The sequence below is a fragment of the Mixophyes fleayi genome, chromosome 12, assembly GCF_038048845.1.
Source record: "Mixophyes fleayi isolate aMixFle1 chromosome 12, aMixFle1.hap1, whole genome shotgun sequence".
NCBI classification, from domain to species: domain Eukaryota; kingdom Metazoa; phylum Chordata; class Amphibia; order Anura; family Limnodynastidae; genus Mixophyes; species Mixophyes fleayi.
Genome location: NC_134413.1, coordinates 77,307,740 through 77,379,828, shown reverse-complemented (window position 1 = coordinate 77,379,828; position 72,089 = coordinate 77,307,740). Strand labels below are relative to the sequence as shown.

General features: G+C 43.7%; 1 protein-coding gene across 2 annotated transcripts; it reads left to right on the top strand.

Moving 5' to 3' along the window:
* The first annotated feature begins 27,729 nt into the window (after positions 1 to 27,729).
* Positions 27,730 to 58,203, top strand: LOC142108266 (sodium/potassium-transporting ATPase subunit alpha-2). 2 transcript variants are annotated; one of them, XM_075191905.1, is made up of 23 exons: positions 27,730 to 27,763; positions 37,813 to 37,917; positions 38,474 to 38,533; positions 39,598 to 39,801; positions 40,602 to 40,715; positions 41,205 to 41,339; positions 41,555 to 41,672; positions 43,650 to 43,918; positions 44,024 to 44,222; positions 44,751 to 44,860; positions 45,206 to 45,340; positions 46,931 to 47,120; positions 47,640 to 47,815; positions 48,694 to 48,830; positions 49,634 to 49,784; positions 51,479 to 51,647; positions 52,048 to 52,202; positions 52,497 to 52,620; positions 55,299 to 55,444; positions 55,648 to 55,778; positions 55,904 to 56,005; positions 56,768 to 56,859; positions 57,754 to 58,203. In XM_075191905.1, exons 2-23 carry the CDS (start codon positions 37,882 to 37,884, stop codon positions 57,780 to 57,782), a joined length of 2,982 nt encoding a protein of 993 aa, XP_075048006.1. In that variant the 5' UTR covers positions 27,730 to 27,763; positions 37,813 to 37,881; the 3' UTR covers positions 57,783 to 58,203. The 2 variants fall into 2 exon arrangements, with proteins under 2 accessions (XP_075048006.1, XP_075048005.1); XM_075191904.1 differs by lacking the exon at positions 27,730 to 27,763 and adding an exon at positions 28,316 to 28,630.
* The last annotated feature ends 13,886 nt before the right edge of the window (positions 58,204 to 72,089 follow it).

Genomic DNA, 72,089 nt, shown 5'->3' with positions numbered 1-72,089 from the left:
AAAATTATGCAGACTCTAAGGGTGCCGCGAACTGCAAAAGTTTGGAAACCACTGCATTAGCCTGTTAGTAACATTTTACATGATTACAAAACCAGCCACCATATCTCCTTTACAATAAGCCACTGAACTCTCCAGCATATGCACGACGTGGAAGAGAAATGAGTGCCCCCCGATCGTGTTAATCAGGCTCATTGCCGCTTTTAGTAGATGTTTAGTGATATAATTAGAGGCACGAGAGCGCTGGTGCCCTTTCTACATTACTGACCCTAACTACACATATAGGGGGTACTTCGGTACTCAGATGCCACCAAGACTGGGCAACGCAAGAGACCCATCTCTTTACATTGGTGAGTTTGTGTAACATGACTGAAGAGCTGGAAAGACTAACATTTGCATCAACATGGTTGATAATGGCCAACTTGCTTTACATCACCGAGAGTGTGGCCACAGCTCAAAGTACAATAATGAACCTTTTGAAATCGAAAAGATAATTTTTCGCTTATGTTGGAAAACGTGATTGGAAGATGACAATCTATCGGCAGTCATTTTCTGGCAGCAGTAACAGGTCTTCTGGATGTGTGTGGCCAAGCTCACGGTCATTGCTCAAGCCTCCTGATCTGCATTGTGTGTGGGCAGCTTAACACATTGAAAAGAAAAAGACAAGAGAACAGATGCAGGACAGGGTGATAGGTCAACACATGAGAGACAAGGACAGAGCCAGACAATACCAGAACAAGTTCAGGACAGAAACCAGATGCCCAAACAAGAACCATATTAAACAATAGTAAACAGATAGAACCTGGTAATTGAAACTAAGGTACAAGCTACACAATGAAACAGGAAGGTCCTACTGTTACCTGTCAGAATTTGCAAACAGGAATAAAAGACAAAAACGAACATGCAGGGAAGCGAACTGCAGGACCAGCTGGAACAGTCAAAAGGTTCAGGAGCATAAAATTCCCTCCAGAAGCTCACAGAACAGAAGTATTCTAGTAAGTGGCCAAGCACCCAGTCATGCGAGTTCTGTTCCACTCTGCTGCGTTCTAGGTGGATCACAAATGGTACATGAACATCCCCAAAAAAACTGCAAGTATAGCGATCGCTGATACAATCGGGGTTCCAATGATCTTTACGATTACAGGATCATGCTCTTTGCCTGATCCATCAGGAATGCAGCAGAACGGACTAGATCTCTCACAGAGCCAATATGACCACACAACCAAACCCTTCACCTTTAAAGTAAGTACACATTTCTAGAAATTAGATTTATTTTTTTTTTCACATATATCTAGTAGCATTTTAGTAATTGCGGGCCTGATTCATCAAGGTATGCATACTGAGCACAACATGCGTTTGTTTTAAAATGCACTTAACTCGAATATCCGGCTCGGATCACGGGGGGGCCCTCACGGGGGCATGGAGGCCCCCTTAGCCCAGGGGCCTCCATTCCCTTAATCCGGCCCTGTGGGCGCCCCCGCCCCCAACAGAACAATACTGCTGCTGAGCACTTTCAATGGCCCCCTGGATGCCCGAGGCCCCTGGGCTGTAGCCCAGTAGCCCTAGGGTTAATCCGGCCCTGATGATACGCATCAAAATTGGCAGATACGCTCCTTGATGAATCTGGGTAGTACTGTGATTATGGATCCTTGTCATTATATGTTATTCTAATGTTCTACTGTTTAATGAAGGCTCCTCACAATGTCCTATAGAGAACTTGGTCCTCTCTGCTGTTTCTCGCCTGGTGGTCTCTTATTTTAGCCGGTGTCAGAATCTGACCCAGCCGCTGGGCCTGTTCTCTCTGTTTTTTGTGCTCAGAAATCACAGCTAGGGGCTGGCTCTTCACAAGTCCCCAGGAATAGATAGAACTTGGTAGACAGGCGATGACAACATGTTCCAATGTTTAAGAACAAAGACACACAGAAATTGTGTTCTCCCAATGAGATACGAGTGGACCTATTATCAATTTGATTCGTTTTAACATTTTGTCTTATTTTATATTGAACAACTTTGCATCGTTTGATGAATTTAACGCCATCTATTTATAAGCCCCAGCTGAGCTCTGCAGAGGGTGTGGGCAGTCCTTTATGCACTGTAATGTCGCCTCCCACCCCCATCCTCATGGTCTATGTCAAGATCTACCAAGGAGAAGAGACCACACATAGTCATTACAAAACTCTTATCCTTGACTACGAAGCCTCACTGTTGTGGTGGAGATGGAGATACTTGCTGGAGTGTTATCGTGGTGGAATTGTGGACAGTTTATAGAAAATTGTAAATGATTTACCAGAAAGCAAATATTTCATTGACTTTTGGGTTAAGGGCTTCAGGTGATGATTTTATAGAACAGCTCCACAGTAGAGATTGCTCCATTCTAGCTGAGAATATGGAAAAGTGTTAGGCACTTAAATGGGGTCACCCATGGCCCTCTTGTCCAGAAAAATTGTTCTTCTTTGTGTCACACGCCGGGTTCGTCTAAACCGTAACCCGGCTCACTTACCTCTCCACTGACGTCCTTGCTTCCCCACGGCCGGCCGCCATGCAGACCCTACTTCTTCTTAAAGCCTCCCCTCTGCTCTCATTTATCCTCAGACTGCATCACCCTATTTAAGGCACCTTCCTCCTACCCACGGTGCCTGTTCTTGGTCCTCATTCACCTGAGGTCAAGCTGTGGATCGCTTCATTTCCTAGCGCTCTATCCTGCTGTCTACAGATCACCTCCACCATTCCAGTGGTAATAGCCTGCAATCCACAGACCATCACTTCTTCTCCAAGCACTCTATCCTGCTGTCCGCAGATCAACCTCCACCATCCCAGTGGTAATAGTCTGCAGTCCGCAGACCATCGCTTCATCCTAGTGCTCTATCCTGCTGATCGCAGATCACCTCTCTCCCTTTTCAGTGTTGCTGAAATCCGCTGATCCCGTCATACTCTCCTGAGGGCCGCGACCTGCGTAGCGAAAACCGCCAAAAAGATACCCTCTTGCGGTGGTCCCTGTAGAAGACCACCGCAAGACCACCAGGCACTTTTGCGATCTGCATGACCTTGTTGCCCATGGTGCACGTCTGCCTAGAAATGCGAAAGTACTTTAAAAACTCCCCCATAATATCACTTTGTGCCTACATGAGTAACCTTGCAGGTACTCCAGCAAATACCCATGGTGGAAACTGTAAAAATGTCACAGCAAAGCCCACCCTGCTTCCACTGTAGGACCACCCCATGATTAACTTAAACAGTTACATTTTGCTCCTAAAATACTTTGTGTAGCTTCATTTATGTCTTAAATGAATCATAAGTGTGAGGAGACATTAGCACTGTCTTAATTATATGTGGGATTTTATTATTTATTATATGTGGGCTACTATTAAGCAGTAACCTCATTTACCAATGAAGAACTAGCTTTGTTCTCCAACCCCTCACAGATCCAGATTCTCAAGAAATTCAGATCAGATCGAAATTTGAATTCGACTAATTTGAAGGCACTCAACATGTTTGCGGTACAATCGTCAATGGACCCCGATTCATCATACCGTGGGTTTGAAATTTGAGGCTCACAGTGGCCGTACCTGTTCGAAGCTCAATATTTATGTTTGAGATTAGTTTTAAAATGAAAATAATAATTTTCATTGACCAAAAAAAAAGTATTTTGTTTAAATCAGACTGCAAACCCAACTATAGTCGAAGTTTGCTGTCGCTGTTTTCGTTAGGCATATATTTTGAAGTTAACACAAACGTGTTCGCTCTGTACATGCGAACTGGCGTATACTCTGTTCTGAACAGACTTGCACAAAAAGGACACCCACTAGGTGGGCTACACATAATATTTAAAGAGAGGCCCTAAAACATGTATCATTTGAGTGAGAAAAGGAAATTGGAGGCAACCTGGAAGGTAAACCAGGGGAAAAATGATAAATATGGTTTCAGTAGGTGATTTATTTTCCTTGCAGTTAGCACTAAGGTGAACAGTCCTATTCTTAAAGGAATAATCCCTCAATCATTACGTAGGCAATGTTCACACAAAAAAAGATCATTTACAGATGTAAAAAAATACCTCCCCCCCCATGGTGCATATGACATTTTCTAATGGCATGGTCCTACGCTTGTGCTATTGTATATGTTTTATGACATTCTGCTGTTTTCTATGGGTGCAAAGTTTATCATGTTTTGAAGAAAGGAGCTGGGAAAATTGGAATTTCCCAACAAAGAGTGGACTAGGCACAATTAGGAAACCCCGTATTGCCCCCAGATTCACAGATTAGATTTTGTTTTGCAGAATGAGATATGTAAATAAGGTTTAAGGGTTAGAGAGCGCACATTTGCTCTGTAGTGGTTGCTAATCCTATATTTGCAATGGGGGTGGCCTTGTTTAAATCACGTGCATTAGAGGCAGGTAAGTGCTTTAATATGTTCTCAAATACCCACGTCATACAAATAGACACGCAAATATGACATTTAATGAAGACAATCCTGATGTCCCCTCAGTCTCACAATGAATGTAAGACCTGAATAAGGCTGGAGCAAGCTGAAAACCTGGAGAACACGACATTAACGGAATTAAACTGATACTAAACATGACTTGAAAGTGATGTATTTGCTCTTTCTACCTTGCACATTTTAAGGCCCACACGAAATTTTTGCAAATGGAGACACATTCCCATTTCGGGTGGTGAATACCAAAAGTGAGCGTGAAAAAATGTCAGTGTTGATCCAGAAGAAGAAACCTCAGGAGAGGCAGCTGACGGCTTTATCTCACATTTCCTTCCTGACCCTGAATGGCTGGTGATGTTGAATAAACTATGTGGCAAACGGTAGAGGGGACATTCATCCCTGAGATAGCTTAGCCACGAGGCAGCCATTATGAGGGAAGGGGAAGCTGTATCTAGCCATCATTATGAGGGAAGGGGAAGCTAGGTCTGCAAGCCATTATGAAGGAAGGGAATGCTGTGCCTGGCAGCCATTATGAAGGAAGGGAATGCTGTGCCTGGCAGCCATTATGAAGGAAGGGAATGCTGTGCCTGGCAGCCATTATGAGGGAAGGGAAAGGAATGCTGTGTCTGGCAGCCATTATGAGGGAAGGGAATGCTGTGCCCGGCAGCCATTATGAAGGAAGGGAATGCTGTGCCTGGCAGCCATTATGAAGGAAGGGAATGTTGTGCCTGGCAGCCATTATGAGGGAAGGGAATGCTGTGCCCGTCAGCCATTATGAGGGAAGGGAATGCTAAGCCTGGCAGCCATTATGAAGGAAGGGAATGCGGTGCCTGGCAGCCATTATGAGGGAAGGAAATGCTGTGTCTGGCAGCCATTATGAGAGAAGGAGAAGCTGTGTCTGCCAGCCATTACAAGGGAAGGGAATGCTGTGCCTGGCAGCCATTATGAGAGGAGAAGCTGTGTCTGGCAGCCATTATGAGGGAAGGGAATGCTGTGCCTGGCAGCCATTATGAGGAAAGGGGAAGCTGTGTCTGGCAGCAATTATGAGGGAAGGGGAAGCTAGGTCTGCAAGCCATTATGAAGGAAGGGAATGCTGTGCCTGGCAGCCATTATGAAGGAAGGGAATGCTGTGTCTGGAAGCCATTATGAGGGAAGGGGATGCTGTGTCTGGCAGACAATATGAGGGAAGGGAATGCTTTGTCTGGCATCCATTATGAGAAAGGGAATGCTGTGTCTGGAAGCCATTATGAGGGAAGGGGAAGCTGTGTCTGGCAGACAATATGAGGGAAGGGAAGGAGATGCTGTGTCTGGCAGACAATATGAGGGAAGGGAAGGAGATGCTGTGTCTGGCAGACAATATGAGGGAAGGGAATGCTTTGTCTGGCAGCCATTATGAGGGACGGTAATGCTGTGTCTGGCAGCCATTATGAGGGAAGGGAATGCTGTGCCCGGCAGCCATTATGAGGGAAGGGAATGCTGAGCCTGGCAGCCATTATGAAGGAAGGGAATGCGGTGCCTGGCAGCCATTATGAGGGAAGGAAATGCTGTGTCTGGCAGCCATTATGAGAGGAGAAGCTGTGTCTGCAGCCATTACAAGGGAAGGGAATGCTGTGCCTGGCAGCCATTATGAGAGGAGAAGCTGTGTCTGGCAGCCATTATGAGGGAAGGGAATGCTGTGCCTGGCAGCCATTATGAGGAAAGGGGAAGCTGTGTCTGGCAGCAATTATGAGGGAAGGGGAAGCTAGGTCTGCAAGCCATTATGAAGGAAGGAAATGCTGTGCCTGGCAGCCATTATGAAGGAAGGGAATGCTGTGTCTGGAAGCCATTATGAGGGAAGGGGATGCTGTGTCTGGCAGACAATATGAGGGAAGGGAATGCTTTGTCTGGCATCCATTATGAGAAAGGGAATGCTGTGTCTGGAAGCCATTATGAGGGAAGGGGAAGCTGTGTCTGGCAGACAATATGAGGGAAGGGAAGGAGATGCTGTGTCTGGCAGACAATATGAGGGAAGGGAAGGAGATGCTGTGTCTGGCAGACAATATGAGGGAAGGGAATGCTTTGTCTGGCAGCCATTATGAGGGACGGTAATGCTGTGTCTGGCAGCCATTATGTAGGAAGGGAATGCGGTGCCTGGCAGCCATTATGAGGGAAGGAAATGCTGTGTCTGGCAGCCATTATGAGAGAAGGAGAAGCTGTGTCTGCCAGCCATTATGAGGGAAGGGAATGCTGTGCCTGGCAGCCATTATGAGAGAAGGAGAAGCTGTGTCTGGCAGCCATTATGAGGGAAGGGAATGCTGTGCCTGGCAGCCATTATGCGGGAAGGGGAAGCTGTGTCTGGCAGCAATTATGAGGGAAGGGGAAGCTAGGTCTGCAAGCCATTATGAAGGAAGGGAATGCTGTGCCTGGCAGCCATTATGTAAGAAGGGAATGCTGTGTCTGGAAGCCATTATGAGGGAAGGGGATGCTGTGTCTGGCAGACAATATGAGGGAAGGGAATGCTTTGTCTGGCAGCCATTATGAGGGAAAGGAATGCTGTGTCTGGCAGCCATTATGAGAGAAGGAGAAGCGTTGTCTGGCAGCCATTATGAGGGAAGAGAATGTGTGCCTGGCAGCCATTATGAGAGAAGGAGAAGCTGTGTCTGGCAGCCATTATGAGGGAAGGGAATTCTGTGCCTGGCAGCCATTATGAGGGAAGGGGAAGCTAGGTCTGCAAGCCATTATGAAGGAAGGGAATGCTGTGCCTGGCAGCCATTAAGAAGGAAGGGAATGCTTTGTCTGGAAACCATTATGAGGGAAGGAGATGCTGTGTCTGGCAGACAATATGAGGGAAGGGAATGCTGAGCCTGGCAGCCATTATGAAGGAAGGGAATGCTGTGCCTGGCAGCCATTATGAGGGAAGGGAATGCTGTGTCTGGCAGCCATTATGAGGGAAGGGAATGCTGTGCCTGGCAGCCATTATGAGGGAAGGGAATGCTGTGCCTGGCAGCCATTATGAGAGAAGGAGAAGCTGTGTCTGGCAGCCATTATGAGGGAAGGGAATGCTGTGCCTGGCAGCCATTATGAGGGAAGGGGAAGCTGTTTCTGGCAGCCATTATGAGGGAAGGGGAAGCTAGGTCTGCAAGCCATTATGAAGGAAGGGAATGCTGTGCCTGGCAGCCATTATGAAGGAAGGGAATCCTGTGTCTGGCAGCCATTATGAGAGAAGGAGAAGCTGTGTCTAGCAGACAATATGAGGGAAGGGAATGCTGAGCCTGGCAGCCATTATGAGGGAAGGGAATGTGTGCCTGGCAGCCATTATGAGAGAAGGAGAAGCTGTGTCTGTCAGCCATTATGAGGGAAGGGAATGCTGTGTCTGGCAGCCATTATGAGAGAAGGAGAAGCGTTGTCTGGCAGCCATTATGAGGGAAGAGAATGTGTGCCTGGCAGCCATTATGAGAGAAGGAGAAGCTGTGTCTGGCAGCCATTATGAGGGAAGGGAATTCTGTGCCTGGCAGCCATTATGAGGGAAGGGGAAGCTAGGTCTGCAAGCCATTATGAAGGAAGGGAATGCTGTGCCTGGCAGCCATTAAGAAGGAAGGGAATGCTTTGTCTGGAAACCATTATGAGGGAAGGAGATGCTGTGTCTGGCAGACAATATGAGGGAAGGGAATGCTGAGCCTGGCAGCCATTATGAAGGAAGGGAATGCTGTGCCTGGCAGCCATTATGAGGGAAGGGAATGCTGTGTCTGGCAGCCATTATGAGGGAAGGGAATGCTGTGCCTGGCAGCCATTATAAGGGAAGGGAATGCTGTGCCTGGCAGCCATTATGAGAGAAGGAGAAGCTGTGTCTGGCAGCCATTATGAGGGAAGGGAATGCTGTGCCTGGCAGCCATTATGAGGGAAGGGGAAGCTGTTTCTGGCAGCCATTATGAGGGAAGGGGAAGCTAGGTCTGCAAGCCATTATGAAGGAAGGGAATGCTGTGCCTGGCAGCCATTATGAAGGAAGGGAATCCTGTGTCTGGCAGCCATTATGAGAGAAGGAGAAGCTGTGTCTAGCAGACAATATGAGGGAAGGGAATGCTGAGCCTGGCAGCCATTATGAGGGAAGGGAATGTGTGCCTGGCAGCCATTATGAGAGAAGGAGAAGCTGTGTCTGGCAGCCATTATGAGGGAAGGGAATGCTGTGTCTGGCAGCCATTATGAGAGAAGGAGAAGCTGTGTCTGCCAGCCATTATGAGGGAAGGGAATGCTGTGCCTGGCAGCCATTATGAGAGAAGGAGAAGCTGTGTCTGGCAGCCATTATGAGGGAAGGGAATGCTGTGTCTGGCAGTCATTATGAGGGAAGGGAATGCTGTGTCTGGCAGTCATTATGAGGGAAGGGAATGCTGTGTCTGGCAGCCATTATGAGGGAAGGGAATGCTGTGTCTGGCAGTCATTATGAGGGAAGGGAATGCTGTGTCTGGCAGTCATTATGAGGGAAGGGAATGCTGTGTCTGGCAGTCATTATGAGGGAAGGGAATGCTGTGTCTGGCAGTCATTATGAGGGAAGGGAATGCTGTGTCTGGCAGTCATTATGAGGGAAGGGGAAGCCATTATGTCTCAGAAACCACTGAAGCCATTTGGGGCATTATAAAACGGGTGATGATGGGCCATTGTTCAAAATTGGACATACGCTTTCACTCCCAGATTCAGTTTACCTCTATTACCTTATTTACATATTATAGCTACAGGCATCAAGAATGTTTTTAAATCAATTCAGTGACTAGTAGGTGAACCAATTTTTGCTTGGACTCCCAACTCCCTGATGTTGGCGCTCTTGCTGTTATAATAATAATAATTTGCACAGTTCTGACTGTGATATAATATACATATTTCCCGCGTGGCAGCCCCCAGCCAGACATGATATAAGTATGTGTACATGCTGTTATCTCCACTATGCAGTAAATCACATCCATGTGTTTGATTGTCATTTCAGTGTACATTTTCCCTGTAATAAAAAATGTTTCTATTTATAAAGTAAATCTAGGATGATGAGCACATTATTGGCACGTCCCCTGTGGCAGAGCAGTACAGAGGGTGTTGCATGGTTGAGAGCTTTGTACTGTAGGTGAAAGGGGCAGCTTGTGATATTTTCACGCTGGGTTAGAGTCGGCCGCGGCTCTGGCTCCTAAGCTGACCGTCCGCCCGGGGCTTGATGACCTTGCGGAGACCTTTTGTGCCGGGGAAAGATGCACAGGGTGGCGGGAGTCCTGGCCAACTGGTTACCATGGGGATAGAGCCAGTGTGAGTCTGCGGGCAAAGAAGTAACAAAAGATCTGGAGTAACACACATAGAGCCATTGAACTAATGGTGATGACATTAACCCCCCCCCAAGACTTTAAACTGTGAGCTCAGATAGTCTTCACCCATCCAATGACACGTCTGACAGACTGGCTTCACTCGTCACACACTCCTGTTAACCCTACGTGATGCTGCTGCTTTACTGCTTTGCAGGATCTATCTTCAGGTCAGTGGAGGCAGCTGTCCGAGGCAGCAGGGATTGGAAAGCAGCAAAATGTAAAGAATTATCTGCACAAAATTTTCATGCTGCCATAGCCTAAGTCAGTGGTTTGCCAGCTATTGCAAACAGACCCCCATTGTTGGCAAGGCTGCCCGGATTCCAGTGCCCAGTCCTCAATGTCAGCCACAAAATCAGTGCCCAAAGCTCATCAACAGCCACATTGTGCAGACTTCATTGCTAGCAAAATTGCATAGAGGTCATTGTCAGCCACACTGTACAAGCTACTAGCTCTCACAATGCACAAACCATGTTGCACGGATCCCATTGTGATCCAGAATGCACAAATCTCATTGGCAGCTGCATAATTAGGCCCAATTTGTAACACACTGCTCAGACCCCATTGTCAGTCCCATAATCACACCCCACTCTATCCATTCCTTATCATTAGTCCTAGGTTGATAACTCTTTAATGCAAATTCAGGGATTGGTCTTTCACAAGCCTTGAAGAGGTTGGTAGTGATCGGCTCCCCCATTTCCTCCCAGAGGCTACCAGACCCATTCAGAAATGCGTTGGGGCTCTTTCTGACCACTGTGGGTTGTGGGGCCAGGATGATAAATAAGCTATTCCAGTATCCTAAAACTCCTGCAACATTGAATTGAGGACTTTGCAAAACCCCCATCCCCAACTTTATTAAACAGAAGAACAAAAATATTTTCTTGTTTCATGTTCCACAGTCCAAATGGAAAATACAAAAAAAAAATTAAATTTGTTCTGGTTCTGACATTGTCTAAATAAGGAATTTCCCCTCCCCCAAGTAGGTCCACATCAAAAATTACAATGTGATCGAAAGACGCAAAATAATTATGAGCATGACCAACATGGCCAGCCAATCACAAGTGGCCAGCATGGGGGAAAATTACCGGATTGGCTGACTGTAAAGGATAGTCCTCAGTGAGCAAGTGGTTTGTTTTTTATGGGAATTTTTGAAAGGGGTCTCTCATTGGGACTATGACAGATCATGAAAAAAGAAAGACAATTTTATTTTCTATTAAATAAAGTGGAAAACTAAGATTGCAAATTCGCTTATTCAATTAAAATGTATTTCACAGTTGAACATCTGTTTTATTTTGCATTTTTTTACTCTTTTGGTATAATGGGCAAGAGTGCCAATCTTGTTACTTACAATGCTCCACACACCTATGGTCCTAGGCTCCCTGTTATATGTCAAATGTGAGGGTGAAAAAATAAATGTCAGTGTAGATCCAGGAGATGAAACCTCAGGAGAGGCAGCTGTCGATTTAACCTCACATTTCCTTCCTAACCCCTGAATAGCTGGGGGTGTTGATCAAACGATGTGGTGAAAGGTACAGGAGACATTCACCCCTGAGACTGATCGGCCATGAGGCAGCCATTATGTGGGACGGATGGACTGTGCCCGGCAGCCATTATGAGGGAAGGATAAACTGTGCCCGGCAGCCATTATGAGGCAAGGGGAAGCTGTGTCTGGCAGCCATTATGAGAGAAGACAAAGCTGTGTCTGGCAAGCATTATGAGGGAAGGGAATGCTGTGTCTGGCAGCCATTATGAGGGAAGTGGAAGCTGTGTCTGGCAGCTATTATGAGGGAAGGGGAAGCTGTGTCTGGCAGCTATTATGAGGGAAGTGGAAGCTGTGTCTGGCAGCCATTATGAGGGAAGTGGAAGCTGTGTCTGGCAGCTATTATGAGGGAAGGGGAAGCTGTGTCTGGCAGCTATTATGAGGGAAGGGGAAGCTGTGTCTGGCAGCTATTATGAGGGAAGTGGAAGCTGTGTCTGGCAGCCATTATGAGAGAAGAGGAAGCTGTGTCTGGCAGCCATTATGAGGCAAAGGAAAGCTGTGTCTGGCAGCCATTATGAGGGAAGGGGAAGCTGTGTCTGGCAGCTATTATGAGGGAAGGGGAAGCTGTGTCTGGCAGCTATTATGAGGGAAGGGGAAGCTGTGTCTGGCAGCCATTATGAGGAAAGGGGAAACTGTATCTGTAAGCCATTATGAGGAAAAGGAAAGCTTATGTCTGGCAGCCATTATGAGGGAAGGGGAAGCTGTGTCTGGCAGCCATTATGAGGGAAGGGGATGCTGTGTCTGGCAGCCATTATGAGGGAAGGGGATGCTGTGTCTGGCAGCCATTATGAGGCAAGGGGAAGCTGTGTCTGGCAGCCATTATGAGGGAAGGGGAAGCTGTGTCTGGCAGCTATTATGAGGGAAGTGGAAGCTGTGTCTGGCAGCTATTATGAGGGAAGGGGAAGCTGTGTCTGGCAGCCATTATGAGGAAAGGGGAAACTGTATCTGTAAGCCATTATGAGGAAAAGGAAAGCTTATGTCTGGCAGCCATTATGAGGGAAGGGGAAGCTGTGTCTGGCAGCCATTATGAGGGAAGGGGATGCTGTGTCTGGCAGCCATTATGAGGCAAGGGGAAGCTGTGTCTGGCAGCCATTATGAGAGAAGAGGAAGCTGTGTCTGGCAGCCATTATGAGGGAAGGGGAAGCTGTGTCTGGAAGCCATTATGAGAGAAGAGGAAGCTGTGTCTGGCAGCCATTATGAGGGAAGGGGAAGCTGTGTCTGGAAGCCATTATGAGAGAAGAGGAAGCTGTGTCTGGCAGCCATTATGAGGGAAGGGGAAGCTGTGTTTGGAAGCCATTATGAGAGAAGAGGAAGCTGTGTCTGGCAGCCATTATGAGGGAAGGGGAAGCTGTGTCTGGAAGCCATTATGAGGAAAGGGGAAACTGTATCTGTAAGCCATTATGAGGAAAAGGAAAGCTGTGTCTGGCAGCCATTATGAGGGAAGGGGAAGCTGTATCTGGCAGCCATTATGAGGAAAAGGAAAGCCGAGTCTGGCAGCCATTATGAGGGAAGTGAAAGCTGTGTCTGGCAGCCATTATGAGGGAAGTGGAAGCTGTGTCTGGCAGCTATTATGAGGGAAGTGGAAGCTGTGTCTGGCAGTTATAGTGAAAACCAACCTAGGCTGTCTTGAAGAACTTTGTAAGCTTGCGAGCAGGGCCCTCTTACCTCTCTGTCTGTATGTATTACCCAGTATTGTTTTATTAATGTTTGTTCCCAATTGTAAAGCACTACGGAATTTGCTGGCGCTATATGAATAAATGTTGATGATGATGATGACGATGAGAGTCTTTTTTTTTTAGGTTATTTGAATACACAATGCACTGCGCATGGTAAGTTTTTTTATTCCATTCAAAGTACAAGACAAGGTCTCCCCCAGCTCAGAGCTACTACAGAACTGAGTTTATTTGTAATTAGCAAAGGGTTGGGCAAGGCCCCGAAAATGCACTCCTTCCATCCCTTTATCTCATTACAGTAATTTCACACTGCAAAATGAAACAAATTCTGTACTACTCTGCAATTTCATAATTCAGCAGGAACTCCCCCCAATCTCCGCCAACCCTCCGCCGTCCTGGCCACTTTGCTCCGCAGATCTAAGCATCCTGGCAGCAAAGTAGGCAGCTGCACAAAGCGAAGAGCACAGCAGGTCCACAGCTGTATTTGCACTAAGGCGCAGTTGTTTCAAACTTTGTAAATGGAAGCCTGCATGTCCTTAGTGTGTATATATGGGGATACTGATAACATCAATGATACGGCGCGATGGGACACTACTCCACACTAGACATCTGCTCGGGACGTCTTCTTGGACGCCGGACATGCTGCTGATTAGCGCAGGTAAGTTATTTAACCAGGAACATTTGGAACCAGGCTACATGGATGCATGCTAGAACATGTTTTTGTAATCGAGATCAACTGCCCAAATGCATTTTATGCACAGTAGACATTCATAACATCCTAATAAACACATTTAATGTTAGAAAAGAAAATTATAAAAACCAAATGTTTTTTAATGTTTTGTCATTAATGACAATGGGCCTGATTCATTAAGGATCTTAACTTAAGAAACTTCTTATTTCAATCTCCTGGACAAAACCATGTTACAATGCAAGGGGTGCAAATTAGTATTCTGTTTTGCACATAAGTTAAATACTGACTGTTTTTTCATGTAGCACACAAATACTTGATAACTTATTTGTACACTGAAATTTAAAGTTGATATTTGTATGCTACATGAAAAAACAGCAAACTTCTCTCAACGTAAGCATTATCCTCGTGCCAGGATACTGATAAACTGCTCTTAACTCCCTGGTTTGCTCAATGCCAGCTCTCAATACGGGCCCTTTCCTGACCCCAAATTCCTCCATCTGCTTGTTATATAGAAACAGCAGGCCGGTTCTGTTCACTGGGATTGAAAGTCATATGTTTACCTTGGCTGAGAGATTCTTCATGACTACACGACACTGCACGGTGTCCAAATAAAGCTGTGTTACAGGACACATCACAGCAATCCCCTGGCAGAGGGACAGGATTCCTACACAAAGTGCTGTCTCCCCCGTTTTTATTGAGTATTGCTCGGTCTTCGGGCCAAGGTCTGGTACTGTACGTATCCAACCTGCCATATCTGTTTTATAACTCGTACCAGTCAGACATTTATTCTCATCAGTCTGACAAAGCAGATATCCGATTGGTTGCAAAAGCGTGAGCGGCTTTTGTAGATCGTAAAACTTTTCTCTGCAGTCGTACATCACCTATGTTGTTTACCATACTGTCACATTACACTGCACTTTATCCAGACACTGGACGTGCCAGAGAGACAACAATCTGAATTAAAGGGCCCTTCCATGTCTAATGTGCAGTGTGAGCAGACAAAGCAACCTTTATAATCAATAGTTACTATACAGAGGTTAGCTTAGCCTGTGTCCAGTGATCGCAACGTAGGACAGTGTACTCCCTGCCAGATGTACAGCTGCAATTCAGTATGTGCCCTGTGGACCGTAGCAAACTTTATAAATGTCTACATTTTTCTACTTATATCTTCAGGTTCACCAACCAATCCTTTTTCCAACTAAATTAGTTGGGCACATTGGATTGCTGGGGCATAAAATTAGGGGATGCGGTGACTATGGGGACCAGAGCTGATGAGGACCCAGCAATCCCAGGTCACCCCCCCCCCCCCATCCGAGGCCCCGCTCCCTCCGAGACCCCCACTTTGCATCGCAAAGACCTCTTCTGAGTGGGGCATGCTCAGTAGAGACCACCGGCTGCGGCCTGTTGAGACGACAGTGGGGGGGAGGGCCTGGAGGAGAGGACGTCGGGCCCCTACCCGAATTTTGCTATGGGTTCCCAGCAAAGTGCTGTTCTGCCCCTGTTCGAATGTGTACGTTTCCCAAGTTGTACAGCTTGTTGCTGTTCGTTGCATCCGCTGCAATGTCTGAACGCAAATTTACCGCAATTCTACCAATGGGATTACAACACTGAAATGTATGAATGCGAAGCGTGGAACATGCAGTCCACTGCCCCCTAGGTCTCATGAATCACTGACATGATGAGAGGTTTGAACAAGCACGTTTTTAGTATTTATTCCCATCCCATCCCCGAGGAGCCAGGAAACAGCACGCCATCGGAAGTACATGGCCAGCCTGCAGAGGGGGTGTGGACAGACCACAGAGTGTGTGACCAGTGCTTAAGCATGTGTGGCCCTCTGGCTTTCAAAGGGGCCACACAGAGGAAGAAGAGAGCAGAGTGCACTGTGACCACCCTGCATATGTGGAAGTCGGCGGTATCCGTTCTGATAAGATCAGTAACAGCTGGTTGGTGTGCCGCAGGAGGCCTGCGAGCCAAGCGTTGCCCATCGCTTGCTTACAAGCTCCTCCCTCCCCCGTTTATACCGTGTACGGGTAGGGGACGGGGCTATCAGGCCGTGGGGCCCACCAGAGATTTCCCAACTATCCCGGTAGACCAGACGGACACCGTACTCTGTGCATTCTCCCAAACTGAACGCTCTTTTTGCCAGAACACTGTACAGTTAATAACGTACCAGCTGCTGTTTATTGTACACTTGTCTGTCTCTTACAATGTATAAAAATTTACTAACGACACCACAATGGCGATCAGCATTGACTCAGCCTATTATTGTAATATAAAAATAAAGTATATGCATTAATCACGGCCTAATGTGACTCCCCATTAAATGTCGACAAAATGGAGCATTTTCTATAGACGCGTTGCTTTCCAGGAGAGGATGTTAGAGATTTATTATCTGTCTTAATATATGGTTCCCCTCAAGCTGTATGCTAACAAGGGGAAGCGGAGACTGATTATTGTAATAAAAGCAGAGGTACGCTATGCAGTTGAAGAGATGCCGCTACTTCTGTGACGGAGGGAAATTGGCGCTGTAGGGCAGAACATATTTGGATCACACTGGTAAAATCTATCGGAGCACTATCGTCGGGTCTGGAAACGGAGGCATGCAAACACATTTTTTTCAGCTACGATTCTGTAGAAAGAGACGTTAGTCCGTACTCCAATAAATCTGAAAGGCAGTATTTGTATTTTTGTATTGTAGACGGCGGGGAACATTTAATTTTCTGTCATTTGTGTGCACTAATGAAACACATCCAACGTCCAATTTAGACTTTCACGCAAAAATACAACTCAAACCTGGGTTAATAATTATAAGCAAAAAAATAAAAAAATACTATTGCGGAACTACAAATCCCAACATTACAGCCATAGACTGATTGAGAAGGCTGGCAATATTGGAACTACAAGTGCCAGCAGACCCATGGCTGTCAGTGGGGGTGTTAGGATCGCAGCTATTGATAAGCCTTTACAACCGGACTAGTAGAGGTCCTCACCTATAGCAGCCGCCTTTTCCCATAGAACTATATACGTTCGCCAGTACTCGGATGCCCCCAGGACTTTTCTCTATGGTACTAGAGGCTTATCAGGATAGCTACGGCACTGGATAGAGTAACTGGAAGACTGGAGGTGGAGGCTGGGGCCAGACCTGGGAGCGGGTCTGGAGTCAGAAGAATTGTCAGGGTGCAGGTAAGAGGTTGGGGCTGGCAGCAAACAAGCAGGTTCAATGTTCAGGCGAAGGTCAAGGTCACAAGCAGAAAAGCGAGATCCAATATCCAGGCAAAAGGTCAGGGCAACAGGTAATCTGGCAGGGTCCAAAAGTTCAGGCAAGGTCACAACGGAGAATCAATCAGGAAATGTAAGGAAACAAAGCAGGTCAGCAACACACAGCCAGAGGACGCTATAACCGGCAGGGAGGCTAAGTCCTCCCTGAATTAAATAAATGGTTGCGCCAATCACAGGGAAGGAGGCCAGCAGCAGTAAATCAGCCCCAACAGAGAAATAAATTATTATTGAACTTGAGCACACGCCCGGCTGCCTCTCCTGCCGGGACGTAGTAGAGCGTCCCGAACCATTGCTCTGGCAACGGTCATGGCGGAACCGGAAGTGACGCCCCGATCGTCAAGGAGACGGCCAGGACGCGAACAGATGGGCTCAGCAAATTACGGTGTCTAGGGGTACCGCCGCTGCTCGTAACAGGAGGTCAGGACATGCTGTAGATTAAGGAACCTCAAACACCAGCAACTAGGGCTGTGTCACACATTGCACCAGCTAAACCTGCATTATGGTCATTGTTCTCATCTGTTTCCCTCTTTCTGCATTCTGTTGCTGGTCTGAACTGAGCATGTGCACACACCTGGTCTGCTCAATACTTCCTGCATTCTCTTGATTGGCTAATTGCCTATCAGCTCTGTCTATTTAAAGCACCTGCTTCTCTACCAAGTTGCCAGATCTTCAGGTCGCCTGTTCAGATGTCCTGTTCCTTGGCTCCTGTTTGCTACCTGTTCTCTGAAGCCTCCAGCACATCTATCCGCAGATCATCACAGCTTCTGTATCTATTCCAATACCCTGTGGTAACGCTCTGCAGATTATTGCTACCTGTTTTCTGAGTCTCCAGCACATCTATCACGCAGATCATCACAGCTTCCATGTCTTCTCCACTATCCTCGTGTTAAACGCTCTGCCGGTTATTGCTACCATCGCTACCAGCCTCCTGTGTTAATCAGCACACTGCTCTACTGTCTCCTAATCTCTCAGCCATCCTGGTACTCCTCATCCGAAGCATCTTCAGTTATAGTCCTGGTTCTCTTTACAGTTTCGCTCATCACCTCCTAAGAGACCCGCGACCTGCGGTCAGGGAACTGTGAAGACCAAGCGACCTTGCGGAAGCCTCTGGCGAAAAACCTCCCACTCCGTTAGACTCCTCGCCTTCTAGGAGGTAGTGCCAACGTGAGAAGACAGTACGGGTGCTCCTCTGACCCTACTGGTTGTGACAGGCTGGCTGGAATATACAGTATAGTAGATAAAAGAAAAAAAACCACACCATTTAAAAAAGTATAATAAAAAAAAAAAAAACACACTTAAACCTCATTAACATTTTAATTAACCTCCTAAATCCAAAGGCAGTCTTCATTCCTGAAGTAGACCATAGAGACATAGACACAACTCGAACTGTGACAAGAATGGATGAACTCTATTGACCTGGAGGGCTCAATACGAGGTCAGCCAATCAGAGCAGGTTTCTCACCCTCCACCCAATCAGACCCTGGCTGCTCTGATTGGCCGACCGCCTTCATCCATTCATGCCGCAGTTCTGCAGTGAATTTTTGCGCGCCGCAAATGGATTTATGTCCTGATTATATCATTGCAATCGAAAACTCTCTTAGCTTTTAGAAACAACATCTTTTTCCATGAGGGCACTAAACTATTTATATTCACATTTCACAAGCTATTTTTCTCTTTATCAACCACATTAACCTGAGGAGGATAGGAGCTTCTGAAATGGTTTGGCTTTAGAGAGTATTTGAGGAGATACTTATAGATGGACGGACAGGGGGTGGAGGGCATTGGAGGGGGGGGGGGTGTTCACTGACCCCTGATGGCTGGTACCCTTTGCCATTGTACATAGAGGTTATCAGTACTGTGACTATTTGTGTTACAGTACAATAGAGAGCAGCCATTGGGAGTTTTACACATGGAGCCGTACACAACGAGGAACAAGAGAGCTCATTGTTAGAGACTAGGGACGTCAAGTGTAAGGACACAGAGAAAGTGCAAGCCATGGGATAAGGTCATTCGTTTAGTGGAACATATCCAGCGTGGAATACTAACACGTGTGGGTGGCCCTACAAAACTCTACACTGAAAACACACACTGGTATTCCCCATACGCACAATGCATGCTGGGTAACAAGTCACTCTTCTAGGTAGAAACTTGTTTTTATTTTTTATTTTAACTCATTAGACTCCACCCTCTTTTCTCACTGCATCATGTGCTAAGTGACTGTGGTTGCCATGGTAGTCCAGGATCATAAACCATTAATAGCAGCCTGAAGAGAAAAACAAGGGAAAATAGTAACATTGTTCTTATAGACTTTTGTTAAAAAAAACACAACTGATCGTTTTCATGTGGTGCTTTAAGGTTAAGCTCATTCTGTCACCTAGATAGTAATAAGGGGGTATGGCCCAGTGGGTTATTACCTGTCATGTACAGTAAAAGCCTGCTTGAGTGCATGCAGCAGCGTCTGATTTTCTCAGGTACTTGTTTTCTGCCCTATCACTTGCACCAGCTACAAGTCAGGTCAGGCTGCTAAAATATTAGCCCAGGGGGCAAAACTCGACTCAGCCTATTTTAAAGGGAAAAAATGCAGAAGGCTCAGTGACTCAGCCCAAGGTAGCCCACTATGGGACCGGCCCGGTGGAGGCATATACCCCCCTACCCCCCAGCCCAGCCTGCCCCTGATTACAGGTCCGCTTTGGTTGGGTGGTCAGTCAGCGAAAGTGGAGGACACAATTGCTGAGTTGAATCCCGGGATGGTCCTTTCCTCCATCTGCCATCATCACATAATTTTATCATCCGGTCAAAAATCAAAATCATTGAATCCTTATTTTGTACCTGAAAAAAATGGAAGACAAAGATCTGACATGAGAGAAGACATTACAATATCTCCAGATGTCCCCTGCACTAAGATTTGGATCCCAGCAAATTCAATTCTTCTTTCAATTCTATCTCTGGTCCTTTATCGGAAACTGGGATTTGTGAAATAAATCGCTATTCTGTTTGGGCTTTTTTCAGAAAAAAGGGTTTTGTTTGGGTGCATTATGTGTTCTGCTAGTCTCATAAATAATGGGTTAAATAACGGGACCCCCAGCACGGCATCCGGACCATCTCTTGTTATGTTAAAGCCTTGTTTTGTCTCCTTTTCTGCGCGTTTCACACACCTGATTGGACTTCTATGCCGGCATCTGGGTCCTTCTGCTTCATTAGCCGCTAGGATGCCAGCTTACGTAACGTAGGTTTCACAGATGCCGCCAGTGGATGCTAGCACACACAGGGCAACCTCGCAGCTAAGGCCGGGCACAGCCATTGAGACGTTCATAAATAGCTTTACAGAATCATGAATTCTTCATTTCCATCTCAAAGGATTTAAAGGTGCAGCCACACACAGATTTTTTTTCTTCTTGTGATTTTCCAAGAAGATTCTCCTATAACTCAGTGTTGCAAAACCGCTCTGTGGAGGAGATTTATATGACAAAAAAAAAGTCTCTCTCTCTCTAGAAACGTTTGGTTTCTGCTTGTATCCAGGTGAAGGAAGCCTGATCTCTTAGTCTGAGCCAGTCAGTCACCAAGCTTCTCGATGGTCATGTGACAGCAGAAGAAAGGAGTTGTTATGAACGTTCCAATATTCCATAATAGGAAACATGCCCAATTGCCACTATCTAGTCCCATTAATGGGATTGTTCTGTGCCCCCATATTGCATGTCAGACGAATTTAGCATTTTTAGGCACAATGGCATAAAAACTTTTTTGCCGTACTCTTGGGATGCTCTACGTAAATGACCTTTGTATTGGTTGAAGGGCATCCGACTTTGACCCCTGCTTCTCTTACGCTGAGGTGGTTTTCTGAAACCGGCCAATGGGAGAAGCATCCTGAAGCCGTCACAGGGTGAAAGTTTGATTAGAATTTACTCATTTATGTATAAATCATTATGAAAGTATTAATATTTTATGTTTAAGCTGAGGGGTTAAATAGCAGACACACAAAATATGAGGTGTGAATTTATTACATGATAAAACAGTTGACTTCTGTATAAGGTTAGGTCATATGATATATGTACCTAAAAATAAGGTAATCATCCATATATTGTTTAAAATATGAAAGTTTGATATTAATACATTGGTGAAAAACAAAAAAAAAACACTTAAAAAGTATTTATAGTGATAGAAGTAGGAGGCCATGTACAAAGTACAAAATTGAAGTCTTCTGAAATTAGAACCCCCCTTAAATGATATTTTTCTTTTACTAACTAAGCAAAGCTTTAGACGATTAGACTGAACGGTTCAGTAATGTCATAGAGACAAAAGCGCGATAACTTTCCATTTATAGGGGCATATTCAATTACGATTCCGGTCCACGGTAACGCGCGTTACCGTGGAAAGTGCGCAGTATTGCCAGTAATACAGTACCGCAATAACGCGGATTTTCGTACGCAACCCTATGGGTTGCAAGCGAAAATCCACGTTATTGCGGTACCGTGGATTAACTTCGCGGCCCGTTCCGGCGCGATCCTGCGGACCAGAATGTTAATTGAATATGCCCCATAGGGTCTTAAAGCCACTGGTTTTATTGAAGCACCCGGCCGCGTTCCCAGAAATATCGCCTTAGCCCACAATAAGGCTGCCTGCACTATGTATATGCGACCGGCTTATTCCCCCTAAATACTTGTTATTGCAATTTGTCGTTTCTATTGTACACTTGTTCAGCAGTAATAAAGCGTTTAAGAATTAAGCATTTACCACTGTTTTGGATCCCCCCCACCCCTGAAATTCCTCAATCCTTCTAAGTCGAAGGCTTTGTTTGTCCACCTTCTTTTCCTGTGGCGACTTTCAGCTGCGTCAACAGAGCTCCGCGACCGACCTCCCCACCTGCGGCTCCCAGCGGACCGCTGATTGCTCCAACGGCTCAGCACGCATCAAACGCTTGTAGCATCTAAACAGGTCAGGGGTCCACCAGACACCGCAGGGAATTAAACCCAGTCTCCAATTACAACTTACCAGTAACAAAAAGCAAAGAATAAGGAAAATAAAGGACAGTGTCAGGACAGCTTAAATAATGCAAGGTATTTCAACTAGAAAGAGAAGTTCATTAAAAACAGATTTTCCATCTGCGAGCGATAAGCCTTTCATGCGAGTGGGGGGTACACACAGAAAATAGCCTGGGAATAGCAATAAAGATTTCAAAACATTGCCCAATTTTACAGTCGGAGGTTCTGCTGAATTACAAGGAGACGATCAACGCAGAAAGCACCTATCAGCTTGAGAGGTGAATTCGCCATCAGCCAATCAGAAGAGGCTAGTACTGGGGGCCATCGTCATCACAAGCTAGACCCTCCCCCGCTCCGCCACTCCAGATGTGAGGAGGCGCAAGAGTCAGGTGTGCGCACATCTACATGCGAATACACGCCCCCTTTTTGTGGGCAAGTTTTCGGAATTTACGGTACGCAAACGGGCGTACGCCCGGCTCAACATTAGGACCACCGCCCAGATGAAAGGCAAGATAGATTTTACTCACTGATTTATAAAAGTATAAATATCTTATGGGGAGTGAAACAGTAGCAGACACACAAAATACGACGTATGAATTTATTATATAACAGTCGAAACCTGCAAAATATTCTATAGGTGAGGTCCTATGACATATGTATGGCAAAATATTTGTTGGTAAGAAACAAAAATGAACGCTAAAAACGTCCCAGGTGAAAGTCCACGCTGAACACTAGGAAGGTATCATAATGTTATCTTTCCATTAAATACCAAATACCTTACATACACACAGCTTATTGCCCCTTATACTGTCACCTCATGTAATGGGTCCTGGCCTGGTCCACCAGTCTCACGACCCCCAGGAAACCACAACCCCTAGGAGATAAGTGGGTTGAGAGGCAGACTGTAGATTTGGGGTCTGATTCAGTCGGTGGTAATTGTTTTCACGATTACCACTAATCCGACATCGACAAGCCCTACAAAGAAAATCCGAATTTCTGAAAAACCGATGTGAAAATAAACAGATTTACCATGAACCCGACGCTGGAGATCTCCGATTGGATCACCATGCTGACAGCAAGTTATTCCGATTGGACAAGTGTCCGGGACTGCAGCTTGACGTCATCGCCACGTCTGTCAATAGAAATTTAAAGAGGTAATGTGGGGACCCCTAAGGTTAAGTGTTTAAACACTTAACCCGACATTGCCGCTTTAAATTTTTATTGACAGACGTGGCGATGACGTCAGCCTGCAGTGCCGAACACTTGTCCAATCGGAATAACTTGCTGTCAGCATGGTGATCCATTTGGAGATATCCAGCATCGGATTTTAGTTGGAGGGCTTGTCGATGTCGGATTTTTCCTCATCGATCAAGCGTACCCAACCCGATTGAGTAAGGCTTGCAAAACAGAAGTAAATACATTTATCAGGATGTTATTAATGTCTACTGTACTTAAAATGCAATTTTACAGCTGCTCCTGAAATCGTAGGCTGTACTAAGAGCCCTTTGTTCTTGAAGTTGAATTGGACGTTGCTGCGTTCTCTGGCACATAATCCATTTCTGGACATGCTCAGTGCGATTTTACGCAAAATACCGCACATATCGGCATTCACGTTCCTTAGTGAATCAGGCCCTCGGGGAACAGAGCAATCACAATGCTGTCTGCACTATATAACTAATATATAACTATATAACTAAAGTAAGAGAGAGCAGCAAAGGGTCAGGGCCAGATGTAAGTCAGCACCACCAGGCTGCCCTAAATTTTGCTGTGGAATCTGGCAAATCAGTGATGCACCCCTGTATACAAGTACGGGACTGATTATCTGAAAACGCTTCTGGCTTTCCAAGTAAGAGTTTTCTTTTCCATAATTTGGAGCACCATGTCTAAAACATACTATATCTACTTGCCCAAACTCCCGGATGGTCCAGGAAACTGACAAATTCCATGTATGGTCTCCAGGACACCTGGATGAGCAGGTCATTCCCCGCCACACTCTACCCACTTCCTAATGAAGTGGGCAGGATGGGGGCCTGCATGATGTGATTTGGAACAAATCGCACCATTTTGGGCAAATAACATGATTTTTGGCAACGCGCCGCTCTACGCACTTGCACATCACCTTCACTCAAAAAACAAACAAAAAGTTGGTAAGTCTGATACTAAATTACATTTAAGACTGACCTCTGTCTTCCCCCACCTTGTTAAATTGTTTAGCAGCGCTCTTCACAGTGACTATAGAAGAAAACTCTCTGTGATTATATATCTGTGTGTTCGACATTATAGAAGATATCAGATATGATATTCCATAGCTGCATACATTATAAAAGTAATAAAAAAGCCTTTCTATATTGGGTGCCTGTGTACTTTTATATCGTCATCCTGCAAACACTTGAACTGGCGGATACGGGGTATAGAAAACAACAGGTGGCTTCTAAGGACCCCGATCAGCCTCTGTCTCCTCTACTCTACTGCAGGAGGTGGAGAGAGTGAACACGACGGAGAGAAATGAGATGTGAGGGATAGAGAGGAGACAATGTCCGGTGTAATCACCATCAAACAATCGGCCACTTCTGCTGGTGTAGTTCAGTAATAAACACTGAGAAAACAGAATTAAATACATTTCCACAAAAGGAGGAACTTTAATGGAAAAAGTTTCCTGTGGCAATGATATCTTACGGTACATCAGAAACTGTTTTCTCAGAAGCTGACAATCTAATTTAAAATGCATCTGAATTACTTCAATTCTACAAAACAAGCTATGGGCAACGTACAGTCACATAGAAGTTGCTACATAAATATGGACATCCATATGCGCCGGCTAATTATCACTTATGAGTAATGTTTAATTATGTGGTGTGAAGAATTTATCTCAGTGGTGACGGGGTGACGCCCAAACACAATTCGTTCCTGCCCTTGGGCACATTAAGCTGATAAATATTGGAGGGGGGCAGGTTGTCACCTTTGGATCACCATCTGTCAGCAGCGCAGGAACACTGTGTTACTCTGTAGTTATTCTAGACGAGTACTTAATGTCAGAGGTCACTGCAGGGCAGCAACATGGGAGATTGATTTGATGTTTTCAAAATTGTTCCACAAAATATTTACCTCGTTCTCCATATTCAGACATCAGATTGGTAACAACCATCCAACAAATGCACAGAGCAGATTGGTAACAACCATCCAAAAAAATGCAGAGATCAGATTGGTAACAACCATCCAACAAATGCAGAGATCAGATTGGTAACAACCACCAACAAATGCAGAGATCAGATTGGTAACAACCATCCAACAAATGCCGAGATCAGATTGGTAACAACCACCAACAAATGCAGAGATCAGATTGGTAAAAAAACATCCAACAAATGCAGAGATCAGATTGGTAGCTACCATCTTCCAAATCTCTATATGTCTATCTACCTCATATCTATCTATATATCTATCTCATATCTATTTATCTATCTCATATCTATCTATCTATCTATCTCATATGAATCTATCTATCTCATATCTATCTATCTGTCTATCTATCTATCTATCTATCTCATATCTATCTATCTATCTATCTATCTCATATCTATCTATCTATCTATCTATCTCATATCTATCTATCTATCTATCTATCTCATATCTATCTATCTACCTCATATCTATCTATCTATCTATCTCATATCTATCTACCTCATATCTATCTATCTCATATCTATCTACCTCATATCTATCTATCTATCTATCTATCTATCTATCTATCTATCTATCTCATATCTATCTATATATCTATCTATCTCATATGTATCTATATATATATCTATCTATCTCATATCTATCTACATCATATTTATCTATCTCCTATCTCATATGTATCTATATATCTATCTATCTCATATCTATCTATCTCATATCTATCTATCTATCTCATATCTATCTCATATCTATCTATCTCATATGTATCTATATATCTATCTATATATCTATCTATCTATCTCATATGTATCTATATATCTATCTATCTATCTCATATGTATCTATCTACCTCATATCTATCTATCTCTCTCTGCACATACAGTTAGTGATATTAGCCCGACAAGCTGACCCTTTCTCCAGTTTCAGGTGATGTGATATTGTGCTAGTATTTGATGAGTGAGACAGGCTGAGGGGATGTTAAATTTCATATTGGCAGCTCCTGTGATTCCCTGCACTCCAGCTCCAGTCACCAGTTTAAACTGTCCCAGGGCAGATAGACAGCGGGCTTAGTGCCTGCCTGAGCACCCTGCCAGTTCTCATCAATGCCAACCGTCCGAGCCACATGATTCTACTGTGACTCCTAGCTACTAGCCACCAACCGTCCGAGCCACATGAACCTACTGTGACTCCTAGCTACTAGCCACCAACCGTCCGAGCCACATGAACCTACTGTGACTCCTAGCTACTAGCCACCAACCGTCCGAGCCACATGAACCTACTGTGACTCCTAGCTACTAGCCACCAACCGTCCGAGCCACATGATTCTACTGTGACTCCTAGCTACTAGCCACCAACCGTCCGAGCCACATGATTCTACTGTGACTCCTAGCTACTAGCCACCAACCGTCCGAGCCACATGAACCTACTGTGACTCCTAGCTACTAGCCACCAACCGTCCGAGCCACATGAACCTACTGTGACTCCTAGCTACTAGCCACCAACCGTCCGAGCCACATGAACCTACTGTGACTCCTAGCTACTAGCCACCAACCGTCCGAGCCACATGAACCTACTGTGACTCCTAGCTACTAGCCACCAACCGTCCGAGCCACATGAACCTACTGTGACTCCTAGCTACTAGCCACCAACCGTCCGAGCCACATGAACCTACTGTGACTCCTAGCTACTAGCCACCAACCGTCCGAGCCACATGAACCTACTGTGACTCCTAGCTACTAGCCACCAACCGTCCGAGCCACATGAACCTACTGTGACTCCTAGCTACTAGCCACCAACCGTCCGAGCCACATGAACCTACTGTGACTCCTAGCTACTAGCCACCAACCGTCCGAGCCACATGAACCTACTGTGACTCCTAGCTACTAGCCACCAACCGTCCGAGCCACATGAACCTACTGTGACTCCTAGCTACTAGCCACCAACCGTCCGAGCCACATGAACCTACTGTGACTCCTAGCTACTAGCCACCAACCGTCCGAGCCACATGAACCTACTGTGACTCCTAGCTACTAGCCACCAACCGTCCGAGCCACATGAACCTACTGTGACTCCTAGCTACTAGCCACCAACCGTCTGAGCCACATGAACCTACTGTGACTCCTAGCTACTAGCCACCAACCGTCCGAGCCACATGAACCTACTGTGACTCCTAGCTACTAGCCACCAACTGTGCGTTCCTGGACCAAACACTCAAATCTAAACACCTATTCCTGAAATACACACAAAGCTGAATTTTCAAGTAAGAAATAAGCGGTCCAAAGAGCTGACACTCTACAGGTTGTGCGCTAGACAAAGCCACCATGGGCATAAATGGGCAATGAGCTGAGATTTCAACATCACAGACAGTGACATTACCAATACAATTTGCTTTTCAAAAATAATGTAAAGCATAAAAAAATAGTTATTTTTACCCTCAGGGAAAAAGTTGTATTTTTTTTTTTTTTTAGCATGTGTTGAAATGTATTAATGTTATTTGCTCAGCTGAACAGAAGCAGCGGGGAGATCTGTTTTATGCATCTGCACAAAACCCAGGGGGCAAGGGGGGAGTACAAATGGGGGGGTGCAAGAGATCATGAGGAAGTGAGAAGGGGTGTAGTATTTTGGGCAGCTGCAGCAATCATCCTGTCACAGGGAAATCGGGAGACAAGAGTAAGGAACGGGTAAGTATTGTAGGAATGGGATTGAAATCCATAGAGATGCAGATGGTATAAGGAGGGTGGGGGGATGTGAGAGGGGGTTGGGGGTCTTGATAGGCAAAGGTCTAAATGAGATAGAAACAGAGCACATATGGGTAATGCAGAAGGATTGGAGGTGGGAGATATCAGGAATTAATGAAGAATATGCTAAATATTTAGTAGAAAATGACCTGATGAATATACTGATGAAGATGGAAACTACCATTATAATAAAAGATGGAGGAAGATAGAGAATTATTCAGAAAACACCAATGAGGAGGGGGCTGACGGATGGAGAGGGAAGATAAAAGGAGAAATCAGGCGAGAGATGCGAGGGGCGAGGGAGAGATCTGAGGAAAAAAAAAGAAGATAAATTTAGAAATAGGGCAACAAGGGGAGGGAGGGCTGAGGGGAACAATTGGAGAATGGAGGAAAGAAGGAATTGAAAGTGACAGAGAGGAGAGGAGGACGAGAAGAAAACAAACACATAAAAGGGACAACAGGAGGGAGTGGGGGCGAAGGGGAAGGGTGCTTGCTTTGGATATCACCCCAGAATCCCATGGACTGTGGATGTGTCCAAACTTTCTCAGCTGGCACCAGGATTCCAAGGGGGCAGAAGGAGGGTCCCAGGTCCCCCCTAGAGAGGGAGGAGTTTGTCCCCAAACCAGCTCCAGTTTCAACAAGTGCTTCTTTCCAGAGAGGCAGAAACAGACACCGGCTGCTATTTAAAGAAGGATTTACTTGGTTCACTTTTATTTGTTTTGGGTTTTTTTTTGTTTTTTTTTTATTTTAGGGGACACTGATTTCCAATCTGTAAATTCCACAGGGGGAGAAAGGAAGATGGGGAGAGGGGTGAGTATGGTAACTATACATCTGTGTTCTGAATATACACACACACATATGACATATATATATATATATATATATATATTACTCATCATCGTCATCACCATTTATTTATATAGCACCACTGATTCTGCAGTGCTGTACAGAGAACTCACTCACATCAGTCCCTGCCCCATTGGAGCTTACAGTCTAAATTCCCTAACATACACACACACACACGGAGAGAGAGGCTAGGGTCAATTTTGATAGCAGCCAATTAACCTACCAGTATATATACATACACGCATTTACATTCCTTCAGTCGTCTCCTCGTGTAATCCCCGGCCTCATGTATACCACCAATAATACGATATCTACATTATGACACGTATGTATCCACATCATGTTACATGCACACAGATGTACCTGCTTTACATACATAATCACTGTCCAATTCCCCACCGATCTATCGGTCTCATATATTTTTTTATGCTTTTCCAATGACACTTGTGTAATTATTTTGACTCTTATGTCTGATCCTGAATGTATAACCTCCGTCTACAATGTCTCCCTGATGCCTAAAGTGTTTTAGTACCTCTGAAGGATTAAGCGGTGTGTGATGACTGTAGCAAGCCGTGTCTTATTATTTGTGTATGGAAGTCCTCTGCTAGTTTCTTTGAAAAGAGCCAATAATTAAAAATAAAGGTTCATCTATTGACGATAATCTCGTAAGAGATATGTTGATGAGCTAATATTTGATAAATAATTTAGCCCAATCAGTGCACAAGGGGTCAGTGGTAGCTTTAACTGGTGCAGGTTTTAAAAACCTACAGAGCAGCTGTAGGGTTAAGAATGTTGTGCAAGATGCCCACAGGCACTTTACACCTCCTACTCTCTGCTCCCCCCCCCCCCCATGCAGCAAGTGAAATAGGTATCAGTGATCTTTATGCGACTGTTCACACTAACGTCGATGCTGGCAGAAAATAATGATAAAACGGTGGGAATGACTGGTGGCTCTCCTACCGCATGCCATGGGCAAATAATAATGGGTTAAAAATATTGCATTGTGCTGTGGCTCATCTGGCGTTGGGGCTCCTCTGGCCGGTAAAGGGTCAGAAGTTGTCACTTCAAAATGTGTAGCTGGACTACAGGCCGTTGATGCCCCCAGGTTCGGTAATACAGAACCAGCAAATCGATTTCATTCGTCACTTTAAAAATGGTGGCAGAGGGACTGTGTGAGCAGAAGGGCCAATCAGATGCTTCAGTCAGTTCTTCTCCCCTCCCCCTTTAGGGGCCACTGCTAGAGGTATCAGCAAGTTAGTAAAATTTAGGTGGTAGGCGGTAGCACAGCTTTAGGTCTAAGGGGGATATTTATCAACAGGAGAATATCTTACATATTGCCCATTATTGATAAATACACCCCTTAATGCTCAATTGATAATCAGATGATCTGCAAATATTTTTATTCATTATTGTGCAGTCGTAATGCTTGAAATTAGAGCATTTAAAATGTATCAGCTTCTCTGTATCAGCAAGGGTTAACTGCTCTGCAAAGATCCACAACGTTGTTGCAACAAAGTAAAAATATAAAAAGTGTGTTTGGTGCCTACTAAGTTATATTGTAGTCAATAGGGAAGAGAGGGAGTTCAGACTTCTATGTTTTCTACCTAAATTTGACATCCATCTCACAAGTAGATAGGTTAGAAACAACCTTAATACATGCTAAATGACAATATCATCTTATTAAGCACAAGTGATGCTAATATGTTTAGAAACTACTATTATAAATACTATTGGAAGAATGTGTTATTTATTAAAACTTGTGTAGTGCATATTATTTTGGATAGTAGCCGTAACCTCAAATAACTATGGCCTATAAATTCATTAAAATACAGCAAAGAAACTTTTTCCTACACATTTGGCTTAAGCAAGATAATAACTTCCTGTTTTGTCACTATGTCTGTTTACAGTGTAATAGAATTGTATTATAATCATGCCCAGTGGTCAGGTCATGTTGGGGGTGTAGTGTCATATGTCTGTTTACAGTGTAATAGAATTGTATTATAATCATGCCCAGTGGTCAGGTCATGTTGGGGGTGTAGTGTCCTATGTCTGTATACAGTGTAATAGAATTGTATTATGACCATGTCCAGTGGTCAGGTCATGTTGGGGGGTGTAGTGTCCTATGTCTGTATAGAGTGTAATAGAATTGTATTATGATCATGCCCAGTGGTCAGGCCATGTTGGGGGGTGTAGTGTCCTATGTCTGTATAGAGTGTAATAGAATTGTATTATGATCATGCCCAGTGGTCAGGCCATGTTGGGGGTGTAGTGTCCTATGTCTGTATAGAGTGTAATAGAATTGTATTATGATCATGCCCAGTAGTCAGGCCATGTTGGAGGTGTAGTGTCCTATGTCTGTTTACAGTGTAATAGAATTGTATTATGACCATGTCCAGTGGTCAGGTCATGTTGGGGGGTGTAGTGTCCTATGTCTGTATAGAGTGTAATAGAATTGTATTATGATCATGCCCAGTGGTCAGGCCATGTTGGGGGTGTAGTGTCCTATGTCTGTTTACAGTGTAATAGAATTGTATTATGATCATGCCCAGTGGTCAGGCCATGTTGGGGGTGTAGTGTCCTATGTCTGTATACAGTGTAATAGAATTGTATTATGACCATGTCCAGTGGTCAGGTCATGTTGGGGGGTGTAGTGTCCTATGTCTGTATAGAGTGTAATAGAATTGTATTATGATCATGCCCAGTGGTCAGGCCATGTTGGGGGTGTAGTGTCCTATGTCTGTTTACAGTGTAATAGAATTGTATTATGATCATGCCCAGTGGTCAGGTCATGTTGGGGGTGTAGTGTCCTATGTCTGTATAGAGTGTAATAGAATTGTATTATGATCATGCCCAGTGGTCAGGTCATGTTGGAGGTGTAGTGTCCTATGTCTGTATACAGTGTAATAGAATTGTATTATGACCATGTCCAGTGGTCAGGTCATGTTGGAGGTGCAGTGTCCTATGTCTGTATACAGTGTAATAGAATTGTATAATGATCATGTCCAGTGGTCAGGTCATGTTGGGGGTGTAGTGTCCTATGTCTGTATACAGTGTAACAGAATTGTATTATGATCATGTCCAGTGGTCAGGTCATGTTGGGGGTGTAGTGTCCTATGTCTGTATATAGTGTAATAGAATTATATTATGATCATGTCCAGTAGTCAGGTCATGTTGGGGGTGTAGTGTCCTATGTCTGTATATAGTGTAATAGAATTATATTATGATCATGTCCAGTGGTCAGGTCATGTTGGGGGTGTAGTGTCCTATGTCTGTATATAGTGTAATAGAATTATATTATGATCATGTCCAGTGGTCAGGTCATGTTGGAGGTGTAGTGTCCTATGTCTGTATATAGTGTAATAGAATTATATTATGATCATGTCCAGTAGTCAGGTCATGTTGGGGGTGTAGTGCCCTATGTCTGTATAGAGTGTAATAGAATTGTATTATGATCATGTCCAGTGGTCAGGTCATGTTGGGGGTGTAGTGTCCTATGTCTGTATATAGTGTAATAGAATTGTATTATGATCATGCCCAGTGGTCAGGCCATGTTGGAGGTGTAGTGTCCTATGTCTGTATACAGTGTAATAGAATTGTATTATGATCATGTCCAGTGGTCAGGTCATGTTGGGGGTGTAGTGTCCTATGTCTGTATATAGTGTAATAGAATTGTATTATGATCATGCCCAGTGGTCAGGCCATGTTGGAGGTGTAGTGTCCTATGTCTGTATACAGTGTAATAGAATTGTATTATGATCATGTCCAGTGGTCAGGTCATGTTGAGGGTGTAGTGTCCTATGTCTGTATATAGTGTAATAGAATTGTATTATGATCATGCCCAGTGGTCAGGCCATGTTGGAGGTGTAGTGTCCTATGTCTGTATACAGTGTAATAGAATTGTATTATGATCATGTCCAGTGGTCAGGTCATGTTGAGGGTGTAGTGTCCTATGTCTGTATATAGTGTAATAGAATTGTATTATGATCATGCCCAGTGGTCAGGCCATGTTGGAGGTGTAGTGTCCTATGTCTGTATAGAGTGTAATAGAATTGTATAATGATCATGTTCAGTGGTCAGGTCATGTTGGGTGTGTAGTGTCCTATGTCTGTATATAGTGTAATAGAATTGTATAATGATCATGTCCAGTGGTCAGGTCATGTTGGGGGTGTAGTGTCCTATGTCTGTGTACAGTGTAATAGAATTGTATTATGATCATGTCCAGTGGTCAGGTCATGGTGGGGTGTAGTGTCCTATATCTGTATAGAGTGCAACAGAATTGTATTATGACCATGTCCAGTGGTCAAGTCATGTTGGGGGTGTAGTGTCCTATGTCTGTATAGAGTGTAATAGAATTGTATTATGATCATGTCCAGTGGTCAGGTCATGTTGGGGGGTGTAGTGTTCTATGTCTGTATAGAGTGTAATAGAATTGTATTATGATCATGTCCAGTGGTCAGGTCATGTTGGGGGTGTAGTGTCCTATGTCTGTATAGAGTGTAAAGGAATTGTATTATGATCATGTCCAGTGGTCAGGTCATGTTGGGGGGTGTAGTGTTCTATGTCTGTATAGAGTGTAATAGAATTGTATTATGATCATGTCCAGTGGTCAGGTCATGTTGGAGGTGTAGTGTCCTATGTCTGTATAGAGTGTAATAGAATTGTATTATGATCATGTCCAGTGGTCTGGTCATGTTGGGGGTGTAGTGTCCTATGTCTGTATAGAGTGTAAAGGAATTGTATTATGATCATATCCAGTGGTCAGGTCATGTTGGGGGTGTAGTGTCCTATGGCTCTATAGAGTGTAATAGAATTGTATTATGATCATGTCCAGTGGTCAGGTCATGTTGGAGGTGTAGTGTCCTATGGCTCTATAGAGTGTAATAGAATTGTATTATGATCATGTCCAATGGTCAGGTCATGTTGGGGGTGTAGTGTCCTTTGTATGTATACAGTGTAATAGAATTATATTATGATCATGTCCAGTGGTCAGGTCATGTTGGGGTGTAGTGTCCTATGTATGTATACAGTGTAATAGAATTATATTATGATCATGTCCAGTGGTCAGGTCATGTTGGGGGTGTAGTGTCCTATATCTGTATAGAGTGTAACAGAATTGTATTATGACCATGTCCAGTGGTCAAGTCATGTTGGGGGTGTAGTGTCCTATGTCTGTATAGAGTGTAAAGGAATTGTATTATGATCATGTCCAGTGGTCAGGTCATGTTGGGGGTGTAGTGTTCTATGTCTGTATAGAGTGTAATAGAATTGTATTATGATCATGTCCAGTGGTCAGGTCATGTTGGAGGTGTAGTGTCCTATGTCTGTATAGAGTGAAATTGAATTGTATTATGATCATGTCCAGTGGTCAGGTCATGTTGGGGGTGTAGTGTCCTATGTCTGTATAGAGTGTAAAGGAATTGTATTATGATCATGTCCAGTGGTCAGGTCATGTTGGGGGTGTAGTGTTCTATGTCTGTATAGAGTGTAATAGAATTGTATTATGATCATGTCCAGTGGTCAGGTCATGTTGGAGGTGTAGTGTCCTATGTCTGTATAGTGTGTAATAGAATTGTATTATGATCATGTCCTGTGGTCAGGTCATGTTGGGGGTGTAGTGTCCTATGTCTGTATAGAGTGTAAAGGAATTGTATTATGATCATGTCCAGTGGTCAGGTCATGTTGGAGGTGTAGTGTCCTATGGCTCTATAGAGTGTAATAGAATTGTATTATGATCATGTCCAGTGGTCAGGTCATGTTGGGGGGTGTAGTGTCCTATGTCTGTATATAGTGTAATAGAATTGTATTATGATCATGTCCAGTGGTCAGGTCATGTTGGGGGTGTAGTGTCCTATATCTGTATAGAGTGCAACAGAATTTTATTATGACCATGTCCAGTGGTCAAGTCATGTTGGGGGTGTAGTGTCCTATGTCTGTATAGAGTGTAATAGAATTGTATTATGATCATGTCCAGTGGTCAGGTCATGTTGGGGGGTGTAGTGTTTTATGTCTGTATAGAGTGTAATAGAATTGTATTATGATCATGTCCAGTGGTCAGGTCATGTTGGGGGTGTAGTATCCTATGTCTGTATAGAGTGTAAAGGAATTGTATTATGATCATGTCCAGTGGTCAGGTCATGTTGGGGGGTGTAGTGTTCTATGTCTGTATAGAGTGTAATAGAATTGTATTATGATCATGTCCAGTGGTCAGGTCATGTTGGAGGTGTAGTGTCCTATGTCTGTATAGAGTGTAATAGAATTGTATTATGATCATGTCCAGTGGTCAGGTCATGTTGGAGGTGTAGTGTCCTATGTCTGTATAGAGTGTAATAGAATTGTATTATGATCATGTCCAGTGGTCAGGTCATGTTGGAGGTGTAGTGTCCTATGGCTCTATAGAGTGTAATAGAATTGTATTATGATCATGCCCAGTGGTCAGGTCATGTTGGAGGTGTAGTGTCCTATGGCTCTATAGAGTGTAATAGAATTATATTATGATCATGTCCAGTGGTCAGGTCATGTTGGGGGTGTAGTGTCCTATGTCTGTATAGAGTGTAATAGAATTGTATTATGATCATGTACAGTGGTCAGGTCATGTTGGGGGGTGTAGTGTTCTATGTCTGTATACAGTGTAATAGAATTGTATTATGATCATGTCCAATGGTCAGGTCATGTTGGGGGTGTAGTGTCCCATGTCTGTATAGTGTGTAATAGAATTGTATTATGATCATGTCCAGTGGTCAGGTCATGTTGGGGGTGTAGTGTTCTATGTCTGTATAGAGTGTAATAGAATTGTATTATGATCATGTCCAGTGGTCAGGTCATGTTGGGGGTGTAGTGTCCCATGTCTGTATAGTGTGTAATAGAATTGTATTATGATCATGTCCAGTGGTCAGGTCATGTTGGGGGTGTAGTGTCCTAGGTCTGTATAGAGTGTAATAGATAAGTTGGGTTGGTGCATGACTATAGTTACCCATTACATTTCTCAGAGGACACAGTAGGGTCATAGCCAATGGCATGATTATGGTGGATGCACACATTTTACTTGTAAGGTGAAGAGGAAATACACACCCCTTAACCATCTTGATTTTCCGAGCCAAACAGGTCTTCACAATTTTAGTTCAACCATGTGTGACCTGGGCAGATTGGAAGCTTTGTCCATATTCGTCTGTTTCTTCAACCTTCCTACAGACACGACAGGTGATAGTTGGAATTACCCAGCTCTAAATAGTACAGGGGGATCGATCCCTTGGATACAACTGGAGAGCACAATTAAAGGCTATTTTCTCAAACTTGCAGACCAGGGGCCTGATTCATTAAGGATCTTAACTTGAGGAACAAAGAATACAAATTAACAGGTGCAGCATCCAACTGCAAGAGATACAGCCAATACGACACGTGTTCATGTACTCGTAAAGCCAAGGTACGAGACGTAACATAAGATGCTTCGGACCTCTTTGGCCTCAGTTGGTCGGCAACAGCTGAAACATTTAGTTGGGCAGGAAGCATTCCTCAGTCCTTGGCATTGTCAATGAATCTTAACACCGAGTAGTCTACATCTTTACCTAATCTCCAGAAAGATAGGTGCACGCTAAGATACTGGTGTTGAAAACTTTATTCTTACCCCAGTGGATAAAACCATAACTCAACGTGTGTCCATCACTGTATCTTCAGGACCGTGGTGTGGAGTGTCCATGGCAATTCTAGTGGTAGCAGCTGTCTTCTAATTTGATGCAATGCTTCTGATTTTCCATTAATTAAAGAACTTGCTCCAGCAACTTGCAACCGAAAGATGTTTCTCATGCGCACCAACAAATGTAGGCAGCCGCGATGACGCTTTTCTGCACACACACCAATGAGTCATGGTCTTGCTGAGTTTAATATGTACTCATCATTTATACACAGGAGGCAGCCATTTTGGTGGGCGAACCAATATTCAAGAGTATGAAGACTATGGATTCATTATGAACTAGTTCTACAAAAGGACTGTATTTTTAATTTATTGGAATATTTAGCAAGCCCTTTACTCCAAACTTACTGTAAATATTGTCAAGTTTAAAAAGAATTGGGCAATGATAATGTCTTCTAAAAAAAACATTCTGGACGGTAAATTTAGATATCATATGATATGCTATATGTTTATATAGAAAAGTTTTTATTTATACACTTTTTTATGTAGTAGCAATAGAACGGGGAGCTCAATCTTGGCTTCCAATTCCACTCATGCGCTGGGCAATCACGTCAATTTGTCGCGGTGCGGCAGTGCTATCTGATGCGTTTCATTGCAAATCGCGTCATGGAAGCCACCAACCTGTCCCGCAGGATGTGGGAGAATGGTCTGCTCCCGGGAGTCGTACATCGGGAGTCTCACTGAAATTCCAGGAAAGTTGGCAAGTATGGTTAAGTGTCATTTTAATAAAGAGGCTCCTAAGATATACTTTTAAAGCTTGAGCCCCCAAACTCCTCTATTATGATCCGATAGTCAATATCCTTTGTATAAACTAGGATGCATCACATTGGGTTTAAACAAAAAGTATGGCCTCACATTTTCCATCTTTCCAAAAATACTGAGAATTTTAAAATACCACACAAAGGTGTTCAATCTCTTCTCACGGTCGACCCCGCAAACTTGGCCAATTCCAGTTCCAGAATAACTGTGTTCCCAGGGAACAAGTCGACCTACGGAATTTAAGGTCGAGGGCCGGAGGAGTCTACCGACCTCAGGCAGGTCGGAGGTGACGGTAGGAATGGTTATCCAGGAGTCGTCCAAGGGATGCAATGAGTTTTCCATATGGTGTTATAATTAGCATACAAACATGCTGGCAGGCAAAGGGTTTATTGTAATAAATAATAGTTTATTTCCAGTGCTTGTACTTGACGCTTAAATGACTATCAGATGCATGTTAAAAAAGTACTTAATTTACTGTTTAAAGAAAACAACTCTTCTATATGGGATTGCTGTTTTAACTTGTTGTCCATAGAGTGAAATGGGACAGGTGTTTCGTCGCTGATTCTAAGCGATTAATCGCTAATTCTAAAACAACAGTCAATGGGTTTTGAGCAGGAAATACTCTGTTGAAAATAGAGAAACATACTCCGGTACATCTTGTTTTCTGATCATCTCACCTTCACTTTGTCTCATTTCACAGGAAGGGCGGGAGTACTCGCCAGCGGCGACAAATGCAGACAATGGAGGGGGCAAGAAGAAGCAGAAGGAGATGGAGTTGGACGAGTTGAAGAAGGAAGTGACCATGGTGAGAAACGAGGACCTCCATAAGGCTTATTTGGTCACATGATTTAAACAGAAGAAATGTGCTGTGACGCCGAACAACCAATCAGATGTCAGCTTTCATTAGTAATGGACACTAGACAGATGAAAGCTACTTTCTGATTGGTTGCTATGGGGGTTACAGCACCTTTCTGCTAATTGTACAATGTTATTAAATGGCTCAACTTTTTTTTAAAAAAAAAAAACCTGGCGCACTTGAGACTGTACTGTAACCCATAGCAACCAATCAGCTTCTGTCATTTTCCTAGAAGAGCTTAGAAAATGAAAGCAGATGCTATGCGTTCCAGCACCTTTTCCAGTTTCGATAAATGTCTCTAAATACGATTACAATGGCTCAGACAGTATTTTAAGTCATCTAAGAGATAATTCAGGGGAATATGGGGGGTTAAACTTTAGTCAGTACTCTGCGTAGATCCTGGGGACAGTTAATTCGCTTTCCATTTGCGCGTATGTTCTTTTATGTCCTGTCATTTCCCTGTTTGGTATGTGAAAATAATTAAATATATACATATTTTTTACAGGATGACCATAAACTCTCTCTGGATGAACTAGCACGGAAATACGGCACTGATCTGGCCAAGGTAAGATGCAGTGCTATAATCCATTTAAAGTTCAACTAAACACCCTTAAAAAACAGATTTCTGTATACCATAGAGGAGTGCTATCTGTATCTCGACTGTCCGTGAGTTTCAGATCCGTAGCTCTATCATAAAACCCCAGCACTTGTCGTACACTGCTCTTATCTATCTATTATCTATTTAAAAGCTGACCTACCAGGGGTGTGTTTGGGGGCACCAATCACAAGCTGCCATCTGTGGATGGCAACTTGTGATTGGTCCTCACGCTCAGACACACTCCAGTCTCTATTTAAAGGTGATTATCTTAAATCATTTGTGGGTTCTATATTACAGAACTGACAGAGTCCCTATAGCTGCACGTTCTGGTGGCCCCCGGGGCTCCGGTCAGGGAGAGAGGGGCACGCTAGTAAAATATTTTCCTAGGTGGTAGACAATAACTACTACAAATAAATAATAGAACAAAGCAGAACAGGAGCTCCGCTGGATTTTGTACTATCTAATAGAACAGATATATAACCGATGTGGTTGAATAAGAAACTATTGGAGGTAAAATAGGCAAACATGAACATTTAAAATGGTAAAATTAGATGGGGCTGAACATTCTTTATGGAAATACAAGGAATGTAGTAAAGTAGGTAAAAAGGAAATCAGGTTAGCAAAGATCGAAGCTGAAAATAGTTTGCTGAGAATGCCAAGTCTAGTTCTAAATTTATTTTTCAAACATATAAACAACTAGAAAAATTTAAATTATAATATTATTGAGATACTAAAAAAGTAGAAACAATAATAGTAATATAGAGAGTGAAACATGTTTTAGTCTGTGTTCACAATTCGCTAAGGGAAAGAACTGGTTAAATGATAAGGAGAGGTTAGAAAAACTAGGTTTGTTTATCTTACAAAAAAAGGCGCCTTAGAGGTGGCCTTATTTACTTGTTTGAGATCAGTACAAATATTGGACTTTTCATACCAATGACCAAGCAGACGACAAGGGGTCATCAGATGTGAGGACCAGGTCAATTATCATCCTTAATTCCTGACACGAGCTGTTCCTGTCTTTACGTCCACAGGGTTTGACAAACACGCGTGCAGCAGAAATACTGGAACAGGATGGGCCGAACGCCCTTACACCTCCCCCCACCACCCCTGAATGGGTGAAGTTTTGCCGTCAACTGTTTGGTGGATTCTCCATTCTCTTGTGGATCGGAGCCATCCTCTGCTTCCTGGCCTATGGCATTCAAATCGCGATGGAGGACGAACCAATCAATGACAATGTCAGTATAAGACACAATGGGCCTGAGTCATTAAGGAGAGCAAAGCATAAAAAAGGACTATCATTTGCACCTGGGCAAAACCATGTTGCATTGGAGGGGAGGCAAATTTGAAAATGTGGGGACAGATTTATAGTTGGGGTAGGACATGTCCTAGATCAACTTTAAATTTCAGTGTAATAATAAAGCTAGCAAGTATTTGTGTGCTAGATGAAAAAACAGCCAGTATTTAACTTATGTGCAAAATAATAAACTAATTTGCACCCCTTGCATTGTAACATGGTTTGTCCCAGAGAACATTTACTCCTTTTTTGCCTTAATGACTCAGGCCCAATGTTTCTAGTATGAACCAATTTTTTATTTTATACATAAAACACTTTTGGCAGGGGTGTCATTCTCCATCTCTGGGCCCATTGCAAAAAATTTGAGGGTCGCAATGGAGAACCATAAAGCTTCTGAGCATGTTTACTTAATATAATTACAAGGTATTTTTTAAATACCTATCTTCAATACATTCAGCATGAAGAACTGCTTATTCAATACTGAAAAAATAGGGACATTTTTAGGGACAAACCATTAGAACCTTAAACTGTCCCTGGTAATTAGGAACAGATGACAACTATACATTTTTTTGTGTGGACTATTACACCGCTGTCCTGTCCGAAGCATTAACTGAGTACAGAAACTGTTGATGAGTTGTTTGATCCAATATGTCTATTTTCCTTCCCTCATGCATACTACAAGCAACTCAGTCCCCTCCCTTGTTCCATGTCAGACTAGACGTCTCTTGTCCCTTTCCTCAGCTGTACCTGGGGGTGGTCCTAGCCGCAGTCGTCATTGTCACCGGATGCTTTTCTTACTACCAAGAAGCAAAGAGCTCCAAAATCATGGACTCATTCAAGAACATGGTGCCCCAGGTATGTGATTAGTGATGACACTTTGCCCACTTGACATTTTTTCCTCTATTGCCTACGAATAATTGGAATACAGTGAATGAAAGGACATTATTTTAAAGCAGTTACGGAGAAATTTGTATCATATCAAAAGTTTGCATCTGTCATATAAATGATCTATATACAGACCTTGGTCAGATACTGTACGTTGAGATGTGAGTTGGCCATGAAATGGATGAGTAAATCAGTCCATTAAATATCAAGTAGCCTCAAATTTCAACCCTTGAGCCTGACCTGGAGTTCTCAGAAGACTTTCTTAGCATCTCCGACACAAGTGTGTTCAGAGGACCTCTGCATTGTAAACAGAGCGGGGTTCCACCAATTTGATGCTCGAGGTTCTTATGGAGTGACAGTATCGTTCCACGGATGGCCAACTTAAAGCAGATCCTCGTCAACTTTGACTTTATTCCTTATTTCAGTCCTAAATCAGACATTTATCTCTTGTTCCTCCAGCAAGCTCTGGTGATTCGCGAGGGAGAGAAGCTGCAGATCAACGCCGAGGCTGTGGTGGTTGGGGATCTGGTGGAGATCAAGGGTGGAGACCGGATTCCTGCTGACGTCAGGATTATCTCATCCCATGGCTGCAAGGTGAGAACATCCAAAATCGGATCTACTCTACTCTACTATGACAACATATATTTTCACTGACACAAAATGTTAATCCCTGGTGACCAGTCCCCCATATTTGGTGATAATCTTGCCTTGTAGGGGTGGGTTGTTCATTTAAAGTAAAGACCTCTATTTCTCACCTGATTTGTGATTATAGAGAGCTATTGCTAATGCAGTCCCGTATTTTCTAACAGGTGGACAACTCCTCGTTGACCGGAGAATCAGAGCCACAGACCCGTTCCCCAGAGTTCACCCATGAAAACCCACTGGAGACCAGGAACATCTCATTCTTCTCAACCAACTGTGTGGAAGGTGAGTAAGACGAGGACATGAGACTGTTCCTAGCACCCCATCAGGAGTACCAGAGCAAGCGATACGGTTGGATCTTACCTAATGTGACATCGCTCACTTGATAAGAGTCCTTCATCAAATTATATCTAAAACACCAAGAAGTCCACACAGTGACTTGAGACCATTACAAACAAATACTTGTTCAGCATGAATGCTACTTGGAGCACTTATACGTAGGGATTCACTCATTTCTAATGACATCCACAGAGCACAAGCCCCAATCCATGAATTACCAGACTGGCCACCCAAGGTCCTTCCCCGTGTCTTCTAGCACTGTGCACTTCTCTCTACTCTTACTGTTCGATCTCTGGAGTAGATGTTACCCCAACACCAAGATCTTTCTATTTGTCTGAAAAAGCTAATTTTAGGGGAGGGGCGCCGACATCTGCTTGGCTTGTCTGAAACAGGCTGAGCTATAAGAGTAGAAGAGTAGTGAGGGGGGGGGGGGGGAGGCAGCCATCGGAGAAACAAGGGGATCTAGTGAACGGTGATTTAAGGCAATTATATCTTTGGTGGATTTTTTGTTTTAACTCAATGAACACCACCCAAAACTCCTCCCACGAAACATATAACAGCCAAGCAGCACATGCTCCTCCCACGTCACATATGATAACAGCCAAGCAGCACATGCTCCTCCCACGTCACATATGACAACAGCCAAGCAGCCCCAGCTTCTCCCACGTCACATATGATAACAGCCAAGCAGCACAAGCCAGTATTCACCTTACTATAAAATAACAACTAGGCAACACTGGTCTCTCCCACTTCATCTTTGTTATCTATCAGATGATAAAAGCTTGTACACAACGCTTGTAATTATGTTATAGCTTTTCCATGTAATAAGGTAAATTAATAGAAGTATATTCATCATTTGCCATCTTTCCCCCGCCCGTTTATTTATCTGTATCTGATCTGTGGAAATGTATATACAGCGTTCAGCTGGGGACACATGAACGATATTTAGTTATGCATGAAGTCCAGCTGCCTATTAATCAGATCTCGTCTCATGGCTCTGTCCATAGAGGCTGCACCGAGGCTCAGAGGAGGTCAGAGCAGACACACAGTGGATGCTATTCTGTCTGCCTGGGGAATAACAGTCTTTGTATTTAGTCTGCCAAGCAACACAGTGGGGGCTTTTGAAACGCTTCCTTATTCACAGCCAAAAGGTTTCCATTTCAAAAGAGCTCTGCTTCAGAAAGATGGATGCCTGGCGATGGCGAGCAATGCAGAAATGAATAAGTCAGTGAAAGAATATACAATAACCTGACACTGAAAAAACTTATCTCCTGGATTGACTATTGCAATTCCCTCCTTACTGGTCTTCCCCTAACCAGATTTTCACCCCTACAATCTATTTTGAATGCAGCGGCTCAATTAACTTTCCTCGCAACACGTACATTACCATATCCATTAAAAATACTTCAACTAACTTACAAGGCCATTGACAAAACTGTACCAACATACATCTTCTCGTTTGTCTTAAACTAACTCCCAACTTGACCTTGCGCTTTAATTTCCAGCCAGATCTGGGCCACACATAGTGCAATATTAAGTTAATGGTCCAAAATTATAGCATTTGTAGCCAACTTTAGACAATCGGGGCAAAGGACTGGTTTTCTATTGGTTACTAGGAAATGTCTGGAAAAAAAAGCTCTAGCGCTGTCTGCAGTTAATTGATAGCATTCATTCTCGTGGCTTTAAAAGTTGGGCTGGAAAAAATGGCTGCCTCCTCTGTCTGCTGCTGGCGCGTACACTTAAATATGAAGGGAACCTTTTAACGAAGGTTCTATCACAGAGAGAAATCAGGACGTGTTGATTATTGCTGTGTACAAAGAGACTCAAGCCATTAATATTGTGGTGAACGCCATTGTAATGAAACGGGTTAAATCAAAGATAGAAAAAGCCCCAAATACCTGATTTTCTTTTCTTTACTTACAGGGACAGCTCGGGGAGTTGTTATAGCCACAGGAGACCGAACCGTGATGGGCCGCATCGCCACACTGGCCTCGGGCCTAGAAGTAGGCCGCACGCCTATCGCCATGGAGATAGAACACTTTATTCACATTATTACAGGAGTGGCGGTCTTCCTAGGAGTCTCATTTTTTGTTCTCTCCCTCATTCTTGGTTACTCCTGGCTGGAAGCTGTTATCTTCCTCATTGGCATTATCGTAGCCAATGTGCCAGAGGGTCTCCTGGCCACAGTCACGGTAAGGTTCCACCATCTATGGTCAGTTCTGATGTCCACAAGAAGTCAACTATAGTAGACATAGTTTCTGTGTACCTAATAAGACTGTGATACCCCTTTCCCAAAGGTGTGTTTAACCCTGACGGCCAAGAGGATGGCTCGTAAGAATTGCCTAGTCAAGAACCTGGAAGCCGTGGAGACCCTTGGGTCCACCTCAACGATCTGTTCTGATAAGACAGGAACCTTGACCCAGAACCGGATGACCGTGGCTCATATGTGGTTCGACAACCAAATTCACGAGGCAGACACCACCGAGGACCAGTCAGGTTCGGCACGATGGATGAATTATTTTTGATTGGAACCTCTGACTATCTAGCAGGTTTCCTGTCTTACCACCAAATGCAATTAAATTGTGGTGAATGGCCCATTTAAAGGGGATGGTCACCCTGCTGAACCTTTCGTGGCAACAACAAAACCGTTAATACGGTTCCGCAACATCGCGGATTTCCCTTTGCAACCCTATGGGGTTCCTTCATATCCCTTCCTGAGGCACTTTGCGATTAATTGAATATGCCCCATATAGTCCAGTAGTTCCTTAACTGGTTTAATATTTGTCATGTTCTGTTTAAGAGCTTTGTTATGTTTTAGCAAAAGTAATTAATAAGCTACACAAATATCATATCTGTGCTTCGTGCTTTAAAAACAATGATTTCTGATAGTAATAATTGTAATGACCTTTGCAATATATTAGCTGCTGTTGTATGAAGCCTTAATAGTAGGGTGACTGTATTCTATATATACGCATGTCTGTGAGAATCGAAAACCCCACCGTACGCTTTATTTTGTATTGTTAGGAACCACTTTTGACAAGCGATCCCCCACCTGGACCTCGTTGTCCCGGATCGCTGGTCTCTGTAACCGCGCTGTGTTTAAAGTGGGCCAAGACAAAATCCCTATTTCCAAGGTGAGTTAGCAATGTGCTTGGTGGAACCCTGCAGGTCCATACACAAGCTGGATGTGTGGACTGTGTCTGGGGACTGATTCTTTTTGCTTCTGTGAACTTGCGAAAAATCAAAATCTCCCCCACTATCGCCCCCAACAGTATGCTGCCTGAAGTGCTTTCCGCTCGTCGTGGCAAGATCAATCCTGCCTCGTTGTTTACGGACTGGGTCCCAAAACAGGGAGCCAATCACAAATGCAGCCACATAGATCCCTTTTTCTACATGAAGGGCTAATATTCAGTGGTCTTATAGAAAAGGGCTCTCAAAAAGACATGATGACTGATTATTGTCACGTTGTTGTTTCACAGAGAGACACTGCAGGAGATGCATCAGAGTCGGCTCTCCTCAAGTGCATTGAACTTTCTTGTGGCTCTGTAAGGAAAATCAGAGAAAGAAATCCCAAAGTGACTGAAATCCCATTTAATTCCACAAACAAATATCAGGTGAGAACATTATTTTACCATATATTGGAGGGGGCAGGCGCCAACACAACAGACACAAAACGTTTCCTTCATTGTAAAGTAGAGACGGTCAAACTGTTTGAACAAGTTCAACAAGATCGAACCGAGCCGGATCAACAGCTTCCAACATGTTTGCGATTCGCTTGTGATTTGGGGCCAGTTGATTCGCGGTTCAACCTTAAATTAAAATGGCAAGCAGAAGTCACATGCTTTCATCAGACGTGTTAGACATACGGCATATGTTTTTGTTGAAAGTCGAACGAGCTCAACATATGTGTAAGTATGTGTTACACATACATTGTACATGTTCCAAACAAATGTCAAACAGGTTTGATGAACTTCAAACACATTTGAGACTTTTTGAATAGGCGTGAACCTGTTCAACTAGGCTGGAACCTACTGGAATAATCTCGAACCATGGTCTAGTCTTTCAAAGCTTGACAATTTCATGCGAGATTTAGAACTTTTGCACAGAACCAATGAATTAATAATATAACCATTTTCAGAACAGTTTGAGCACCTGTATTGTACTCATAATCCTATTCTGTTGTGAGAGATTACAGTGATATAACGCGTTTCTCCATCCCAACCACCAACCAATTAGGTTAGGATTTATGGATGTGTCTGCGTTAGCACACATAGGGCATGTACGGATCTGCTAGCTGGAACTGTTCACCCTGTGCATGGTCTATGTGTGATAACTGCTGCACCGGAAAAAGGTGGTGTTATCCATAGGAACAGATTACAACTGTAAGACTTCTATACAGTTTACAGAATGAAAGCCACCAGCTTTTTCTTATGCGTCAGTATCCATAAAAATCCACGAGTAAGATCAGATCTGGGAAAAATTATCTATATATTGTAATTGACATAATCACTATAAATTCTAAGGATTAGAAATCAGTGATGTCACTGGATAATTGAGAACTAGTAGGCTGTAATTTCGTGAGTATAAATCGAGCCCAAAAAATGGCTCGAACCAAAGCTAGACTTATGAGTCCAGCAAAGGATGACCGAGCAGACAGTATGTGTGGAATACGGAGCTTTGTTCCTACATAGATCTCACATTTTTAGTCCATCGCTGATGTTGAGCGTGAGACAAGGTCTCCATGGAGAGACATCAGACAGACAGTAAAGCAAGACCAACTTGTTCTATTTAATGACTACGCTTTAGTCGTCACGCATGTTGGTTCGTAGATCATGAATAAATATTGACTGGATTACCATATCCCTCCCTTGACGTGCAGCTCAGAGCTTATTAATGTCGAAACAAGACTTTTACCTCATTAAGCTTCACACCTCGGCAGCGTCCATAGACGTTACGAGCCCAAGAGACCAACGCAGCAGCCACGTGTGCAGCCAGACATACAGAGAACAGCAAGTTAGAGCAATTACAATGTCATTAAAACCAACTTCGTATAAACATAAAACGCATAAACGGGATTTATTAGCACTGTGCTTTGCATTTAATAAGGAAAAAATACATTATTTATACGGTGGCCTTGGGTCCGTATCGTCTACTGAAGCTATACAGGTGACAAACCGTTCTTATGTATTCTCTTCCCTCCACAGTTGTCTATTCATGAGCGGGAGGACAGTCAAGACAGTCACCTACTGGTGATGAAAGGGGCCCCGGAGAGAATCCTGGACAGGTGCACCAGCATTATGATGCATGGACAAGAGCAGCCGCTGGACGAAGAGATGAAAGACGCCTTTCAAAATGCCTACTTTGAACTTGGGGGACTGGGAGAAAGAGTATTGGGTGGGTTTGCCAACGCCTATCTCTGTTTGATACGCAGGCCTGACAGATTTCATGCGGTCCGTCCTTTCAGTCTAGATGTAAGGAGGTTTCTACAGTAAAAGCGAAAACAGTTGTCTTTACAGTAAAGGCAGTAAATATGCAGAATGTGCTGCCGACAGACGACAGAGGAGGTGTTGCTGATTCGATGCATCCCTGGAAAGATTATTTTTATTGGCTATGCTTCTCCATACATAAGAATACGTTAGAGTATTAGGACAAGCCTGCAATGTTATTGCTGGGTAAAGTTAAGCACATGTTACACCATGTTTTGTGATAATTTGGCCACTAGGGGGAACTCTTGCATGGAGTCATTTAACTTTGGCGCCCAGGAAACAATGCGGCCTTTGTCATTTAATTCAATATGTGCACATATAATTGTGGAAAGTCACTGGAATATGTATTAGCACTGGAAGGATTTGGGGGTTAGGTTTCAGGAACGGACCAAGGGGGCATTGTTTGATTCTTGTGTCTTCCCATCAGGATTCTGCCACAGTTATATGCCTGCTGACAAATTCCCGCGGGGTTTCAAGTTTGACACAGACGAACTGAACTTTCCCATTACAAACCTGTGCTTCATAGGCCTGATTTCTATGATTGACCCCCCCAGGGCTGCTGTGCCGGACGCCGTGGGAAAATGCCGCAGCGCCGGGATCAAGGTAGACATGTTCGCTGGTATTGCTGGAATGCAACAGGGTCTTAGCATTGTGCTTAACATTTTTCTTAAAGGGGAACACCAACTTCAATCCTCCTCATCTTCCAGGCTGACTTATTATCATAGCCTTTAGATAGGACAACAGATAAACTTAGATCTGAACATTGGGTACATTTGTGTATACACAGCAGATCGCTGGTCATATTTCAGGGCAATTAAACTAAAGTGTTTCTAAGAGGCGGAGCTCCACTTTAAAAAAATATTGCATTATAGCCAAGTTCACAGACTACATTTGTGAGTTTGCAGATAGTAACACCTGATTCAAGATATAAAAAAACTAGCCCTATTTATATGGCGTTCACATTCCAAAATTATTCTTTTGGACTATATATTCACAATTTTTGGAAGCAATTTTAGCTACTCTTAGGTTTAAGATCACTTTTGTCATTGAGACTGCAGTTTTAAGAAGGACTTTGGCCATCTGAGAATATAGATTTCACGTATTTTTAATAATAAAATGTATTATCATTACGATACATTAGAATGTCTTTATTATTTTAAATCCCATTTGTACTATTCGGTTCCGCAGGGGCGTGGCCAGTAAACAACAGACCAGAATGCTTAAGTTAGGTTCATTTGTAAAATAGGTGCCTGTGTCTAGTTTGCAGTGATTAAGGATTTCCATTCACATGTGATATTTGGCAACTGGGAGTGGTTTGGTCGGGTCTTCAGTGACAGTTTTTAATTCTGTCCAATCCTAAATTTATACATAATTTACAGCTCTGTATTAGAACCAATCACACCTGAGTTATTGTCAATCTGTGTCACTGTATCACATTCCCCGGGTATGATCAGACTACAATGCATTCTGTTGTATCCCAGGTCATCATGGTAACAGGTGACCATCCAATTACTGCCAAAGCCATTGCCAAAGGTGTTGGAATCATCTCCGAGGGAAATGAAACAGTGGAAGACATTGCAGCTCGGCTTAACATCCCAGTAAACCAGGTGAATCCCAGGTAAGCTACAGGAACAGGTGGGAAAAGAAATACATTTAATGGTAATAGATTGCAGGAAGACTAATACTAACTAAAGATGCACTATGCAAAACAAAAAGCTGCAGTACAATGTACAGCCACCGTGTGTCAGCGTACATACCTTCTACTCAAACTCTCATCATCATCGTTTAGATCCACGCAACTCAAAATATACACGTAAGGCCACAGAGTGTTCCATTATAGTATATCTGTGAATGTTATTAAAAGTAGCCCTTGTAAGCTGCCTTCTATTTTATATTTAGTGGTCCCTCCTTGACCACGTGTTGGATGTATGCTATCCGTGTTTTAATGGTGTACGGCAGTGCCATCTTGTGGCAGACCTTAGTTATTACAGGATGCTAAAAGGCTGATTAATAAATAGACCTCTAAGTTAACTTATTGCTGCAACTTCAATATAGTTTATCGCCATGGAAGCTAAGCAACGTAAAAAGCTATTCAGAGAAATAGGGGTTTTCCGACTTTAATAAATAGGCCTTAATGGTTCGACATAATGATTTTATTAGGTCATTATTGAGACAGTACTTCATGATCTATATATATATATATATATATATATATATATATATATACATACACACACACACACACACACACAAACACAACATAGTATAGTCAGTTACTTGGAAAATGTGAGATGGACATTCCAAGAAATATAGCAGCGTGCATTGCACCAATAAGTAGAGTAGCGGTTCATCCTCATCTAGAAAATTCTATCTGCAAAGTTAGTTTACCACCAAATGAACCCAGTCACTATCATCTGACAGGGAGGCGAAAGCTTGTGTTATTCATGGCTCCGATCTGAAGGACATGACCGCGGAGCAGTTGGACGACATCCTCAAGAACCACACCGAGATCGTGTTCGCCCGCACGTCACCACAGCAGAAGCTGATTATCGTGGAGGGATGTCAGAGACAGGTATAGTCAGTAGCACCGGTATGCAGTTTAATTGATCTTTTCATCTACATGTGGCTAGACCAGGCTTCATATACATTATAGCTGTATGCTGGTAGGCCACATGCTGAGAGGGGAAAATAAGTGAAAGAGAGATCTGGAAACAAACTTTGGAGGTCTAAAGGTCGAGGCTGCTGGTAGACTGTTGGGAAAATGTAATATGGAGAGCCAAGCAATAAGTGAACACAGCTCATAACACAGACCACGCAGTATATAATACATACAACCAAGGGCTGCACATTACCCTTATTTTTGATAATGAAAAAAACTGAGGGGAAACGACCTCAGCACACCCCCACCACTCATCCCAAAATACCTCACACATGCTCCAAAATTTCACCACATGCCCATCAGAAGTCCCCACATGCCCCTCAAACCCCATCACGCCCGATACCTGTCCACGTGCCCTTTACATGCCCTGCAGCCCTCCATACATACCCATTAGGGCTCCCATATGCCATCAGACTTCCCCACATGCCCCTGTATGGTATATAGGTCACTAGACTGTTCCTTGTATGGTATAAAGGTCACTAGAATGCCCCCTGTATGGTATAACGGTCACTATAATGCTCCCTGTATGGTATAAAGGTCACTAGAATGTTCCCTGTATGGTATACAGGTCATTAGAATGCTCCCTGTATGGTATATAGGTCAATAGAATGTTCCCTGTATGATATAAAGGTCACTAGAATGCTCCCTGTATGATATAAAGGTCACTAGAATGCCTCCTGTATGGTATAACGGTCACTATAATGCTCCCTGTATGGTATAAAGGTCACTAGAATGTTCCATGTATGGTATACAGGTCATTAGAATGCTCCCTGTATGGTATATAGGTCAATAGAATGTTCCCTGTATGATATAAAGGTCACTAGAATGCTCCCTGTATGATATAAAGGTCACTAGAATGCCCCCTGTATGGTATAACGGTCACTATAATGCTCCCTGTATGGTATAAAGGTCACTAGAATGTTCCCTGTATGGTATACAGGTCATTAGAATGCTCCCTGTATGGTATATAGGTCTATAGAATGTTCCCTGTATGATATAAAGGTCACTAGAATGCTCCCTGTAGGATTTAAAGGTCACTAGAATGCCCCCTGTATGATATACAGGGCATTAGAATGCTCCTTGTATGGTATAAATGTCAATAGAATGCTCCCTGTATGGTATAAAGGTCACTAGAATGCCCCCTGTATGTTATAGAGGTCACTAGAATGCTCCCTGTATGGTATAAAGGTAACTAGAATGTTCCCTGTATGATATAGAGGTCACTAGAATGCTCCCTGTATGGTATAAAGGTAACTAGAATGTTCCCTGTATAGTATAGAGGTCACTAAAATGTTCCCTGTATGATATAGAGGTCACTAGAATGCTTTGTGTATTGTATAGTGGTCACCAGAATAGGATTTCATCGATACGGTCAGATGGGGCTGCATTGTATTTGATTATAACTCTTTGAAATATCAACATTATATATACTGTATATATACTGCATTGTCCGTGGTAAAACCATATTCTCATTAGTCAAATGCCCACATATTTTTGACCTTGCCCACATTTTAAGTTTCTGCAGACTGTGCCTCCTAGGGGCCCACTGTCCCAGGGGCCACCACACACACCCCACTGCTACCGCTAAGTGTAATTCTCCCCTGCAGGGCGCCATTGTGGCTGTGACAGGAGACGGCGTTAATGACTCTCCGGCCCTAAAGAAAGCAGACATCGGCGTGGCCATGGGCATAGCGGGGTCCGACGTCTCCAAGCAAGCCGCAGATATGATCCTGTTGGATGACAACTTTGCCTCCATCGTGACCGGGGTGGAAGAAGGTTTGTAGGATCTAGACATCACCTTCCCTCTAATATAGACCCTGAGGAACAGTCACTCTCCGGCCAGGCTTCATAATCAACAGATCACATGACTCCATGCGCTGGAGAGGTGGACTATATAATCACCAGTAGAGTTTTCCGCTAATAGTGATTATTATGCTGGTCACGACTCATGTAATTAATAATTACCCACGATGCTACATGACAGCTACTGCTCATATCCAATTTACCTCTAATCAGAAGACATCATTCTTCCACGTTCTACTAAAGTCTGCAATTTACACAGTTTAATATTCCACAAGAGTTATTATGAGGAGCTACAACAGTTATCATATGTGAGTTTAACCATTATCACCGTCTGTGTAATATTTTTTTGAGCATTGTTTCCCCCCCCCCTCAGGCCGTCTCATTTTTGACAACTTGAAAAAGTCCATCGCTTACACGCTAACCAGTAACATCCCGGAGATTACGCCATTTTTACTCTTCATTATCATGAATATCCCGCTTCCGTTGGGCACGGTTACCATCCTGTGTATAGATCTGGGCACAGACATGGTGGGTAGACCTCCTCTCTCTTCATATTCTGTGTTGTATTACTATTATTATACTTTATTTACGAAGCACCTCTAGTACGTATCCTGAATCGTTTTGTGGACAGAACCAATAGATTGACCTATCAGTTCGCCAGTTACTAGTGACATCACTGATTTTGCAGTGATGTCATTAGTTCCTAAGGAAGGGATAGGCTGCATTCTGATTATTGGCTCAGCCCAGAAAATGGCCGTCTGTACTGTTTATAGGAGCCCGGTGCACCTTAAATTTAGTCCTTTTATACCCTCTTTCAATCAGGTACCGGCCATCTCTCTGGCATATGAAGCTGCAGAAAGTGATATAATGAAGAGACAGCCCAGGAACCCCAGGACCGATAAACTGGTGAACCAGCGCCTAATCAGCATGGCATATGGGCAAATTGGTGAGCATAGGCAATCTGAGGTGAGGCAGATTCAAGTGCCTGTAACCCCTGCAATTAAGGAAATGCAAGTTTAGATGCGGAGGTGAGAGGTAGGATGCATTACCACCTTCTCATAATTTAACTACTGGACACAGTGGCTTGTAGATTATTCTAGTGTTTGGACTCAACTATGACGAAATCTGAAAACAAATTAAGCTTAATTATGTACTAAGGTCCTCTAGTAACTCTGCTAACACCATGTTGTGGGTCTTGTGTACTGGTCCAAACACCACCCACAAATGCGCAAATTTAATTTAAACCCCACCCACTCTTATTTAAGCCAGCCCCCTGTCGCAGCCAGTGAATGGGGTTCTCCCACCAAAACCGTGACATTTGGTGATATGGTTCACGTCAATGCTTTTTTATTTTGGTAGTTACCTATACGCATATATTTCACTATCTCGAAGAAGAATTTTAATTGAATTAATGAGTAAAATTTTCTGACGAGGAAGAGACAGATATTAACATGTGACGTCGTGTAGAGGTAACAAGGGGAACATTTCCAAATACTGTGACTAAAAATACGGTGTTGCCCATAGCAACCAGTCATGTGATGTCAGGAATATTGGACAAGCTCGTTAAAAGTATTCTTCCAGGGGTCTAACCGGTCACCATAGCAATCCTTTTTTGGGGGGGGGTGGGAAGGGAGGTTGTCCCTTAGTCTAGAATTTGAGAGCCCCCCCACACACACGCACAGATCCCGCTTGTTGTTGTCTTGCATCAATGACTCTGCTAAGCACATAGAGCTCTGTAATTTATTCATTACTGCTGAACTAACTTTCATTATTTAATTAGTATGCCTTTCAACTAAAGGGGGGAAAAATAGGCCAATTTGTTTTTCCAGGGCTTAGCTATGGAGATTAATTGCTCTGTTTAGAAAGTGATATTACAGATTAAAGCGGTGTAGCTATGTGGCGGCCAGACAGAAAGCTGCGCTGTTTTACCGAGAGTCGGGGAGCACATTGTTCTCTCTGTCTGCGGATATGGCATGGGTAGTTAATTGACAATTCTGCTGTATTTTATCTGCCTGAGATGAATGTTGATGTGGCAGTTAATTAAAGGAAAGCAGAGAAAGAGCAGAGAATGCAGAAAAAACAGTTTAGGATCGCCCCTCTCGACTGAAGAACTTGCAATCTAAGTTGTTTTTGGCTGCTGGAACAGTCTCTGCAGCGGAATCTTAACCCAAAATACGGAGATTACAGTGCAGGGGTATGGCTAAACACACATTAGTGTATACAGGACCCAACCAAACACAGAAGATTTAATAGTGCTCAGTCTTTCCTCAGTGCTTTGTATGGCCACAACGTCTCAAAGTGGAACTAAATTAAATAAAAATGAAGTCCCATTGAAACACATGAGAACTTGCCATCACTTTGTGTATGTGAATCCTGCCATCTGTACATAGCATTTCTGTTACCTAGGAGACTACAAGCCTGTTACTCAGACTATGTTACGAGCCGCGGCGGTGCCCAGCCGCCGCGACTCACTCACCTGCTTCGTTTCCAGGCTATAACCCGGCCGTTGCCGGGGCAACGCTCAGAAGCTTTAGCGCTGCGTCCCGGCAATGAGGAAGCCGGGCGCATTCGCTCACCACAATCTCTAGCCTGCGGGCTGATTAATGCTGCACATTAGTTAGGCAGGGGGCTGTGTCTAATTCAGAGCCAGGCTCTGATTGGTGGCCACTGGTACTTAAGGCAATGAGGTCTGTTACCTCATTGCCGGTTATAGCTTCTGCTCTCCAGTCTGCTGACCTGCTTGTTCCTGTTCCTGTCTTCTGAACCTCTACTGATTTCCCGTGTATGACCCTTGGCTTTGAATTGGACTTCGCTTGTGTATCCTGTGACCCTGATCTCTGGCCTGTTTACCGTTTCTGCTATCCGCTTGTGACCCCTGACCTCGGCTTGTTTACTGGTACTGTTGTCTGCTGCCGGCCCTTGATCTCTGCGTGGACCTCACTCGGCTTGCCTGGGTTCTCCCTAGCCGGTACACACTTCACGACCCTCTGTCAGTCTGCGGCCCAGTCTGTCCTCCCCATCAGGGGCTCTAGTGAACACCTGATTGGCAGAGTAGATTCCGGGTTGTGTTGTGCCGTCTGGAGGGGTTCCTTACAGACTAAGCCTTCTACATTGCCCCAAAATTTTGCCAGGTAGAAAATCTCCAACCATCCATCATCATCATCATATATTTATATAGCGCCAACATATTCCATAGCACTTTACAAGCTTTTTAAGTATGTTAACTACCTGCAAAGATATGGCAGTGGTAAGTAAGGTAGACAGATTTAGTTAAAGAGTAACTGCATTAAAAAAAGTTATAATCTACTTGGTACAACAACTTACTGGAATAAATCCAGATACTTGAAATAGGAGTTATGCCTGAAATTGCCTGCTTAAAACTCAGACACACACTGTTGTTGCTAGGCTACATATAGCTGGGACCTCTAACAATTACCTTCAATATTGCTCGGGGAGATCAGACACTACAGCTCTGAGGCTTTCATCGAAGATGCTTGTTGGATCTCTCTGCTATGCCGAGTAGAGGGAGTACTCTATTATGCTTTCTGTCTTCTATAAAAGTGTCATTACTCTGGATCATACCATATCTGCTTTACTCTAATTGATTAAATCTCCCTTTTACAGGTATGATCCAAGCGCTCGGGGGGTTCTTCACCTACTTCGTAATCCTGGCAGAGAACGGTTTCCTGCCCTCTCGACTGCTCGGTATCCGCTTGGACTGGGATGACCGGTCGTGTAACGATGTAGAAGACAGCTACGGGCAGCAGTGGGTAAGTGTAGCATGTACAACACAATGGGCATCTACTGACCCATAAACGACCAACTTCCACCTGCCATAGTCTTCTACCCAACTATTGTTCTAATCTGTAAAGAAAATTTTGAGACCATTGGAAGTGACAGGGACAGTGTGTCCAGCATTAGGACACGATGGTCTTGTGAAATCTCTTGTCTAACCGTACGGTTATTCTTCCAGACATACGAGCAGAGGAAGGTGGTGGAGTTCACATGTCACACGGCGTTCTTCGCCAGTATCGTGGTCGTACAATGGGCTGATCTGATCATCTGTAAGACCAGGAGGAACTCTGTCTTCCAACAAGGCATGAAGTAAGGAACCGAGGATGGGTTAATGCTTCTTGGGTGTAAAGTATCGCTAATAACGGGCAACAATGTTATGGATCCCGGCTAAAGTTTTTGACCTGTCTGAACAATGTAACGTTCTTTTTCTCCAGGAACAAGATTTTGATATTTGGCCTTCTAGAGGAGACCGCTCTGGCGGCTTTCTTGTCCTACTGTCCTGGGATGGATGTGGCCCTTCGAATGTACCCACTCAAGTGAGTAGACGGGAAACAGCTTCTGGTAGTATAATGAGTGAAGGATAAAAGACCACTAAATGTAAAATACAAGGTGCCGGGACAATATCGTTGGAGTAGCCGAGTATTGATTAGTCTGCGGCTGTTATACCGCTATTCCGATCAGAGTTTCCCGAAGTCCGTGATGACACCTGAGCTTTGTCAAGGTGTAAAACCAATTTTAGGTGTGTGTGTTTTTATTTATACTTCTATATGTCCAGTCAATGGTGCCCAGAGCATACAGGCAACAACGATTATATAATAAAAGGAGGTTTTTGCCTTGACCAATTCATCAAAGGTCGATAACATTATACCGATGATATTCACCAGCTTTCCGGTTGAAGACCCCCCCCTTTACTAGGACAACGGTACTCGGACACTTGGGGTCCCAATCAGATTCTAGCTATCATTTATCAAGTACATTCTATACCATAATAGCTAGAATCTGATTGGTTGCTATGGGCAACAAATCCACTTTTCCTCTTTAGAAGCTTTAAACTTCATATCCTTGTGAGCCCTACTTCATCAATTTACATTTTTGGTGTGTGTATAGGTGCCTCCCATCTAGGTGTGCTTTATTTTCCCTAAATCTTGTGCATACCTTTGCAAGAGTGCCCTTTTTTGGAATGAATGGTGTGCCCGCAAGTGGGAGGGGCCTGCTTCTACCCAGATATCAGTCATTTACTGCCCAGATTATCTGCTCCCGTACTTATATATATATTTTATATCTCTTGTTCTCCGTAGAGTCACATGGTGGTTCTGTGCCTTCCCGTACAGTTTACTGATCTTTGTGTACGATGAGGTGCGCAAGCTGATCTTGCGTCGTGACCCAGGAGGTAAGAGAATGGACGGGGTCGGCTGAGGGGGGGGTGTTTACAGATATTGGTGGACCGGTACTTATAGCAATTGTATGATGTGTTGAGAACAGTTTCACCAGAATTGATCAGCTCAATAGCATCAAAAGAGGAGGGGGGTTCAATCAGGCTTCAATGAACTGATATAGAAAATAATATTATAACATGGATGCACTGTTCATCTGGTCCAACGGGGCCTAAGCACAATTCTTTCCTGTCTTACCACTCTGCCCATTAGGAGTGACTTTTTTACATTCATGTGAATGGGAAGATCACAGGGGAGGGGCATCGACAACTTCTCAGCCTGTTTCATACAAGCTGAAAGCTAAGAGGAGACAGAACTGTGCTTTGGGACCATTAAACCCAGCAGGAATTCCATCAGATCCAGCAATCGGCGCATTAGACGGATACAATTTGTAAAGATGGGGTTAGAAGTGGGATGAATGTTTTCTAGGAGATCAGATGGGGTTTTGCAAGCATTAGGATGGAGAGCAGTGTATTAGACTATCAGCAGTGTGTTAGAAGGAGGCTTCAATCCGGTGGGACTGAGTGTAGTTATACGGACATTTTTTCTTAATGATATCAATGGAAAAAAGGGGAACAGACTCCGTCTTCTGGACTGTAGACGACATTTTGTTTGCCTGATAGCGGGTTGAGGTAACGAGTGTAATGATGATAACAGTCATCATCTAAAGCTGAGATCTTGCAGAGAAAATAGCGTTATGTGAGATCATAAAGACACATTTTATGCGGTATACTGCTTTTGTAGGCACAATGCTACCCATGGAATAAATATATTCTAAAATAATATATATTATGATTTATTTTCTATTTTGAGATGCAAACATCTGATCGTTTCCAAAACTTTACTTGCAGGATGGGTGGAGAAAGAGTCCTACTATTAAAGGTTGCCTTTAAGAGGAACGGGCACCATCTCTGGAACAGTTTGAATGCTGTAGATATATTGGCTTTGTGACGACAGTATCGGCTTTACAATTAAATATTGGAGGACAGATTGGTGGCAACACCACATAAGCAAGATTTTCTTATAATGCGTTGTATAAGCCCGGTGTTGAATAACCAAGATCTAGCCACCAATCCCCCCAGCGGGAGTCCTCTTGACCTAATCCTAGGAAAGACTAGCAGAACGCTACGGAACCAGTCCCCCGCCACTGCGCAACTAACTGCTCCGCCCACTTTGACCTAATGTCACCTCTGACTGTTCCTCCTGTCTGATTTGTACAGTGACTTGTTTTACATAGTACCCCAAACACACGTACCCCTGTACTTTATATAACATATATGTTTATAAAAATGATCTGGTCACATTGTTGTCTGTGTCGATACCTGGAGTGATGTCCAGTTGTAACTCGCTTTGGTTTTCGTTTACCGCACCTAATGTATAAATTGATGACATTCTATAGAAAACCTCCATGAGAGGTCCAAAGGCTATTGAGGAAGACCACAATTTAGTTAGCAAGGAGAAGATGAAGGAGATAAATCAGTAGGACTTGACCAAGCCGATATATGGTCAATCAATAGCCAAGAACTCTTCCACCAGTCTCCTCAGTCACAGTTTAGTAAAGGTTAAACTCCAATGAGTAGGACCCTCCCAGGGCCGCTGAGAGAAATTTTGGGCCCTGGCACAGCAACATTTTGGGGTCCCTTCCACCGCCACAGAAGGGCGGGACCACACTAGGTTGGTGGCTCATCCCACTACACCAACAGTCACCCCAGGCAGGAACCTGGGGGTACTCGGTACCTTCACCCCACTGGAAACACCCCAAGTAGTATTGTGAGATGACAGAGACACATTCCAGAACGGCTCTTGGTCTATAGTAAAAACACCACTAGGAAAGCACCAAATACATGTTCTAGGATTCTGTAGGATACCACAATCCTTTCATTAATGATTCTTTACCCAACCAAACTTTAATCAACATGTTGAAATTGACCAACGTGGCTTAGAAGATAAATAAGTTATCTGTAATCTTAGCCCCAGGAAGCAATAACTTATTGGGTACACTAAGGTAGCAGGGAATTTAGACTTCGGTTGGTCAGATCATAAGCATCTGCCTGAACCTAAATTTTGGGACAACTAAGCAAAATTTCCAAAACTGTTCTGTAGAAAATTCACCTGCATTTGAAAACAGGATTTTGCCTCAAATATTTTGCTCCCAATTCTCCCCCCAAGCACATTACAGACCAGAACGAAGTTTACAAATACAGGGCACAATGGCCACAGGATGGAGAATTGAAAGTGGAACTCGAAGATTGTATCACCAAAACTTTGTGCCTTGACAGAATAGCCGTTTCCACCGCAAAATCCAGCCGCATCTTAGCACACCTTTGGTAATAGGTCACATGCCAGACTGAATAATGGGTTCGGTGGATCCCTAATTACTACCAAAGAAATATTCTTATGTCCAATGAAATTCTTGGAAGCGTCAGAATAAAATGTCCTTCGTTAGTTACAGTCCTAAAAGTGACTTGAGAGGAATAGATTGTCCACCTTGATGCTTTCAGTTTATCGATACCCTCTCAACAGTGTGATAGGTCATGGTTGGGTTTCTGCCACCTATGTGTCACTTTTACCAATGTTACGTGATCTCTAATCTTCAGCGACAACAGCCTTCCACCCAGGAGACGTTACAACACATGGTGATGGACAAAAACAGCCATGAGAAAGTTATAATGACAGCTATTAAGTCAGGTCATGTGTCCACTGACCAATCAGCACAGAGATGGGGTCAGTAGACGTATATATAACACGTCTGCATTTTATAGCCAAAAGACGTTCCATTGCCTTCACAAAGACAATGGATTGTGAAGTCAGCTTATAACGACTGCCATGGGACAAAGCTAGTCTTTAAGAGTTGACCCTTCAATAAATGTATGAGACGGCCCCCACATGTTACTGTACATTCCATTACGGAATCAATCAAGAGGAGTCCAGTGGGAGGGGCCTGTTTGTTGAGTACAGAAAAATGATAGGGATCCCGGATATTGTCATGGATGGTGATTGAAATCTAAAAATTAGTTCTACAACCTGAGAGTCACGACGTGGTTCCTCTGGCAATTTATTGGTAATGATGATGCCTTAGGTTCCTGGCTAACTCAAAAGGCCTAAAAACTCTTAGGAAGTTGTATCTGCCCCCTTCTATGTCTGCTATCTGCAATATCTACAGAACTTTTTGGATCCGTTCAGTCCTAAGATAACATACGACCTGGCTCCTAATGGTATCACACTCCTTACCATACCCCCATTGCAATTGCAAGAGCATTATCACACCCCAATTAGAGGTCGACAGGGGATTCTGAGTAGAAAATAACAGTTTTATTGGGAAGAGAAAGCGACTGTACTAAATGATGCGTTGTTCCTGCAGAGTTACCGCTACCGTCATGGAAACCAGGCAAGTTCTAGAACAGGAACGTTTTCAGACACTGAGCCTTTAATATTTATATGAGAGAAATACAAGGAGACATAAAAGCGATACAAAAATATATTGCTTTAAAAGCCCTGTATAGTAAATAATGCAATTATATATATAATAAACAATATATCCTAACTAACATGTTCATTCATCATCATCACCATTTATTTATATAGCGCCACTGATTCCGCAGCGCTGTACAGAGAACTCACTCACATCAGTCCCTGCTCCATTGGTGCTTACAGTCTAAATTCCCTAACATACATACACACAGACAGAGAGAGAGAGACTAGGGTCAATTTTGATAGCAGCCAATTAACCTACTAGTATGTTTTTGGAGTGTGGGAGGAAACCAGAGCACCTGGAGGAAACCCACGCAAACACGGGGAGAACATACAAACTCCACACAGATAAGGTCATGGTCGGGAATTGAACTCATGACCCCAGCGCTGTGAGGCAGAGGTGCTAACCACTTAGCCACCGTGCTGCTCCAAATGTTCTGCCCCCAATGTTCATTGCTCAGGTAGCAACTACTGACTGCTCCGTCGCCTGGTTGTGTGTGTGACATCACCTGGACAATGGACGTCATTAGTGACATGACCAAACAAAGTCCATATTCACCCGTACCTCCATCAGACTTGCAGTTTGGCAGAGGTACATCTCTTGGAATTTCCATCATTAGTTAGAAGCGGCTCCCCCTACTCTAGAACAATACTGACCTCCGTCCTTATTGGGAAAGCACAGGATGCACGGAAGCAAAAGGGGGACTGTCAAATTCTATTTAGTAAACAACCCACTAAATGCTAATCTGTTGCTGCACATAATTTCTTGCAGAAACTTACTGACAGTCTGTGCTAACTGGTGAGCTCCTGTCACTAGAGGGCGCCGAAGACCAGAAGAAAAGATAGATGAGACGTTATATACATTTATGTGAAAAACGTAAATAAAAATAATTCAAGGCTTGGCAACCCTGATCTATAGATATATCTGTCATTTCCAGGACGTTGAGTTAGAGCAGACTCATTAATACAATGATAAGTTAGAGTGTTGTGTACACAATCATTTTCATCTAAAATCACAAGAAACGATACGATGAGCTTTGGAATGACAATCGTTTATTGTCTCAGTGTACACAGTAATGCGATATCGGGCCGAATGGTCGTTTATTGTCCGATCGACCCAATAATCAGCCTCACAGAACAGTTCATCCACTAAACTTGCAATTAGGTGCAAAAGTTGCACTAGTCAAAGGGATATTTGCGCTTAAGCAGACGGAAAAACCTTTGCGTTCAATTCTAAACCACCCCCCATAGTGAGTAAGATTGGAAAAGAACACGGATCTATCAAGTTCAATCTTTTATACATTCTAAGGGGGGGAATTCAATTCGGCCATGTTAGTGTAGGAATAACACTGCGCTAATTGTATTATCGTTAATACGGTAATTTTAACCTGGATTTTTGCTTGTGGTTCAGAGGGCTGTGATCAAAAACCAGTGTTAAAATTACCGTACTAACGGTAATACCACGCACTATTACCGTACTAACGGTAATACCACGCACTATTACCGTACTAATGGTAATACCACGCACTATTACCGTACTAATGGTAATACCACGCACTATTACCGTACTAATGGTAATACTGTGCACTTTTACCGTAGTAATGGTAATAGCGCACAGGCTGCGTTATTCCTAGAATAACGAGGCCAAATTGAACTGGCCCCTAATAGTGTTAAGAGTTAATTGCTGATCAGTTAGCTGCAAATTCAATGCAATGTTAGTGTACGAGCCTGTAGAAATATTTAAAGGCAAATACACACAGAAATACTCCATTATGTCTCCTAGAGGACTGGATAATAAATGTAGCTGCGATAAAGTCTAGAGGGTAAATATACATTTACCCCAAGGAGGGTAGAAATCACCCACTAGACCAATTGCTTCTGCAGCAGATGTACTAACCCAACACATCTATATATATTACTGGAATTAAATGATTACAGGAAAAAGTAATGTTTTATATATTGTACCAGAGGCTGAGCTGCACTATCCTGCCGCCAAATTACACCCCTGATCAGTGTATATATGATACCCTGCTAGTATTATTACATTACACTATTTTCATCCATTGCCTCTTTACAAGTAAGACATGTAATGCTCTCTCAAAATATTTGATTTTAAAAGATAATTCCATCCAAAAATGAAAAGTCATTTAAAACTAAGGGGTATATTTACTAAACTGCGGGTTTGAAAAAAGTGGAGATGTTGCCTATAGCAACCAATCAGATTCTAGCTGTCATTTTGTAGAATGTACTAAATAAATAACTAGAATGTGACTGGTTGCTATAGGGAACATCTCCAATGACAGCTAGAATCTGATTGGTTGCTATAGGCCACGTCTCCACTTTTTCAAACCCGCAGTTTAGCAAATATACCCCTAAAACTCTTTCAACAATATTACGGACACAAGATCCGCTGCCTACTCCTGGTGAGAGGGTATGGTCGGTGAATAGCAGTTCAGAAGGAGCAAGGAGTGTCCCATGCATACATACCCAACTCTCCCGAAATGGCCAGGAAACGCCCAAATTTTGGGTAGTTCCCCTGGACTCCTTAGATAACAGGCCTTACATCCTTGTCAAGTGGGTGGAACAGAGCTTCAATGATATAATTCAACGCAAAACGCGCCATGTTGGACACCATATATTTGATTCAGATCAGACTTAACCAAAAACTGACCTTTTAAAGGATGTTTGTCTGTTCTAAAACACAAACGCAAATTCACAAAAACTTTGCATCCAAAAACTCGAGCAGACAAGATTGCCAATAATCAAAATACTGACAAAAAAAATAAGACGTAAAAAGGAGTCGGCCTGGGCAGCCATGGGTATGCTGGTGCCTGTAGTAGTACTACAAGTGCCAGCAAGGACAACCACTTAAAAGCATCCCACGATGCCACCACAATAATAGGATATTTCTAGGGGAACTCGCACATCTTGTCCCCACAATATTGCAGACAGCAGCGTAGGCTGGAAACCCTACAGCTGGTTTGGTTTATTAGGTTGGGGCACACATGTTTTTTTTTATTTTATTAATTTATTTCTCTGCTTATAGCTAGAAGTGTAACCTAAGCATAAAATATTTTGTATACCATGTAGAGTTGCAGTACGGCCCACACTTTGCCATATATGACGTCTGACTACGCATAGGGCTCATAATGAGGACACCAGTGTATTGTGTAGAGTTGTGAATCACTTACATTCAGACCCTGACACTTCTGTTCTCTTTGAACACTGATACAACCTCCAGTTACTGACACATTGTGATATAACGGCTTAATAAACACATGGCGGTCATCAATAAACCTTGATACAAATGTCAGAAACATTACTGAAATACTAAACACAACAATGAAGGAAGGAATAGCGCTGTATGTAGGGATGGAGGAATAGCTCTGTATGTAGTGATGGAGGAATAGCTCTGTATGTAGTGATGGAGGAATAGCTGTATGTAGGGATGGAGGAATAGCTCTGTATGTAGGGATGGAGGAATAGCGCTGTATGTAGGGATGGAGGAATAGCTCTGTATGTAGTGATGGAGGAATAGCTGTATGTAGGGATGGAGGAATAGCTGTATGTAGGGATGGAGGAATAGCAGTATGTAGTGATGGAGGAATAGCTCTGTATGTAGGGATGGAGGAATAGCTGTATGTAGGGATGGCGGAATAGCGCTGTATGTAGGGATGGAGGAATAGCTCTGTATGTAGTGATGGAGGAATAGCTGTATGTAGGGATGGAGGAATAGCTGTATGTAGTGATGGGGGAATAGCTCTGTATGTAGGGATGGAGGAATAGCTGTATGTAGGGATGGAGGAATAGCGCTGTATGTAGGGATGGAGGAATAGCGCTGTATGTAGGGATGGAGGAATAGCTGTATGTAGGGATGGAGGAATAGCTCTGTATGTAGGGATGGAGGAATAGCGCTGTATGTAGGGATGGAGGAATAGCTCTGTATGTAGTGATGGAGGAATAGCTGTATGTAGGGATGGAGGAATAGCTGTATGTAGGGATGGAGGAATAGCTGTATGTAGTGATGGAGGAATAGCTCTGTATGTAGGGATGGAGGAATAGCTGTATGTAGGGATGGAGGAATAGCGCTGTATGTAGGGATGGAGGAATAGCTCTGTATGTAGTGATGGAGGAATAGCTGTATGTAGGGATGGAGGAATAGCTGTATGTAGTGATGGGGGAATAGCTCTGTATGTAGGGATGGAGGAATAGCTGTATGTAGGGATGGAGGAATAGCTGTATGTAGTGATGGGGGAATAGCTCTGTATGTAGGGATGGAGGAATAGCTGTATGTAGGGATGGAGGAATAGCTCTGTATGTAGGGATGGAGGAATAGCTGTATGTAGTGATGGAGGAATAGCTCTGTATGTAGGGATGGAGGAATAGCTCTGTATGTAGGGATGGAGGAATAGCTCTGTATGTAGGGATGGAGGAATAGCGCTGTATGTAGTGATGGAGGAATAGCTGTATGTAGTGATGGAGGAATAGCTGTATGTAGGGATGGAGGAATAGCTGTATGTAGGGATGGAGGAATAGCTGTATGTAGTGATGAAGGAATAGCTCTGTATGTAGGGATGGAGGAATAGCTCTGTATGTAGTGATGGAGGAATAGCGCTGTATGTAGGGATGGAGGAATAGCTGTATGTAGGGATGGAGGAATAGCTCTGTATGTAGGGATGGATGAATAGCTGTATGTAGTGATGGAGGAATAGCTCTGTATGTAGGGATGGAGGAATAGCTCTATATGTAGGGATGAAGGAATAGCGCTGTATGTAGTGATGGAGGAATAGCTGTATGTAGTGATGGAGGAATAGCGCTGTATGTAGGGATGGAGGAATAGCGCTGTATGTAGGGATGGAGGAATAGCTCTGTATGTAGTGATGGAGGAATAGCTGTATGTAGGGATGGAGGAATAGCTCTGTATGTAGGGATGGAGGAATAGCGCTGTATGTAGGGATGGAGGAATAGCTCTGTATGTAGTGATGGAGGAATAGCTGTATGTAGGGATGGAGGAATAGCTGTATGTAGGGATGGAGGAATAGCTGTATGTAGTGATGGAGGAATAGCTCTGTATGTAGGGATGGAGGAATAGCTGTATGTAGGGATGGAGGAATAGTGCTGTATGTAGGGATGGAGGAATAGCTCTGTATGTAGTGATGGAGGAATAGCTGTATGTAGGGATGGAGGAATAGCTGTATGTAGTGATGGGGGAATAGCTCTGTATGTAGGGATGGAGGAATAGCTGTATGTAGGGATGGAGGAATAGCTGTATGTAGTGATGGGGGAATAGCTCTGTATGTAGGGATGGAGGAATAGCTGTATGTAGGGATGGAGGAATAGCTCTGTATGTAGGGATGGAGGAATAGCTGTATGTAGTGATGGAGGAATAGCTCTATATGTAGGGATGGAGGAATAGCTCTGTATGTAGGGATGGAGGAATAGCTCTGTATGTAGGGATGGAGGAATAGCGCTGTATGTAGTGATGGAGGAATAGCTGTATGTAGTGATGGAGGAATAGCTGTATGTAGGGATGGAGGAATAGCTGTATGTAGGGATGGAGGAATAGCTGTATGTAGTGATGAAGGAATAGCTCTGTATGTAGGGATGGAGGAATAGCTCTGTATGTAGTGATGGAGGAATAGCGCTGTATGTAGGGATGGAGGAATAGCTGTATGTAGGGATGGAGGAATAGCTCTGTATGTAGGGATGGATGAATAGCTGTATGTAGTGATGGAGGAATAGCTCTGTATGTAGGGATGGAGGAATAGCTCTGTATGTAGGGATGAAGGAATAGCGCTGTATGTAGTGATGGAGGAATAGCTGTATGTAGTGATGGAGGAATAGCTTTATGTAGTGATGGAGGAATAGCTGTATGTAGGGATGGAGGAATAGCTGTATGTAGTGATGAAGCAATAGCTCTGTATGTAGGGATGGAGGAATAGCTCTGTATGTAGTGATGGAGAAATAGCGCTGTATGTAGGGATGGAGGAATAGCGCTGTATGTAGGGATGGAGGAATAGCTCTGTATGTAGGGATGGAGGAATAGCGCTGTATGTAGTGATGGAGGAATAGCGCTGTATGTAGGGATGGAGGAATAGCTCTGTATGTAGGGATGGAGGAATAGCTCTGTATGTAGTGATGGAGGAATAGCTGTATGTAGGGATGGAGGAATAGCTGTATGTAGGGATGGAGGAATAGCTCTGTATGTAGTGATGGAGGAATAGCTGTATGTAGGGATGGAGGAATAGCTGTATGTAGTGATGGGGGAATAGCTCTGTATGTAGGGATGGAGGAATAGCTGTATGTAGGGATGGAGGAATAGCTCTGTATGTAGGGATGGAGGAATAGCTGTATGTAGTGATGGAGGAATAGCTCTGTATGTAGGGATGGAGGAATAGCTCTGTATGTAGGGATGGAGGAATAGCGCTGTATGTAGTGATGGAGGAAGAGCTGTATGTAGTGATGGAGGAATAGCGCTGTATGTAGGGATGGAGGAATAGCTGTATGTAGGGATGGAGGAATAGCGCTGTATGTAGTGATGGAGGAATAGCGCTGTATGTAGGGATGGAGGAATAGCTCTGTATGTAGGGATGGAGGAATAGCTCTGTATGTAGTGATGGAGGAATAGCTCTGTATGTAGGGATGGAGGAATAGCTCTGTATGTAGTGATGGAGGAATAGCTCTGTATGTAGTGATGGAGGAATAGCTCTGTATGTAGGGATGGAGGAATAGCTGTATGTAGTGATGGAGGAATAGCTCTGTATGTAGGGATGGAGAAATAGCTCTGTATGTAGGGATGGAGGAATAGCTGTATCTAGGGATGAAGGAATAGCTCTGTATGTAGGGATGGAGGAATAGCTCTGTATGTAGGGATGAAGGAATAGCGCTGTATGTAGTGATGGAGGAATATCTCTGTATGTAGGGATGGAGGAATAGCGCTGTATGTAGGGATGGAGGAATAGCGCTGTATGTAGGGATGAAGGAATAGCTCTGTATGTAGGGATGGAGGAATAGCTCTGTATGTAGGGATGAAGGAATAGCGCTGTATGTAGTGATGGAAGAATAGCTCTGTATGTAGGGATGGAGGAATAGCGCTGTATGTAGGGATGGAGGAATAGCGCTGTATGTAGTGATGGAGGAATAGCGCTGTATGTAGTGATGGAGGAAAAGCTGTATGTAGTGATGGAGGAAAAGCTGTATGTAGTGATGGAGGAATAGCGCTGTATGTAGTGATGGAGGAATAGCGCTGTATGTAGTGATGGAGGAATAGCTGTATGTAGGGATAGAGGAATAACTCTGTATGTAGGGATGGAGGAATAGCTCTGTATGTAGGGATGGAGGAATAGCTGTATGTAGGGATGAAGGAATAGCTGTATGTAGTGATGGAGGAATAGCTCTGTATGTAGGGATGGAGGAATAGCGCTGTATGTAGGGATGGAGGAATAGCGCTGTATGTAGTGATGGAGGAATAGCGCTGTATGTAGGGATGGAGGAATAGCTCTGTATGTAGGGATGGAGGAATAGCGCTGTATGTAGTGATGGAGGAATAGCTCTGTATGTAGGGATGGAGGAATAGCTCTGTATGTAGTGATGGAGGAATAGCTCTGTATGTAGTGATGGAGGAATAGCTGTATGTAGTGATGGAGAAATAGCGCTGTATGTAGAGATGGAGGAATAGCTGTATGTAGGGATGGAGGAATAGCTCTGTATGTAGTGATGGAGGAATAGCTGTATGTAGGGATGGAGGAATAACTCTGTATGTAGGGATGGAGGAAGAGCTCTGTATGTAGGGATGGAGGAATAGCTGTATGTAGGGATGAAGGAATAGCTGTATGTAGTGATGGAGGAATAGCTCTGTATGTAGGGATGGAGGAATAGCGCTGTATGTAGGGATGGAGGAATAGCTCTGTATGTAGGGATGGAGGAATAGCGCTGTATGTAGTGATGGAGGAATAGCTCTGTATGTAGTGATATAGGAATAGCTCTGTATGTAGTGATGGAGGAATAGCGCTGTATGTAGGGATGGAGGAATAGCGCTGTATGTAGTGATGGAGGAATAGCGCTGTATGTAGTGATGGAGGAATAGCTGTATGTAGGGATATAGGAATAGCTCTGTATGTAGGGATGGAGGAATAGCTCTGTATGTAGGGATGGAGGAATAGCTCTGTATGTAGGGATGGAGGAATAGCTCTGTATGTAGGGATGGAGGAATAGTTGTATGTAGTGATGGAGGAATAGCTGTATGTAGGGATGGAGGAATAGCTCTGTATGTAGGGATGGAGGAATAGCGCTGTATGTAGGGATGGAGGAATAGCTCTGTATGTAGTGATGGAGGAATAGCTGTATGTAGTGATGGAGGAATAGCTGTATGTAGGGATGGAGGAATAGCTCTGTATGTAGGGATGGAGGAATAGCTCTGTATGTAGGGATGGAGGAATAGCTCTGTATGTAGGGATGGAGGCATAGCTGTATGTAGGGATGGAGGAATAGCTCTGTATGTAGGGATGGAGGAATAGCTCTGTATGTAGGGATGGAGGAATAGCTGTATGTAGGGATGGAGGAATAGCTCTGTATGTAGGGATGGAGGAATAGCTCTGTATGTAGGGATGGAGGAATAGCTCTGTATGTAGGGATGGAGGAATAGCTGTATGTAGGGATGGAGGAATAGCTCTGTATGTAGGGATGGAGGAATAGCTCTGTATGTAGGGATGGAGGAATAGCTCTGTATGTAGTGATGGAGGAATAGCTCTGTATGTAGGGATGGAGGAATAGCTCTGTATGTAGGGATGGAGGAATAGTTCTGTATGTAGGGATGGAGGAATAGCTCTGTATGTAGGGATGGAGGAATAGCTCTGTATGTAGTGATGGAGGAATAGCTGTGTGTAGGGATGGAGGAATAGCTGTATGTAGGGATGGAGGAATAGCTCTGTATGTAGGGATGGAGGCATAGCTGTATGTAGGGATGGAGGAATAGCTCTGTATGTAGGGATGGAGGAATAGCTCTGTATGTAGGGATGGAGGAATAGCTGTATGTAGGGATGGAGGAATAGCTCTGTATGTAGGGATGGAGGAATAGCTCTGTATGTAGGGATGGAGGAATAGCTCTGTATGTAGGGATGGAGGAATAGCTGTATGTAGGGATGGAGGAATAGCTCTGTATGTAGGGATGGAGGAATAGCTCTGTATGTAGGGATGGAGGAATAGCTCTGTATGTAGTGATGGAGGAATAGCTCTGTATGTAGGGATGGAGGAATAGCTCTGTATGTAGGGATGGAGGAATAGTTCTGTATGTAGGGATGGAGGAATAGCTCTGTATGTAGGGATGGAGGAATAGCTCTGTATGTAGTGATGGAGGAATAGCTGTATGTAGGGATGGAGGAATAGCTGTATGTAGGGATAGAGGAATAGCTCTGTATGTAGTGATGGAGGAATAGCTGTATGTAGGGATAGAGGAATAGCTCTGTATGTAGGGATGGAGGAATAGCGCTGTATGTAGGGTTGAAGGAATAACTCTGTATGTAGTGATGGAGGAATAGCTGTATGTAGGGATAGAGGAATAGCTCTGTATGTAGTGATGGAGGAATAGCTGTATGTAGGGATGAAGGAATAGCTCTGTATGTAGGGATGGAGGAATAGCTCTGTATGTAGGGATGGAGGAATAGCTCTGTATGTAGGGATGGAGGAATAGCTCTGTATGTAGTAATGGAGGAATAGCTCTGTATGTAGGGATGGAGGAATAGCTCTGTATGTAGGGATGGAGGAATAGCTTTGTATGTAGTGATGGAGGAATAGCTGTATATAGGGATGGAGGAATAGCTGTATGTAGGGATGGAGTAATAGCTCTGTATGTAGGGATGGAGGAATAGCTGTATGTAGGGATGGAGGAATAGCTCTGTATGTAGGGATGGAGGAATAGCTCTGTATGTAGTGATGGAGGAATAGCTCTGTATGTAGGGATGGAGGAATAGCTCTGTATGTAGTGATGGAGGAATAGCTCTGTATGTAGGGATGGAGGAATAGCTCTGTATGTAGGGATGGAGGAATAGCTCTGTATGTAGGGATGGAGGAATAGCGCTGTATGTAGTGATGGAGGAATAGCTCTATATGTAGGGATGGAGGAATAGCTGTATGGAGTGATGGAGGAATAGCTCTGTATGTAGTGATGGAGGAATAGCTGTATGTAGTGATGGAGGAATAGCTGTATGTAGTGATGGAGGAATAGCTCTATATGTAGTGATGGAAGAATAGCTGTATGTAGGGATGGAGGAATAGCTGTATGTAGGGATGGAGGAATAGCTCTGTATGTAGGGATGGAGGAATAGCTGTATGTAGGGATGGATGAATAGCTCTGTATGTAGGGATGGAGGAATAGCTCTGTATGTAGGGATGGAGGAATAGCTCTGTATGTAGTGATGGAGGAATAGCTGTATGTAGGGATGGAGGAATAGCTCTATATGTAGTGATGGAAGAATAGCTGTATGTAGGGATGAAGGAATAGCTGTATGTAGGGATGGAGGAATAGCTCTATATGTAGTGATGGAGGAATAGCTGTATGTAGGGATGGAGGAATAGCTCTGCATAGAGGGATGGAGGAATAGCTCTGTATGTAGTGATGGAGGAATAGCTGTATGTAGTGATGGAGGAATAGCTGTATGTAGGGATGGAGGAATAGCTGTATGTAGGGATGGAGGAATAGCTGTATGTAGGGATGGAGGAATAGCTCTGTATGTAGGGATGGAGGAATAGCTGTATGTAGTGATGGAGGAATAGCTGTATGTAGGGATGGAGGAATACCTCTGTATGTAGTGATGGAGGAATAGCTCTGTATGTAGGGATGGAGGAATAGCTCTGTATGTAGGGATGGAGGAATAGCTCTGTAGGTAGGGATGGAGGAATAGCTGTATGTAGGGATGGAGGAATAGCTCTGTATGTAGTGATGGAGGAATAGCTCTGTATGTAGGGATGGAGGAATAGCTCTGTATGTAGGGATGGAGGAATAACTCTGTATGTAGGGATGGAGGAATAGCTCTGTATGTAGGGATGGAAGAATAGCTCTGTATGTAGGGATAGAGGAATAACTCTGTATGTAGGGATGGAGGAATAGCTCTGTATGTAGGGATGGAGGAATAGCGCTGTATGTAGGGATGGAGGAATAGCACTGTATGTAGTGATGGAGGAATAGCGCTGTATGTAGTGATGGAGGAAAAGCTGTATGTAGTGATGGAGGAAAAGCTGTATGTAGTGATGGAGGAATAGCGCTGTATGTAGTGATGGAGGAATAGCGCTGTATGTAGTGATGGAGGAATAGCTGTATGTAGGGATAGAGGAATAACTCTGTATGTAGGGATGGAGGAATAGCTCTGTATGTAGGGATGGAGGAATAGCTGTATGTAGGGATGAAGGAATAGCTGTATGTAGTGATGGAGGAATAGCTCTGTATGTAGGGATGGAGGAATAGCGCTGTATGTAGGGATGGAGGAATAGCGCTGTATGTAGTGATGGAGGAATAGCGCTGTATGTAGGGATGGAGGAATAGCTCTGTATGTAGGGATGGAGGAATAGCGCTGTATGTAGTGATGGAGGAATAGCTCTGTATGTAGGGATGGAGGAATAGCTCTGTATGTAGTGATGGAGGAATAGCTCTGTATGTAGTGATGGAGGAATAGCTGTATGTAGTGATGGAGAAATAGCGCTGTATGTAGAGATGGAGGAATAG

Excerpts from the sequence above, each read along its gene's own strand:
- LOC142108266 (XM_075191904.1), top strand. Across the intron at positions 37,918-38,473 it reads TGAAGAAGGAAGTGACCATG|GATGACCATAAACTCTCTCT; the intron begins GTGAGAAACGAG and ends TATTTTTTACAG. Across the intron at positions 40,716-41,204 it reads TCAAGAACATGGTGCCCCAG|CAAGCTCTGGTGATTCGCGA; the intron begins GTATGTGATTAG and ends TTGTTCCTCCAG.